This window comes from Elgaria multicarinata, chromosome 10, assembly GCF_023053635.1.
Source record: "Elgaria multicarinata webbii isolate HBS135686 ecotype San Diego chromosome 10, rElgMul1.1.pri, whole genome shotgun sequence".
Taxonomy (NCBI): Eukaryota; Metazoa; Chordata; class Lepidosauria; order Squamata; family Anguidae; genus Elgaria; species Elgaria multicarinata.
The window spans coordinates 54,552,206-54,624,294 of record NC_086180.1 but is presented as its reverse complement, the minus strand read 5'-3'; the positions used below and the strand labels follow the sequence as shown (position 1 = coordinate 54,624,294).

Genomic DNA, 72,089 nt, shown 5'->3' with positions numbered 1-72,089 from the left:
GTGGCTATATTTGCCTTCATGGGCAACAGTTGTGAAGGCATCATATAGAGTATAAACATACACATAAAATAACAGCAGGACACTGGAGTATGGCAAGCAGTTGGATTATTGCCTCTTCCTGAGGCTTGCGAAGTACACTAATGGGCAGTAAACAATTATGTCCTGCCATTGATTTCAGTCAGCCACATTCAATGATGTGACACAAGGCATCCTCGCTGTAGCACAATCCTGTTAAAATCTTCTCACAAACATACCCGGAAATGACATTGCCTTGCATTGTGTGTGAGTGGGGTAGGTGGGATCCAAACTTCACATCTGTGCCTTAACAGACTAATGAATGTTTTTGATAGACTTTCAGCTGATGAGATTTGCACTTTGTGCTGTATACCACAATTTTGGATTCTTTACCAGAAGAGAAATTGCATCTGGCAGGGGAGAGCAAAAGAGGGTTTGCAGTAGCCTCATAAAAAAAGATTTATTTGGTAGCAGTATTCAAAGTATTGTAAATGGGTTTAACGGCATGTTGGCCTTTTGCATATTATCTCTTTTCACCCAGTTCGGAGACTGCACAGTGGAGATTGGAAGGTTAACCAATACATTTCAAAAGTTTAGAAACAAAGTGAAGCTATGATACAGAAAAAATTAAAACCCGTGGCAAGTAAAGATCAACCCAGGTAACCACATTCAAATAGAGATTTAAGCATTTCACTAGAATGCTAGTGATTGCCACAGGACGATTACAGAGTGAGAATATTTCAATTCAGACGTTACACAAAACAGAGATTACAAGAGTGCACATCACATTCCCAAATCTGCGCATTAGTCTGTGTAACCTGAGAATTAAACTAGGGCCTTTTACTGAAAAAAAATCTGCTTAAAGTGCTTGCAGATTTATCAAGACACCTAACAGCTGGGACATATCATTACTTCTGGAATTATAGCATATGGTTTGATTTTATTATATCTTTGTTCCAAATATCAATGCTGAAATAACATGCAGTTCAAAAGATGCCATACAGTATTTTTAGTTATCAGTTTTCACAAAGTGGGAGATTCTTCTGTGTGCCTCATTCCTATGAGGCCAGCATAACTACTACAATTCTGAAAATGTACCATAACTTCCTTGCTGATATTGCTTCACAAGGAACACAGAGAGAATCAATGCCATCCTGCTTACATTACTATAAATCCAAAGTGCATATCTTGACTCTAGGGAGGGACCATCTTTCTGTTCACATTTATATCACAAAAATTGCAAACAACCTCTGCAACCACCCAAAAATGTTCTTCCTTTTTTCTGTAAGCTGCTCTTTTACTCAGTAATTCTTGAATGCAAAGCAGGTTGCAAAACTTTCATTCTGCATAGGCAATGTCAAAAGGATTGGATCACTGGGAACCATCCATTACTACCAGTTTCACCATGGCCAGGGGCATCACTAGGTAGGCCATGGCTCCAAATCTCATTACCTTGACCTCTTGGGGCAAGTTGTGCCATGCATTTCCGAGCTCAGTCCACGTGAGCTTCTGTGGATGGCCTGGAGGCAAGGGAAGTGGGGTGAGCCAACAACAAAAAACACCCCAGACTCATCGCCAAGTAGCTGTAAGGTAGTTGGGGGAGGCAGAGGCAAGCACAGGAAGGAAAGCCAATCAAGTTAGGAGGTGGAAGATGCTTACAGCAAACTGAATTCTGAGCTCAGCGATCAAAGCAAACACTAGCAACTTGCTTGCTGCTGCTTAAGTGAAGTGAGTTCTTGCCAGATATTCCTGTGTGGTCCATGGTGTGCTGCCTGAGGAACTATCTGCACTGGAGATGGAGTGAGTTGGGGGCATTGGTGAAAGAAGAGACGCTGAGGATAGAAGGCTTTGAATTGCCATGCCACCGCCTTTGCTTCAATTGCATCAGGGAAGGAAGGGAGCTTGACTGCGGAGCTGGACAAAGAGTCAGGACTTGAATGGGGCTGTGGGGGGAGGAAGACGAGAGAGAGGGGGGCAGACTGCAGTTAATGCAGGGTACGAGGGAGAAGCCAGGAAGGCTTGGCCAGTTGAGTCAGGAGGGGACAGAGGGAAGGAGTAAGAGGTCTAGGAAACCTTCATGCCTGGTGATGCCACTCTCAAGGAGCAACAACATGAGGAAGGCTTCATGGCCTTCTGTGGGGGTGGGGTGGGGGAAGAGGAGAGGAGTTGGCTGAGGAAGGCCTCATTCACCCCAGCATCAGCAACAGTTTCTCAGAAACTACAGGGCTATTCAAAAAATCAGCAACCGGAAATAAATTAAATGGGAGGACAGTAGAGAGACGTCAACTCCTTAATTGGGAGGTTGGTGCATTTTTAAAATGCTAAATTGTATCAATAACATTGCTGGATCAAAGTAACTCTTCCTCTATCCTCCAAAAGAATGAGTGAAGGGAGAAGATGAACTTGTGAAATCAAGTAAAATTTGCTCTGAAATATGAAATGTGTTCCTTCCCAGAGGTTTAGACTTTCACTATCGTTATATGGCAGTACCAGAAAATGAGATTCTATTCAGGAATACTCAGGGACAGATAACTTTGATTCAGGAAGCGTTTTGTCTACCATGGGAGTCAGTGCCTCTAAAACTTATAATGAGCCTGTGACTTACACCGTGATGAAACTGCAATTCTCAGAAAACTTGAAAATGTTCCAATTTTGATTACTGATGAAGCTTAGAAATGGTATATTATCCAGAATTACCATCTAGTTATAATCAATGGAAGCTTTCTACGTTTTCTCCTGTCTACAATTGCAGAGTTATAATTAATAGAGGCCTTCTATGTTTTCTTTGGTTACAATTATTAAGGCTTTTTCAATTCATATGTGTGTTTTCTATTCTTGTTAATTAATAGAAGTTTTACTTAGGTTCACAACTGTAAAGGTTTTTTCCAACTGCACACGTGTTTAACTCGTGGTACTACACTGTGTAACAAGTCCTAATGTTATATAACCATAGGATATTTAGGCAGATGATTATTGTCTGCGGTTGAATTTATTGTTACTATAACTCACACTGATTTATTAAAGGACTATTTTCCTTTTTGTCTGCCCCACATTGTCTAGCATATTCCACACTATAAAATATCCGATACAGTCCTATTAGCACAGATTGGATAGTATAGACCTAGTGTTTTCCTAAAGGACCCATTCCTTGTCGGTTTCTTCAGTGAGGGCTCCTCCCCTTATTTGTATCATGTTGTTTTATCCCATAATCTTGAATGAGGGATCGTCCCCATAGGCTATCGGTCCTGCAAGCCCCAAAGCAGCCTCCCCTCAACATGTTGCCCTCCAGATGTTTTGGGTTACAACTCCCATCAACAGCAGTGAATGTGACTAATGACTAATGGTCATGGATTATGTGAGTTGTAGTCCAAAACATCTAGAGGGCAACAGGTTAAAGAGTGCTCAAAAGGGTTTATTTGCATATTAAAGGGTAATGTAGTCAATGATCCTCTAGCGCAGAAAGCACTGGAATTTTCCATTAGCAAATCTTTATATTTTGCAAAAACTTTGATAAATTATCAAGTTAAACAATTATGATTCAAACTCCCCCTTGGGGATCTAGTTTTGTTTGGCACAGAGCATTGCAATTAACATTGATTGCATACTTGATCAGGACTACAAAACAGTAGCTGAAAACACTGTCAAGTGCATTATATGTTGTTGAAGTATTTTTAGGATATTGTATAAACTTGAAATGAACTTGAATTAAGTGTGACCTTTTGCTAATTAACTGCCTCCTTTACTACAGGTGGTATCAATAGAAGCAAACAAGAAGGAAGGGTTCTGGTATTGTTAAAAAGCCCAGCTTGTGTTTTTTGGGTGGTTGCTCTAGATGCCTACAAAGAGCACCAAGATGTGATGTTCTGTAAATAAGCTTTATGTTTTAAATACTTTAAGTTGTAGAATAAATACTAAGGGGACCATAAAAGAAACAATATGTGTGACTTATTGAATCTGACTGGGATAATGCTGCTGCTTGTCGTCTTTGCTGTTTAAAGAAGAGAAGAGAGCTCTAACTCCAACATACTTAAGAGCCACATGCACAGAATTTAAAAATATAAGCACAAACAATAATCATTTTGTAAACATGCACAGATTTGAGGTCATTACAGAAGTTGCGTTACTAATTAAATTTACACTTGGATACTAACTCATTGACCTTTGCTTTGGTGGATGGGTTTGTGGTTTATTTGAGCAAACTATATGTTCATACTCCACTGGAATTTAAGGACTTGAAAAATAGGAGAAATTATTGCAAGATTTAAAAAATGCAATAACTGAGTTTATTAATTAATATCAAAACAACTAGGCAACTTAAGAAACTCCTTTCTCTGTTTAGTGAAGAACAGTCCTTAATACTATTAAGTCCTTGGTTCTTCATCATAGTCTCTGTGCATTACACACATGGGCTCTGAGCCTGCGAAAACCCCGCATCGGGAATTTTCCATAGCTAAGAGCCATTTTGGCAGGAATCCTCCCCCTCCATACTGCACATATCCAGGAGGATTCCTGCCCAAATCCCCTAGTTCTTCTTTGACCACCATTGTGATGGCCTCATCGGGAACTTGTCTCTTCTGACAACAAATAAATAGCTAAGATATATATTACCTTTTTCATCTTCTTCATCTCATCTTTTCCTTCAGCTCTCTTCAACTATATATATATATATATATATATATATATATATATATATATATATTGGTCTTCTTCATAATGGCTATATCTTAAGGTCGTATGGGCCCAAAGGCACCATTCAAGAAGAGCACCCATTGCGGGAGCAAATTACTGCCCTCAGATGGACATAGCGTTTGTGTCTTATGCCTAGGGGAAGGGCACAAGGTTGAAACCTGCCAAAGTTACCATGTCTTCTCCAAACAAACCGAAGGCATCGGGCAGATAAGTTGAGGGCTGAGTTGTGGAAAAAAGCACTAGCAGCAGTTGATACAACAATGACTACCCCGGAGACATCAGTGCTTGCAACTCCTGTCATGCCTTCTACATCTCAGGCAGACAGACCCCACCAACACACACACACACCCAATGACACCAGGACGGTCATTAACAGCCTCTGTGACAAAAAAGCTTGCAAAAAAGGCTAGAACCCCCAAAATCAGCAGAAGCACATAAAAAGAAATAGATAGATAAATCATCGCACAAATCGACAGACAAAAATCTGCATGGCCGATATACAATGATCCAGTACCGAGCACATCAATGCTGAGGTCAACCATCAACACCCACTTCCAGATGAAACCTTCAAGGTTGGCTTTCTTATCAGCATATTGACAGGTCAGGCTGCTAAATGGGCTACTCCCTTGCTGCTGGAGAAAAGCCCAGTGCTGGGGAATTTGAAAGACTTTATCAAGCAGCTGAAGGAAACATATGAAGACCCAGCGAAGGCAGCTACTGCTAACTGCTGCATTCGGAGGCTGCAACAAGGCGGACGCCCACTTGCGGAGTATGTAACAGACTTTCGCCTGCTACAGCAGGACCTTGCTTGGAATGAGGCAGTTTTTGGACCAGTTCCAGGAAGGACTCTTGGAGGAGATATTGGATGCCTTGGTGTATGTGGACAGACCTCAAACACTGCAACAAATGATTCAGCTCTGTCTCAGGATTGAGGGGAGGTTGGAGTCCAGACGAGGCCACTCTAAGACCAGAGCAGGCCATGAGGTTCCTACCCCCAAGCCATAGACTCTGCGAGTTCCTAGTGCTGACAGCCCACCCTCACCTGAGGAACCCATGCAGTTGGGTGGAGCCCACTCTTGCCTGTCACCAGGAGAAAAGCAGCGGTGGTGGCAGCTGGGCATGTTTATACTGTGGCCCAAAGGAACATTTTGCTAGTCTCTGCCCAGCCAAGATGCCAGCCCATGTGTTATCAAGAAAAGGCTACAACTCGACCCCTGTGGGCTGCAGGGTCAAGGTGAGATCACGTTCAAAGGGGCCCAATGCTCTCAGTCCCTTACCTGCCAGCATCTGATGGTGTCTATTTCCCTTATAGTTCCAGGACAACAGAGTATCCATATAAAGGCCATGGTAGACTCAGCCTCCACTAGTAACTTTATGGACATCTCCTGCATAGCACCACCAGATCCCTCAGAGACTGCTAGAGCACCCCATTCTAGTGGAGACGATTGATGATTGGATACTATCTTCTGGGCAGGTGGTGCAACAGAGTCCTTGTCAATGACTCTAAATGGGCATCAGGAGAAACTCCCATTTTATTTGGCCACCACTCCCCATTTCCCAGTGGTTCTTGGAATGGCATGGTTTCAGTGTCATGACCCCCATATCCAGTAGTCAACAGGGCAGATCTCCTTCCCCTCACCCCATTGCCAGGACTGTTGTGTGGCCCCAAGAGAACAGGCTTTCTTGACCATCAAAGGGGGAGTCCAACTTGAGGGGCTACCCCTCAAATACTAAAAATACCACGAAATAGGGAAACGGATCAGTTACCACCACATCGCCCTTATGATTGCCCCATTAACTTGGTTCCAAGATCCAAGATTCCAGTTAGGTGTATCTATTCATTGTCTGAGCAGAGTTAGCTGAGCTGAGAGGCTTCATAAAGAAAAATATGGAACGGGGGTTTATTAGGCCCTCTACCTCACCTGCAGCGGCCCTGGTTCTCTTTGTAAAAAAGAAGTGTGGGGAGCTCCGTCTCTGCAATGACTACAGGGCCCTCAACCAGATTACATTCTGGAATAGGTACCCCCTACCCTTGATCCCGGAACTGATGGAATTACACCGGGAAGCCCAGATATGGTCGAGGGGCATATAATCTGGTCTGGATTAGGGAAGGGGGCGAGTGGAAAATGGCATTTCAAACCCGGTACAGGCACTTTGAATCCACGGTAATGCTGTTTGGTTTGTGCAATGCCCCTGACGTTTTTCAGCACCTGATGAACATCTTCCGAGACTTCTTGGACCAGCACCTGATGAACATCTTCCGGGACGTCTTGGACCACTTCCTGATTGTCTACTTGGATGATACTTTAATTTATTCCTGAGACCCCCAGGAACACATTCAGCATGTTCGGGCCTTATTGCAACACTTACGGGACAACCGCTTGTTTGCAAAGCTTGAAAAGTGTGCGTTTGACCTCACCATGGTGGATTTCCTGGGTCATTGCATCTCCCCAGCAGGAATCCAGATGGACCCAGTGAAAGTGGAGACAGTACTGCAGTGGCAGACTCCACTGTCGGTGAAGGATGTACAGCAAATCGTCGGTTCATCTCCAATTTTGCACAACTCACCGTACCCATTTCAGAATTGCTCAAGGGGAAGGTGCCATTCCGTTGGACGGAGGCTCCCCCAAAGGGCTTTTCAGCACCTAAAGAAGGCCTTTATCTCAGAGCCCATTCTGCAGCAGCCTGATCTTACATGACCCTTCCTCGTGGAGGCCAATGCCTCAGACAAGGCAATTGCCACTGTGCTGCTGCAGCCTGTAGGGGTGGATCAGAATCTTCTCCCATGTGCATTTCATTCCCAAAAGCTCAATGACTTTGAGCAAAATTACACTATTTGGGGAGGGGGGAAGATGGCGGCACAGTAAGACGCACATGTTAGTTGCTCTGCTCTGCTTTGCTGATTTTATCTTTTATTTTAGTACCTTGTTTGGATTCTGCCTTCCTTTCAGCTCTCTCTGCTTGTTGCCTTCCCTTTCATATTGGGCTTTTGTGCAAGAGTTGTTTTTGCTTGTTTGCCAAACAACCTAGGAGTGGCTGCGGGAATCCATGTTACGACCTTGAAGGCCGTGTTTAATATACAGAAGACAAGTCATTTGCCTCCCACGCCAGGATAAAGTTCTACTGTATTAATTACTTTGAAACAAGGCTAGAAAGAACACAAGAAGTTTCAAGCCTGCAGCTAACAGCATACAGAGAGAGAGAGCTGACAATGAGAAAGACGCCGCTGAGGTCTGAGTGTAGTCTCCCTGCTAGGAGATTTTGCCGTGTACCATTTTAAGCTCTTAGAACCTGATTTTGTCCATGGACTTGGGAGCTGGGAGGAGAGGAAGTCCAGGAAGGAAAGGGAAAGAAAGGAATCTGACAATCCCTCTGGAGGAGTGGCTCATTTCTGGTTGTGTCTGAGTGTTTGGGTGTGGAGCATTAACTCTGGGGGTGATAACAATAGGACAACAAATCTGCATTTGCAAAGAGCCGGACAGATGTTTTAGATCCTAGCGTGAGGATCCTATGCTAAAAGATTCTCTGCAAAGGTTCTGTGGACTGCTGATAAGCCAGCTTCGAGGAAGGAAAGAAAGCGAAAATGAAATTTTAACAAATTACAGCTGTTTAGGTCTTTGGAATTTACCTGATGTTTTCAGAAAGCATACACCTCAACTTTCTGGGACTATAAGCAGAGTTGAATTTTACAAGTAGAGTTAATTTGTAACTGTTTTTTATTTTATTTTTAGGGTCTGTCTGTATGTATGTTGCTAGATTTGGGGGTGTGGGTGTAATTAAGTTACTCATTCTATTAGTCAGTGTATTTTAGTAATTTAATCTGATTTGTTATTTTATTATTGTCTGATTGATGAGGAATCATTAACTACAATGGGTCTGAGAAAGCGTGCTCGTAGTAACTCCAGTTCGAACTATCCTTGTCTACCTCCACTAAACAGCTTAGAATTGATGAGTTTTATAAATTAGATACTTGCAAGCCTACTATCCCTACCTCTAACAGATTTAGTGTGTTGGAGGTGGAGAGTTTTGAGCCCCAACCTTTACATGCTGGAAACAATGTCACAAATCAGAATAGTATAATAGGAAATACAGATGTAGTTAATGATAATGCTGATGAAGCTAAGGGAAAGCCTGCTTCATTTTGTAATGATAGGCTTCTTTTGGAAGAGCATTATAACTTGGTGGCCCTAACGGTTTATAAGGAACTTAAAGATATCTCAAATAGAGTTAATAGTCTTGCAACAGTCACAAAGGGGCAAAATTTTGTTCCTTTATTTAAGTCACCTATTAAAAAGACAGATGATACCAGGGCTCCTAATAGGATGGTACCTGATTACTTTTCAGTCATGAGCTCTCAGTTTGCTTCAGATCTTCTTCTACAGCCTAACAGGATAGCTTTAACTGTATAACCTAACAGAAACTGTATTATCCAATGGAACACCTTGTCTTCTATACAGAGATACCTTAGTTATCTATTACAACTACCACTGAAGGAAATTGATTTAATGTCTATGGATAAGCTGTATGCTCCTCCACTAGTGCAAAAACATATTTTACTGTTTAGATCTGATAAAATACCAGTAATGATTATGAAGGAGAAGGCTCTTTTAGCTAGGTTTGATGTCATCTCTACCCGAGTTTTTTTAGATACAGCAAGGCTATCTCTTCTACCCTTTTTGAGATTAGAAAATCCCCAGCCCTCAAGAGACTTCCCTGGCCCATCTTCTCTACCAGAAAAGGCTATCTTACATGCTTCTTCATTTAATGTCTCTAGGATTCTGGAAGAAGAGCAGTTAATTACTTCTTACAAATGCCTACCTCTGAATGACAAAAAGGCCATAATCGATAGATTAGATACATTTAAGGTCAAGGTTAGCAGCATCAAGTAGTGTGGTGATGAATCCAGACCAACAACCAATGTCCCAGGAGGATATCCTTTGTGACTCCTTCTAAAAACAGGAATGTTATCTCTCATCACGCACTCCAAACAATGGCAAATTGGCTAGCTATGAGGAATCTAGAGCCACATGAAATGGAAGAACCCAAGAAGGGGAAACAAGTCACCTTTACTGCTGATGTACATCAATTAAATGGTAGCCCTTCTCTGACAGAGAATCTATTAATAGCAGCGGAAGAAACTGTCACTGAAACACAGGTTCCAAACTATAATTGACTATTAATTCAACCTAAGACAGATTTTCTTTGCCTTTCTTGGAACATAGCAGGATGGAAAAATAAGCTAGAGGATGCTGATTTCCTATCCTATATTAACCAATTTCAAATTTTATTGTTCCAAGAAACGGTTAAATCAAGGTATTTGGCTGCCAGGTTATGTGTCATACTCAAGTTCTGCATCCCCTTCTCTAACAAAGAGTAGGTCTAGTGGTGGGCTTGCTATATTGATATCTATCTCCCTTTCAGTTTCTATTATCCATCTTAAAGGGCTGACTCCATTTGCTATGGCCGTCCTTGTTAAAAATTCACAACAATCCTCCACTCTTGTTATCATCTATGTCCCCCCTAGGAGATCACCTTATTATGTTGAAGACTGTTGGTGTAAGCTTGAACATTATCTAGGTGGACTAGAACATGAATTTCCAACGGTCCCACTTGTGATTGTTGGCGATTTCAATGCGTGCATAGGATCCTCAAATCAAGCTATTACTAGGGCCTCAGGCATTCCAACTGAATTGTGTGAAGCTACTGAATATCGGAAGTCCAAAGACAAAAAGATTAATGACTTTGGCCTTGTTCTCTTTGCTCTGGTCCTTAAATTAAGTTTAATGATAATCAATGGCTCACAACTGGACCAGTCAGATGGAGAATTTACTTATATAAACAACGGTGGTGCGAGTATAGTTGATTATGTACTGATCTCCTATGCCTCCCAGTCATTGTGCTCCTTCTTCCTAGTTGATTCCATAGCTGGCAGTGACCATCAACCACTTAGATTCTCTCTTCAGGGACTAAATGACGTTTCTTCCTCCGTCAGTTATCATTTAGATTCTGATCAAGTGAAATTGACATCAGATAAAAGGATTAAGTGGAGTCCTTTATTACAAGCAGATCTTCAGCAGAGGCTTTATTCATCTGAACTTCTGACCCTAAGAAATGATCTCCTCCAAGCATCTTCTATTATTATTATTATTATTATTATTATTATTATTATTATTATTATTTATTTATTTATTTATTTAGCACCATCAATGTACATGGTGCTGTACAGAGTAAAACAGTAAATAGCAAGACCCTGCCGCATAGGCTTACAATCTAATAAAATCATAGTAAAACAATAAGGAGGGGAAGAGAATGCAAACAGGTACAGGGTAGGGTAAGCAGGCACAGGGTAGGGTAAAACTAACAGTAGAAAGTAACAGTAGAAGTCTGCACAACATCAAGTGTTAAAAGCTTTTGAGCTAGTGAACCAGCTATTTGATAAATTAATAAATTTTCTTAGACCTTTTTTATTGAGGTAAAAAAGCATCCTCAGTCAAGAATCCATCAGACTAAAAAGGAAAATTCATGGTATGATAAGGATTGCAAGGCTCTAAAAAGGCAAATGGGGAGAATTATTAAAGAATATCGTACCAAAAACCTCCCTAAAATACCTTTAGAAGTCTACAATTTACGTATGAAATATAAAAATGTAATTAGAGAGAGAGAGAAATAGCTATTATAGGGATCAGTGGAGGGAACTCGGTCTAGCACTTCTCCAAAAAGATATATCTAAATTTTGGAATATAGTTGCGAGGTTAGAAAAAAAGTCACAACCTGTGATAGAGGGTCCCATTGCTAAATCTGAGTGGGAAGACCACTTTAGAAGGCTATTTAATGATTCTGTCTTTTCTGGACTCCTTGTTGATGATTGTTTGGACTGTAATTGTGAATGTGATTGGGGCAACATCTCAGTCAAAAGAGCCAAATCTTTAATTTTAACATTAAAAAATGGGAAAGCTCTGGGTGGAGATGGACTCCCACCTGATCTTTTCACTACTTTCACCAACTGGTGGGCGCCGATTTTCGTGTTGCTCTTTTCCCAAATTAATAATTCAGGTATCACACCGTCCAGTTGGTCATCTGCTATAGTGGCCCCAATTTTTAAGAAAGACTCGAGAAACAACCCATCCAATTACAGGCCAATAAGCCTTTTTGATGTACCAGGGAAGATTTATGCTCAATTTCTCCTTGATAAATTGGCCCCGGAACAGGCAGGATTTTACACCGGCAGATCAACCCTTGAAATTGTTTTATGCTGAAGCATGTTGTGGATAAGTATCTGGCCGGTATTGTAAAGTATGTTTATGTGGCGTACATTGATCTTAAAGCTGCCTTTGACTCTATCCCACGGGAACGCCTCTGGACCAAACTACAGTCTCCTTGATCTTCCCTGGATTTATCCTGACCTTGGACCGGACCCTGACTACGTTTTGATGCCTTCTTGATTCCTGCATTGTTGACCCAGCTTTGAACAGATACTTCAGCTTTTGACCACAGACTGTTTCTTGACTTTTCCCTCCTGCTTATTGAGTGTAACACTGGTGATTTACAACAGAAGAGATAGAGACTATGCGTGCCCTTGAAACCTTGGAGCTGCAACACCACATACATGTTACCCCTCTTCGACAACACAGTCATGCCCACAGGAGGATAACGCATTTGTTCCACCTCCACGGTACCGACCAGTATGGCTGTGATCCGCTTCTCTTCAGTTCAGAGAAGCAGAAGCGGACCAGGGTACTTCACCTCCATTTCAGGTGGAGGAGAAGTGGATCAGGTGGCTAGTGAAGCATGGCGAAGAGAAGTGACCGAAAGCGAATAATTCGCTTTTACGTGGAGCGCTCCGCCCACCATTTTGGATATTTTCCCCATAGGATTGCATTGAGGAAAAGATTAGCAGATAACTTTTTTGTTTTTCAAGCTACCTCCATGAAACTCGCTGTGCTTAGAGGATGGTGGGTGGAGGTCATTTGTGCGTTTGCTTGCTATAATTTTTTTAAAAATAGGGTAAAAAAAGCAGGAGGGTTACTTTTTTTTTTGAAGTGCTGAGAGGGAGATTCAACTTCCAAACATGATCACCTGATGAAGCATCCTCCAATCCCAAAGTTGGAGTGGGGGGGGGATAAGCAAAACACGATACTTAGTAACTTGGGATACTGGGAAACTTTTCTTTCTTAGTCTCTGAACGGACTTTTCCCAGTGTTTTTTTAAACAGTAGCCCCACCAAACGCACAAACACAACCGGAAATCATATACTAAGCAAATAAATAACAGATAGGAAACACAGCAGTGCTACCCACCCTAACCTTGGTGAACAACTGAATCAATGTGGTGCAAGGGGATGAGGTCCCCTAGGGCATGTGGAGGTGCCCAGTGCACACTCCTGCCCTTGGAGGGTCATCAGAATCCTTCAAAGATTAACCAGTGTAAAAGCTACTACAATGCCTGTCATGAGTTGAAGTGTAAGATAGCTTCTGAAAGACTGGTACTTAGACAGGGCCAGTCAAATTGGCATAGTTCCACCTCCCCCTGGGCACGTCCACTTTCCTCGTACTGGTAAAAGACAGACAGCGTTTTTTAAAAAAAATTCTTGTTGTTGTTGTAACGGAAGCCCGAGTCAATCGGAGCTTCCCACTGGGTCTGCTTAGGGGTTCCACACTCCCCAGCCTGCCCCAGCACCCTACGTTTGTGGGACCAGCAGTTCTGGAATAAAAAACACACAGACACACCAAAATGGCCAAAGCAAGATTTAATACATAGGAGTTACAAGTAACAAATAAGGCCTTGGCCTGCAGCAGCAGTAGTAGTAGGGGAAGTAAAGGGGGGTTAATGGTAAAAGAGGGGAAGGGATGAGGTAAAGTTAAAGCAGGTAAAACTAACCACAATTCCATCTAAAAAGCATGCAGCCACACCACTAGGCTCCCCCACTTCTACAGCTAAACAGTGGCTAGCTTTTGTCTCAGAAAACCAGACTCTAAAACATAACAAAACCCTAACTTCCCTTAAGCACCCTGGCTGGGTTGCCTCAGACGTTCTTCGTTGCCCCAGGCCGAAGACCTCGAATCCTAATCCAATTATCCTTTTTATCCTTATTCCTCCCGGCTGCTCCAACCCCTCCTCCCTGATGAGAGGTACTTGATCTTTTCACACACCAGGTCCAATTAGCTCAACTAGGAGATAGCATGCAGGTGTGAGGCCTCTAACTGACCTCAGGGCTTCGGGCAGCTCCGGCCTCCGGAATCTTAACTCCTACTCTTTTCCCACATACCAAAGCCAGGTCCTGGCACCAGCCGGGTCATAAACATATCCCACCAGATACCAACCATAAAACATATCAAACTAATCCTTATCTACCCATCGCACTATAATTCACTACCTAACAGGAAACCAATACAATTTAAGACTTAGTAACACTTCGCAACTCCCTGGTTCTTCACAGTTGTGATTCAGCAACACTGCTGCTTTTAATTCCACCCCTCCTTTATTTATTTATTACATTTATTATACACCCCATAGCCCAAGCTCTCCTGGCTTTCCCTCTTCAGTGAAGTCAGGCAGGCTTTCATTGTGGTTCAACTCCTTATTGTTGTGGTTGTTATTATTATTACTATTAATATTAGTACTGCCATTATTAACATTATTAAAGTCTGTGATCATAGTGCAGTCAATCAACTCTGAAGCAAGGATCACAAAGCTTTACTCTTATCCTCCTAGTCCCCTAGTCATGGGATGCAAAAGAAAAGGCATCTCTCTGTGCTATTCCTGCCTCACAGGGACGGTTTGCATTACTGGCTTTGAAACAATCCTTGGCTCACTTCCTTGTGCCCCCAGAAATGTCTGCTGCATGCCTTCCTTCCCGCCTCTGCCTGCGTGCTGCTGTGGTGGGGTATCTGCTGGGACTTACTTCCCCATAGATCTATGGCATAGTCGTACATCTCTGCCTGCCTCTCTGCTCGCCTGGTGCCTGGGAGATGTACTACATGATGGGCTTTGTTGTTCAACCCCACAAGCTTCTGGCTTGCTTGCTCCCAGTGCTGCCTGTCCTCCTCTGTGCCCGCCTCGCAGGGATGGTTTGTGCATGTCTTGCTTTGACTCAGGGAGGGTATCCTTCCGTGTGATAAAAGGCAGCTGCATTGCACGCTCTTGGGGGGGGTGCGCGCACACACATTTTTGGAAGTGTTTCACCTAAGATGAAGATCCTTTTTTAGAAAAAAAATCTTGATTGCCCCAAATCATCTGTGCTATTGATTGCTATGGGCAAGCACTTTGCAATGGATCCCTATGGGCAGGTATGGTTTCCTTATGGGCATACTGCCCTTGGTGGTGTTTTTTTCATATATTCCCCAAAAATCAGTGGAGGCTCAGATTGACTTCCAACTGGGCATGAAGGTGGATACATGGATAAGCTCTCATGGTGCCAATTTTGAGGTTTCTAACGTGAAAACTGACAGAGTTCTAGGAAGGGGTGTGAATTGGGGTGAGTTAAAAGGGGAAAAAAGGCCAAAAATCAGGGGATGATGGGATTTGCTTGAAGCTTGCCATGAATGTGGATCTAGATGGCATCTGTGAGTGTGCCCACTTCCAAGTTTGTATCTGTAAAAATGTCAGAGTAAATCCCATTTCTGAAAATGGAGTGTCAGATTTTCAAAAATTCCCCCAAAATCAGGGGAGGCTCGGATTTCCTTCTAACTGGGCATGAAGGTGGATACACAGATAAGCTCTCATGGTGCTGATTTTGAGGTTTCTAACATTAACAGAAAAAAGTTATAAGCGTTTGGATTTCAATGCAAGTCTATGGGGGGGGGGAACGGAGCTCCGATTTGGATCCGGAGCTCCACAGCAAAGCGGAGAGGACTACTGGCAGATCGGCGCGGAGCGGGCCTGATCCAGAAGTTGCAGATTGGGATCCAAAGTGGATCGGGGGGTCCGTGCACAGCCCTACTGACCAGTACTACCTCCTTACAATCAGGATTGCAGAAACGGGACAGTATTGAGTCAGCCACTCAAGCATTGATACCAAAAGAATGCCTGTTACCTGCCCCGCCAGTACAACAGTCAAATGAGGAGCAATGCACTCACCCAGACTCCTCTCCACAATCGATGGGCTCCAGAGATAGGGCATCCCCTTCAGAAGACATGGGTACGCTTACCAATCAAGTGAGCAGATCGTTGGGGATAGAGGTACAAAGAACAGGTCGAAGACCCTGTCTTTGATGCGTTCTATATAGTTAGCACACAGCCTAATGGTCTTAATATCAATATAGAATACTCAATGTTTTTTGGTTAGCCACTGGCCGTTTTTATTTAAGCCAGTGGTTCCCAATTAGGGGTCCGTATAACCCACCCAGGGGGTCCATGGCACCATTCACATATTCACCATTCATTTCTGGAGTCCACTGACAACGAATTCCTAGCAGAAGTAAAATATAACATCACTGAGCACCTGCGACTAGCTTCAGAGATTACTTCCCTGCACCTAATCCTGATAACTCATGGATAAGGAATCCTTTTGAATGTGGTGACGCTCAAACTAACAACTCTACCTGCAGAAGAGCAAGTTGCACTTGTTGACATGACTTGTTATGTTTTATTGAAATCATTTTTCAAAGAATATAGACTGGACCAATTCTGGGTGACTGTTTTTTCCTGATTATAAGAAGTTAAGTGAAAAAGCTTTGAAACATTTATTTATTTTATTTTATTACATTTCTATACCGCCCAATAGCCGGAGCTCTCTGGGTGGTTCACAAAAATTAATTTTCACTTCCTGAAAATTAATCTGTTGTACTGTTGGGGAAGGTAACAGGCATATTTTCACTTCCTTTTGTTCCACATATCTTTGTGAACAAACATTTTCAACATTTTGTTATATGAATAACAAGCATAGAAATCGGCTTGATGTTGATCCAGATTTCAGATTAAAAGTAGGAAATATTGAACCGGATGTGGAAGGGATTGTTTGGGACAAAAAGAGGCATGATTTCTCCCATCACATTTGGTAGACATGTCATAATTTGTTCAATTGTAAACTAGACATTAGTAAAATTAAATTTGTCTTTACATTCTTAACTAAATCATTGTCATTTTTGCGTGGTAGTATCACAAATTTTATGGACTTTTTTTAGTATACCTAAAATCCTTTGCTTATTAGGGGCTACCCCTTATTTTCTTCAAAAAATTGCTTTGCACAGGAAAGTACCATAGAGTTAATTTTTTCAAATGTAGGGGGTCCATGGCTTGGCATTTGAAAATCAAGGGGTCCGCAGTACTTAGCTAATTGGGAACCACTGATTTAAGCTATCAGCCTGATATAAAACATCCCTGAAACTACTTACAGCCATCAGCTGTAATGAAGAGTTCACCGTATATGAGGTGTTACCAGTTCAAGGTTTGAACTTTATTATGCTCTATTGATATTATTATTATATTGGATAGTATCCATCAAAATAAATATCCTTTTTCACAGTGATTCTCCATATGGAGTGGAAGAACATTTCCTTCTCATCCAGCAATTGCCAATTAGACCGCGGTGAGTTAAAATACTTATACCAACTTGAATATTGCTTGTATAAATAATGATATGTAGCTTCTCTCTGGGTGTTATCAAACTTTTATTTACTAGTTATGTTTTTTTCAGTTGTTATACGATATTTGCTGATGAAGCCATTCACGAAACAGGGTGTGAAAATATACTGGATGCCTGTTATAACACTGAAGAAATTTGTTTAACTATTAATTGCCGTGAGGCAATTAATAGCAGGCAATTGGAAGATAGCTCAGATGCTGACAGTATCACTGTGGAGAAAGAATCTGGGACATAACAATAAACAAAAAGTTGACACAGAAGTTAAGAACACAGAGGGATAAAGGAAAGAGATACTTTCAGGACGGACTGGCAAAAATATATAGACTACATGAAAAAGGAATCAAACAGAACAACTTTGGCAGAAGCCTATAGAAATCTGTGAGGCTCATAAAAACCAGATAATCAACGATCTTCGTTGGACTTGTCACAATGACATACTTCTATTTTGCATATTTTATGCTGTGAAGTAATAGCCATGAGGTGAAAGGCTATTGCAGAATTGGCACTAGTATCTTTAAAGCCACTACTCAGCCATTAATTAAACAATTGTGCCATCTAGCGGTCAGTGAATATATTTTATATACTAGCAGCAGCTAGAGTTTATCTAAATAACAGAAATCCAGGGGAGGTATAAATTGGGATTATATGTAGAACATAAAAATCAAGGACAACCAGATTGCAGTTGACGGACATTGTGCAAATAAAGTGAGCTGATCATTAAGGGAAGGCTTCCTAAAACGATAACTCTAAACCATAAAAACCATAAAAACCAGAGAGACTGAGAGGTTCTGAGGAGACTTAATAAGAAAGGGACAGAAATAGGAATCCTGAGGAGTACAGAGAGAAGACAAAGGAAAGTATCATTCTGCCCTCCCAGTTACCAGTCAGCACTGTTTCACCATCAGCTGTCAGCAATTACGGGCCAAACCCGACATGTCCAAACCCTACCCTTTATTTTGCTAGCTCTAAACCTATGTACTAAATTACTTTCATGGACCATTGTAGGAAGACCACAAATTAACAGCTAATGTGGGCTGAAAACCATGCTTGAAAACATTTATTCAGCAGAGGAAAATTGGGAAATAGGTGGTTTTAAAAAATCGCATGGATTATGGGATTACATGGTTTCTCCTACTACATACAGTTAGTATTGCAAACAAACAGCTAACATGCTTTATTCTAATTTTATGACAGCATTTGTAAAATTATTCAAGACTTTGGCAGGAAGCAATACTGTAGTCCCTGGGAGAATTCTTCTTCCTGAAGTGGTAGACACTACTACAGCAGCCAGCATGGCACTGGATACAGGGAAGCCCTCAGATACAAGCAGTTTTTTTCTAAAGGGAGCGCAACCATATTTTAAATAATTCTCTTCCTGGCAAAGCATTTTCCTCTAGCCTCATGTTCCAGTGCATTTTGTAGGCCGAAAAGTAAAATAGACACACAAAATCTACCCCCAAGTGCTAAAAGCACCTCTATTGATATATGAATACTGAAGGAATGCGAGATATAAGGAACCCCAATTTTCTATTGCATGGGGATGGGGAGGCAAGACTCTAACACTACATATGAAAGAACCAGGTTAATCATACCTATCTTTCAGTTTGCTAAGATACCCCCCACCATACTCCCCTTGTTCAAAGGTCACATAAGCCACTCAGAGATATATATATATATATATATATATATATATATATATATATATATATATATCTTTAAGCAAATAGTGGTTATTTCCCCTCTTTAAAGTTAATTCCCATTTCCTCCTTTCTTAAATTAAAATCAGTAGAGCCTCTTCTCCTCCTAGCTTTCCTTCCCTAACTGCAAACGCCACAATAGAAACCACGACTGAAGCGCTTGCGAATCGCTACGTTTATATAGTCTATTGTGCGCACGCGCAGTGGATTCTTCCTCTCTGCCCCGCCCAGCCCCGCCGGCTGAGAGAAGCTCCGCCCCTTCCCTATCTGTAGTGCTTGTCGAGCCGGCGAGACCTGAAGCGGGCTTGTGTTTGTCCAGGAAGCCTTGGCCCCGCCCCCTCGTCGAGCGACGGGTGGGGCTCTCCTTCTCCCTGGCTTCTCCGTTCGATATTTACCTGCTTGGGCTGTGCTGTGCGAGAGGTTGGTAGGGCTGGGTGTGAGTGATTCAGTGAATGCAAAGAGGGGAGGGAGTTAACAGCATTGGCTGCTGAGTTCAGTTTGTCTTTTTGTAACGCGGTTCTAAAATAGAGAGGTAATGGGCGGCTTCGGGAAGGGGGGTAGTTTTGCATGTGAATAAAAAAGCCTGCTTTGTGGGGAAACCGTGTGATTTGCAACTGTCAGCCGCCTTGCTCTGTATGATGCTATCTTGTGCTTATTTGGGAGCAAGTTATGGCCTGGATAACTTGGAACTTCTTAGAGCAGCCTTTCCCGGATCTGGGGCCCTCTGGATGTGTTGGACTTGAACTCCCATTATCCCCAGCCAACATATCTGCAAAGCACCAGATCCGTCAGAGGCTTTGGAAGTGTTTTCTCTTTCACTCCATCCCTTAAAAAAAGAAAATCAGAACAAAGCTTATGGATATCCCCTTTGTACAGCCTGGTCCTGTGTGAGTTTACTCACAGATCCGTTCTGCTTTTTAAAAATGAGATATTGCAGCAGGGTTTCATAGGATGGTTGATCTAAAAACATTACAAAATAATCTAGCTCCATTGAAAAGCGGTAGCCGTTTTGGCGTAGATTTTATTTGGGTGTACATTGCATCATAAAGCCAGTAGGGTAATAACTGCTATTTGGAATATAAGTAGTTTTGATAGTCCTAGAGACTGAGGTAGAGAGGAAGCATAGGAGAATACATTTTCAGGAAGTGAAAATTATAGGAACCTATCAGGTGATTTAGAATATTGCTTACTGGGTTGTAGCATGGTGCAAGTTTTGAAGCACCTACAGTTCTTTAGTGTGCTTTTTAGCTACCTCATGTGTTCTGGTAGGATTCTAGTCCACAAAAAGTTATGCCATAGTCAAATGTGTTAGTTTTTAAGCTACTATAAGAATGTGTTGTTTCTGATGAGTGCTGTGTTACTGGAAAACATGTATATTTGCACAGCAACATAAACTAATCCAATAAGTGATATTGCCTTGTTTATTTGTCCGAAGACTGCAGTCCTAAACAATCTAACTTGCTTCTGAGTAAACATGTATAGGGTTGACTGTCTTTTATTATGGCTTTTGACTACAAAAATAGAAATTACTGGCAGTGTTGTTATATTCTGTAACTACTATAACTGCTTGTATCTTAGTTCCAACAATTAGAACTAATTAATTAAAAAATCATCTTATCTCTTGCATGCTACTACTGGTAGGGAAACATTGACACTTTTAGGGAGCACTGTTTTAATTTTGAGGGGGGTTTTAAGCCCCTTCCCCCATTATGAAGTTTCCACTAAGCTACTTCTAGAACAAATTAAAATTGCAGAAATGTAAAATACTTGCAGGATCTTTGATGAGTATTCTAAGTGGAGGGCCTTCCTTGACAGTTTCAAAGGACAATAGCTGTTGTTTGTATTATCAAAGTGAAGGCTGCCTAAACCGGATCTTCACAGCTCTGACCTGCTAAGCCAGAGATCACCATACACGTATGATGGACCACCAGGGACTTGAACAGCCTTCTGATTTGGCTGACTGCCTGAAAGTGCAAAAAAACCAATGGAGTTCTCAAGTCCCTGGCAGGTCACACTACTTAGCTCAGCCTTTCCCAACCTGGTGCCCTTTTGATGTCTTGGACTGTAAAGTAATAGTGAAAAAAAATGTGACTAGAGCCTTCTGTCAATAATTTGATATAAAATTCAATGTATTCCTTTTTATATTTTCCTTTTTCTTTCTCATTCTCTATTTCTCTCTCTCTCTCTCTCTTCTCTTTGTTGATTTTGTTTTGGAAAACTAATCTTTTTAAAAATAATAACAATTGCACCATCCTGCTGTCTCTGTTCCTCTTTGAATAACTGTGTAACTTGTTCTCTCTCTCAGCTCCACCCTTGGTCTGCTTCAGGAGGTCTTTCTCAAGAGGATGAGGCTGGTCATACTTGAGAACTATGATCTGGCTAGTGAATGGGCAGCCAAGTATATCTGCAATCGCATCATCCAGTTCAAGCCGAGTCAAAGCAGGTATTTCACCCTTGGTTTACCAACAGGTAATGCATTTTCTTTTCTTACTTTGTAAGCTCAGGGTAGGGGAAGAAGAAGGGTTGACGGCTTAATGTTACCGTAATGTGGCTTCACTCATTTGGTCACTCTAGGCTGCTCTTCTGCCCTGAGTGGGAAGCTGGGGTAATGTTGGAGAGCAGAGGCAGTAATCTGAACCAAGTGTATCCCTGTGCTGTAATTATCAAGCAAGAAGCCTCTGTTGTTTCTTCAACTTCATGTGTATAAAAGTGGAATAATCCTTTTATCTGGAACCTGCTCCCTCCCTCAGTTTGGTTTCTGTTCTCTTTCTATGATTTGACTCATTTCCCCAACAATAGTTTGAAGCTGGAACTAAATGCTTTGCATACAAACAAGTGCAAAAAAACCCAGATGACCTGTTGAGTCAAGCAAGTTTTCATTTTGCAGGGTTCCAAATCATAGAATAGCAGAGTTGGAAGGGGCCTACAACGCCATCGAGTCCAGCCCCCTGCTCAATGCAGGAACCCACCCTAAAGCATCCTGACAGATGCTTGTCCAGCTGCCTCTTGAAGGCCTCTAGTGTGGGAGAGGCCACAACCTCACCAGGCAACTGATTCCATTGTCGTACTGCTCTAACAGTCAGGAAGTTTTTCCTGATGTCCAGCTGGAATCTGGCTTCCTTTAACTTGAGCCCGTTATTCCGTGTCCTGCACTCTGGGAGGATCGAGAAGAGATCCTGGCCCTCCTCTGTGTGAAATGTCTAAATGCATCTTTGCATAGGGGTAGAATTGCAGGGGTGGAAAGGGTTAAACCAACCTTTGCCAGCCTGACACTCTCAGGATGTTTTGGACTTCAACTTCCATCAGCCCCAGCCAGCATAGACAATGGTCAGGAATGCTGGGAGGTGTTGTCCAAAACATCTGAAGAGCACCATGGTGGGAATTATTATTATTATCTTTAAATTTATTCATAATTTCCAATGGCAAAAAGCAGTGTCAAAGCAACTTACACAATAAAGAAATCCATGATTAATGTAACAGGAAGAGGAAAGGGGAGGGGAATGCAAACACTACCAGTGCTGCAATGCAAATTGCTCACTCCCAAATCAGTGTATGGTTCTCTTAACATGTGCAAGCAACATTGATTAAGCCCTGAATAAAGTTTCAAGAAGGGCCTAGCTAGGTTTACTTGGACACAAGTTCCATTGATTTCAGTGGAGCTTAAGGTCTAGTTCATACATTGGTTTCTCTGATAGATTCCACATGTATAGAACCTGTCTGTCTGGCCTCCAGAGTGAGTCAGTTGCAGGGAGGGGAAGGCAGAAAGAAAGAAAGAAAGAAAGAAGTTTGACTGCTAAAAGCAGGAGTGCATTCAAGCAGATGTTTTCTGTTTAGGCTTCTGGGGAAAGATTCCCTTTTTGAAGGTCGGTACAAGTGTACCCAGGCACGTTCTGTACATGTGAAGCCTCATGAACAAGATAACTTGTAAAGCAACCGTGGCTGTGCTTAGAGCGGGCTACAGCTGCACTCTTGTGTACACACTTAACTCAGGGAGACTAGCTTCTAAGAAAATATACATTAGATAGGAACCTAAGGGGAACCATGCTAGAGCAGACCAAAGGTCTATCTGATCTAGCATTCTGTTCATACTGGCTGCCTATGGAAAGCTTACAAACAAGCCAAGAGCTCAGTAACTCACTCACTCCCATGTTCCCCAGCAACTGGTATACAGGCACATACTGCCTCAGATACTGAAGGTAGTGTATAGCCATCATAACTAGCCTTCTCCTCCATGAATTAATCTAACCCCCCTATTAAAGCCATCCAAATTGGTAACCATTGCTATACTTGTGATAGTGAATTCCATAGTGAAGAAGTACTTCCTGGATCTCCCATCACTCAGCTTCATGGGATGACCCTGGGTTCTAATATTATGAGAGATGGATAAAAAACAGTGTCCCTGTCCACTTTCTCCACACCATTCATAATTTTATTCACCACTATCATGGCCCCTCTTACTTGCCTTTTTTTCTAACCTAAAAAGCCCCCAAATACTGTACCCTTTCCTCACGGGAATTCCTACAGTCTCGTCATCATTTTGATTGCTCTTTTCTGCACCTTTTCTAGGTACACAATATCGCTTTTGAGGTGTGACCAAAACTGTACACAGTATTAAAAGTATGATTGCACCATAGATTTGAATAAAGGAATAACAATTATATCATTTTCTATTCCTTTCTTAATAATCCCCATCATGGATTTTACTTTTTTCACAGGACCTGCGAAAAAGGTCCAATTCTGGTCCAATGTTTTTGTTCAGCTTTTCACAACAGTTCCAAGATCCCTTTTCTCGTCATTCGTTGCCAGCACAGAACCAGCAGTTAGAATTTCTGCCTAAGCATGCATTACTTTACACTTACTTAAACTGAATCGCATTTGCCATTTCAATGCCTGTTCCCCTAGTCTGGAGGGATCCATTTGGAGCTCTTTGTTCTCCCTTAACCATCTTAAACAACTTGGTGTCAAAACTGTCACGCTCTTTCTACAGTGAGGAAAGGGTCGGCTATATAACAACTTCAACACTGTTCAAGGTAAAATCAAATGTCTTTGCAAATTATATATTTTGGGTACATTAAAATGTTCCTTTCTTTTTAAAAAACAACAACACACACACCATTTATTCCTTGGAGAAAATCTGTTTTCCTCTGTAAACTGAGTTTTCCCTCTGCAAACAAAAAATGAAACAAGATCAATGTAATTATAATTGGATTCGTGACTATTTTACATTTTGCAACAAAGTTATGGCCTTTTTCCTAAATTGCTTAATGCAGGAAGTACACCTCTGGGATGCTACCAAAGACTGATAGACTATCACAAAAGAGGAGATCTCTCCTTCAAATATGTGAAGACATTCAATATGGATGAATATGTGGGTAAGTCTTTTAAAATGTTTGCATTTTTGAGACAAGACAGAATTCACAAATGGCTTTATACAATGTTGTTTAATGTATGCCGTGTAAATCTAAATTTTGTTTGCAATCCAGTGTTTGAGTAACTATTTCAAATTAACTGTTGTGTTAAATGTTTTGTTGCAGGGCTTCCCAGAAGCCATCCAGAAAGCTACCATTCGTACATGTGGAACAATTTTTTTAAGCACATTGATATAGATCCAAGCAACGCGCATATTCTCGATGGAAATGCTCCAGATCTAGAGGCAGAGTGTGATGCATTTGAAAGAAAGATAGAGGAAGCTGGCGGGATAGATCTGTTTGTTGGAGGTAAACTTTTATTATTATTAAATGGATGCAAAACTCAGAACTTTCAGGGAGTGAGCAGCGTGGTGCTTAGTACTTAATACAAGTATCTGGAGGGAACAAAGGAAGGTGAAAAGATTGAAACATAGCAAAGGTAGCAGTAAACTTGGATCATTCTCATCTACTCACTCTGTTTAAGCATATATGCCAGCTTTCCCCAACCTGGTGTGCTCCAGATATTTTGAACCACCACTCCCAGCTTTTCTGACAATTGGCCATGATGACTGGGGCTAATGGAAATTGAAGTCCAAAACACGTGGAGAGCTCCTGGTTTGAGAAAGCCGTTATATGTGTGCGTGCAGTGCTTAGATTAGAATTAGTCTCTCTCTAATTGAGATATAGCAGTAAAGCATGGTACTTGTTTCTTCACACGCCTCTATATTCCATCTATATTCTAGCCTAGTTTCTCCAGTCATTTCAAAAAGCAGAATTTCAGACACATTTCTTGAAATGTTTTGTTTGTTTTGTTACAGAGAATTTCTACGTTGTTATTCATTTTGTTAAAAAAGCAACACCACAAAGAAGTTTACATGATAAAATGATAAAATACAAAAGAATCAATTATTAAAATAATACAACAGTAATAATAAAAAAAAAATCTTGTAAAAATAACTGGGCTTTGCAATACTAGCTAGCATCAGGGAAATGCCTGGACAAACAAATGTGTCTTGAATTATCAATGAAAATACTCCAAGTTTGGAACCCACCTGGTCTTGAGGGGGAGATCATTCCACAGTTGAGAGCATCCTCATCCATACTATAGCCAAACAAAACTCAGTAAGCATGGTAATAAAGCCCTCCCCCTCAGAAAGTAGAGTCTGGGGTGGCCTGTACAGAAGAAGGTGACCTCGGAGATAACCCAAACTGTACAGCTTGTAGGAAGTTCATTTGGGCAAAACTTACAAACCAAATTGGAAATATTTCAGCAGTGTTAATCTGATGTGAGCCTCTTCACATGCAACTTGCTTGTATTATTATTGTTCAGTTCTTTATTTATAGCTTAGAATAAATGTCACCTATTGCATAATATTTATAAAGATGCTTAGATAGTTATCTGAGATAACCATATGTTGGCTTTTTCTAGGTATTGGTCCGGATGGCCACATAGCTTTCAACGAACCAGGGTCAAGTTTGGTATCCAGAACAAGACTTAAGACATTAGCGATGGACACTATACTTGCAAATGCAAAATACTTTGATGGAGATCTATCTAAAGTTCCAACTATGGCATTAACAGTTGGTGTGGGGACAGTGATGGATGCCAGAGAAGTAAGAACATTCATCTTTATCTCCTGGATATTTTTGCATTTCTTAAGACAGAAGTTACACCTGAAATTAGTCTACTATGATTTACAATAAAGCGCGTCAGAATTAATTGGTTCATTACAAATGTTCACCACTAACATATAATTTAATCTTTGTAAAGTAAATTTACTTTGCCCATTATAGCCATAAGCCACGGTTGTTTTTTCTTCCCAGTGGGACAGGGAAGAGAATAATTTTATCTCCACAACACTCTTACCTCCATTAATATCACTTGCCTTGCTACTAAGTTATCCTTCCGATTGAAATGAATCAAACCATAGTCCCCATATATTATCCCATCTTAAAGCTGGAACAGATGTAATTCAAAAAAGCTTTTTTATATATAAAATGAGATTAACTTCTTTTTTTTGACAGTATAGGTGTTTTGTTGAAGACCAGGGGGGCAATATGTGGACTTCTAGATGTTTGGCCTATACCTCTCATTATGCCTCACTATTAGCTATGCTGGCTAGGCCTGATGGAACTTGTAGGCTAAAACATCTTGAAAGCCACACATTGGCTACCCTTGTCCTATATGAAGATTAACTGCATTTAGGGAAAATGTTGCTAGTGAAGACAGGAGTCAGTGATGATCCAAGGTAATGAACCTACTGCCTTCTGTCCTCACCACCACACCTTGTGTCTTGCACCTCTCGTTTTGAACGTTGATAGAGGAATTGAGGTGATGTTGGCCCCTTGTGCTTACAGATATACAGCCGCTAGGAACCAAGGTGGTAGGAGAGTAAGTTTGCATACATGTTTTCCACATAAATTTCTCATTTCGTATTCTGTGGGATTCCATAAAGAGGTGGGACACTGGGAACCATCTTACACTTTGTACACACTCTTATTCAGATTGTAACCAGGGTGTCTTCTTTAAAGGATGAAAGAATTGTCCACAATTATGATGTAGCTGGAATATCTCCTGTGTACTGGAGACACTATCTCATCTGAATTTCATCAAAATGTAGAATTTCTTGTACTGCCTATAGTGAGGAGACTTTAAGGGTATCTTTATGGAAAAGCATAAAACAAAGCCAATAAGAAATACATGCTTAATCTTTGCTGTAGCAGTTGACAACAGATCAACGTTCACAGAGGGATGGTGTTTTGATGATCATCATATATTTTACCTTTGTCTCTCTTCCAGGTGATGATTCTAATCACTGGTGCACACAAAGCTTTTGCCTTGTACAAGGCAATTGAAGAAGGGGTCAATCATATGTGGACCGTTTCTGCTTTCCAGCAACATCCTCACACTATCTTTGTATGTGATGAAGACGCTACCTTAGAACTAAGAGTTAAAACGGTCAAGTATTTTAAAAGTAAGTACTGTCCCTTGATAACCTAAACTAGGGTACAGGAAGCCTTTTTTTCAGCCTGAGTGACACATTCCCTTGTGTGTAGCTGCCCAGGTTTTGACTGGAGGAGGCCCTGAGTGCAGGGCTAACACAGAGCAATGCAATGAAACCAGCAAATTTTCTAGCATACAGGTTTCTTTCCAATGGGATTCCAGATTAACACATGTGGTCCAAATAGCAGGTAGTGGTCAAAATAGAGGTAACCATACATTATGAAGTCCAGAGGCAGAGTCAATAGGGAGTCCAAAGGTCTGCAATATGGAGAATCAACCACAGAGCAAGATCCAGGAGGCAAGGTACATGGCAAGGTTGTTCTATCACTGGCTTGGTCTACAGGAAGGCTTTTAACTCTAAAGCCTGTTGAGACCCACCCAGAGCTCAGCTGCAGTAATTAGAGCTCCCTCTTTAGAGCCCTACTCCTGAAAGCCAGCAATCCTTCTCACAGGGTGACGATACTCCTGTTTAGCCTCTGCCTCAGAAGCATAATCAGCTCCTGACAGGGATGGACCTGCAGCATCACCCCCAAGGGCCTAATCGTCTGGAGGCAGTACCTGATCTGGGGTGCCCTGAGTCTTTTCAAGTGGGGCTATAACAGTAGCCTTCCAGGGGTCACATGCCAGTGGTGGGCAGGCCAAACCTACATGCTTCCCCCTCCATTATTAAACACACAGGTCAGCAATTAGACTTTTTAAAAAAATCCTCCCATTGGCTCCTTTCAAGCCCCATTGCCACATTGGGGATGGTGTTCGCATTTGGAAGGGTTAACCCTTTCTCCCACAGCTGCAAACAAACAAAACAATTGCCCTCATGTTGTAATTAGCCTTGAAGCACACACACATCTCCAGTGATGAGGCCTGAAAAAGCCCCCCATTGGCAAGGGCAGGGCCAAAGGGGACGTTTGCTGGTCAGGAAGCCCCCCACCTCCAGCAGTCACATCCAACCCACATCCAGCCCCACCTTTGGACTCTAGTTTGCACATGCATCTTGCTAAGTCAACGCTTGACTCCCAGCTCATAATGTAAACTGATGTCTTTGAAAAGCCATTGAGAAGATATAGTTTGTTTTGCAGTATTATCTGCAACAGTTTGTTGAAAAAAGTGATGCAAGCCATCACTTGAAGTTTCAGGCAGCAAATGAGTAGAAGCATGTATGAATGTGCCACGATAGTTAGCATTCCCATCCTCCCAGAATGCCTCTGGAATTTGGGGGTATTAAAAATAAAACAAAGGCTGCCACAACACCAGTTTCGTACTCGATGAGAGAGGAGAAAAGGTAGAAGCCATCACTCCTGTCATGGCAAACACCTTCACCCCACCCTGAAACATTTTGGGCCCCACCTTTAAAAGTTATCAAAATTGCTACTCCATATTTGCCACCTAAACAATGTGGTGTCAAAAGAGGGTGGCCATTTTTTTTTCTCCCCGGTTGTCTCCCAGTCTACTTGAGTAGCTCAAGAGGTTGCCCCCCCCCCATTGTGCTGCATGTGTAGGTCAAACGTGTTGTTCTTTTCTCCCCTTTTCTCCAGGTTTTTAAAAAATATTTCTTTTAAAAAATTAATTGTTTGACAATACACAATTTATTCCTTGAGGTTATACATCTAGCATATGACAAGTTAACACCATGTAAAAGTTTAAAGGAGTAACACCACCAATCTGTGGGACATTTGGTTTCTCTAGTGGCTTTGTCTTTGAAATTCATTCTTTTGGTCTCTAGGCTATAATATGGCTGAAGGAGTAAAGTGAAATTAATCTGTGTTACATGGCTTCAAGTAAAGGAATCCTTAGCCTCAAATCCAGTATGATAAAAAAATATAATCAGGAGCCAGAGTGGCAGTTCTTCCACATCAGACATTACTAATATTATTTTTCCCCCTCAAGGTTTAATGCATGTGCACAATAAACTCGTGGACCCACTGCACAGTATGAAAGAGCAAAACTGAAGGAGAAATCCAACCTGGACTCCGTTTGGATGACTCTGGCAATGTTTTTAAGTAGCAGATGAATCTACTGCTATGCAATATGCTGAGAACTGTCTACAAAAGAGAGTCTCAAATACTGTAGGGGAGGGCGGGTTGTCTTATTTTTCCAAATGGTCCAAATGTACACACATTCCTCTTAGTGCTGTTACAAGCTTTATTCTCTGCTTTCCTTCCCATATTTGTGTTGCCTGTTACACCCTGTACACTATCAGAAACCAGTGGATCAGTTTTTAATTGAGAGTACAGGGAGAGAAAAGAGTTCTGTAACTCAAATATAAAGCTATTTCTTTTTTTTGTCTCAAGGCATTTTTGTGTGTGTGGAGGCCTGTGTAATGTTAACTTATGAACTGATAAGCTGGCTCTTTAATATCAAATGTTTACACATATACAACTGTCACACTGAAACCTCAGCAGTTGATTGCCTTAAAATCTATACCTCATCATCTATGGGGCACAGAATCGATGCAAGTGAGTTTGAATATAGTACCTGCCCTGCAGATGATCATTTCAGTAACGTCTTGATACTAGAGGGTTAGTAGCTATGTTGGACAATTGCAGCAATGTTACAGTCAATTGCACCTTTGAGACTAATTTTGCCAGCTGTATGCTCATATATAACTTTCTGCTATAGCAGTTGTTTTTGCTTTTGTTAAATGATTTGAGTTTACGTACTGAAGGGTTTGCTATTCTTAATCCTGCAAAAGGGGCAGGGTCTGTGTGGATTCTACACACTTGAATGCCAATGCAACCATTACATCCCCATTGTGCTAAGTGGCAAGTAAGAATGCCACACAAGTAAAGCTTAACATAACTATCTCCATTGTCTGCAGTTCATTTTTCAACAGTTAACTAGTTTGAAAGAGCAAAGGGTGTTTTGTCCTGGGAAGCCTGACGTTCGTTCGTGCACTCTTCCAGTTTCTAGAAGTCAACTTGATCACACAGGACCTCCTTACACAAACGGTTAAATACATCTGTGCCTTTTCTAGTCTCCTGTATACCTAGTACAGGTATTTTAAAATGTTTACCATAGTAGGAAAATAAGGGCTGCCTAAAATGCATTTATACTACTTTACTACTGGAGAAGTAGTACAGTTGTTGAGCACAATTATTGTATGCTGAAGGTTTTTGATCCAATCCCTGACATTTATAATTAAACAATCTTAAGCAGGGCCAGGAGAGAACTCCCTCTGAGACCTGGGAGAGCATTTTTTAAAAAAAATTGCAATATTTATATACAGTTTCACATCTGAAGTTTCCAGAGCAGTGAACAAAAGATAAAAGGATACTAAAAGTTTTAAACAAAAAACCTAGTACCAATAAAAAGAAGTGCCTAGAATAAAACTATCTTCAGTAGGAGCCAGAAACACAGCAATATTGGTACCTGCTTGACTCTAGAAGCAGGCACTTCCACACAGAGAGAATGACCACACTGAAAGCTCTGCTCCAGGTAGATTCCTACCAGGCCATAGGAAGGTCTGATCTAAGCCACTGGTTTTATTGTTTGCTTTGGGAATTCTACAGTAGGAATGAATGGTGCCATACAAATTACTAAGAACAGAACACACGTTACCCAAAAATCAGCTGCTGCCCCAATCCCTCCGCTAGAATAGAGATAATTAGTTTGTAGAAGAAACGTTAATTTAATACACAAACAAGTTTGCCATCATGCCTGTGATACTCTACAATTCCTAGTGGTATTTCCTATTCCCAAGCAGGAGGGCATGGTGTCAAAGAAAGAAGGAAGGCAAAATCATGACAACATCTAGTTTTCCTACATGGAAAAGCCCCCACCCATGAACATGTTAGGCCTCTGAGCTCTAGGTTGTATTGTGGGACAGAAAACAGCATCTAAAGGCCATTTGTCATTCATATACAATAAATATATACATATATGCCATGGTGCTGTGTCTGGCTGTAACAGGCAGAAATTTAAGAAGCTTACACAAAGGGAATTAAAAGAAGCCCTTCAATTTTTCGAAACAATCAAGGATCTTGAAATTGTGATGCTTTACTCATTTAGACCAAGTCCAGGGAAATGATACTGAGGCATTGATTGGTTTTACCAACAACACCAACAAATTGGCAAAGAAAATGGAGATTTCACAGAAGTAGGACACTGGTTGCATATAATGGTAGAATTTGTTTGAAGAAGGAAGGCAACCTGCAGGCTAGAATACATTTCAAAGTTTGGATTTAAAGTTGCCCTTCTGCACATGGAAGATGTTTTCAACTGTATTGCACCATCCAAATATGTTGTTCTGCTTGTGCAAGCTTTTATGTACACACAAATTACAAATTAATAGGTAGGGAGACAATATGCCATAAGGCAGATACTTGGATTGATAGTCCATCTTAAGATAGCTAAGAGCATTTAAAAACAAACAAGCATATTCACAAACAAAAATGCTTCTATGCCAGGCTTATTTACAAGAAATTAGTATTTGTTTTAAAGTGGTATATATAATAAGCTGCTCTAAGGAATTGTATCGGAACACATCAGGAGAAATGTAATAGAAGGAGGTATGTAATGCTATGCTGGTCCATCAGTCTCTGGATCATTAAGACATAGAATATTTGACCATTAGCCAGAATGCTTTATTGAAGAGGCTTTCTAGCCATTTACAATAATTTATAAAAGTTTTTTTAAATTAAAGCATTTGTCAAAAGTGTACATTTACATTCATGATGATTCATAGCCTGAGCTGTATATACACATGAGGGTATATCATATTCAAGACAGGATACACACCTTGTAAAAACAAGGTTAGTAAAATGGTTCTTTAGCTTTACTTTTAAAAATAGCTGGAAGTAATATTTGTGGACTTCCAACTACTTGTCAGGCTGTCGCTTTAGAACACTGATGAATGCATCCTTTGGAACTTCCACATTCCCAATTTTCCTCAACTTCTTCTTTCCTTCTGCTTGCCTTTTCAAAAGTTTCATTTTCCGTGAAATATCTCCACCATACTATTTTTTTTTAAAAAAAAGTAACTGTGTTAATTCATTCAGATTTTACAGAATTAGCCCACAACATCAACAAGGAAGCTATACTGAGGCTCCGGCCATATTTTTCTAATGTTTTGTAAGTATCATGGACAATAAAAACATCTATACAGAATTGTAGTAACTGTGCTATCAACCATTCCTCATACATGTACGCAATACAGCTTTGAGTAAAGGAAGTAGTATTACTTCTAAAAATCAAAAGTCTTTACTTGACGTATTGTGAATCTACAACATTGAACAAGCTTGTCAGTTTTCCTGAGTTCACATGCATCATCAAGAGAAATCGAAAACACATTGGAAAACTAGGAACATGTAGATAGCTTATAAATGAAACAAAAGAATACACAGGAAAAAGAACTGCAATCTCAAATACTATAGAAGGAAAAATCCAGATACTTACACATTTTGCCAGGACATTTTTTCTGTAAGCTTTGACTCTGGAAGAGAGAAGTTGGATGATGGTTCAATGCTTAAACCAAACTGCATTCTTTGGAGGGTGTAATGCAAAGATGTTCCATAGTGTGACCTCACGTTGGATCACAAACGCTCTGAATCAATAACATGTGACCTCAAATCACAAGTGACCTTTGGCAATAAGGACCTACAACTATTTGATCTGAATGAAATCCAGAACTTCCTACAATCTGTTTTCTCATTTACTTTAACCACATATTTTAAAGACAGTGGAAGCCAATATAACTACTAGTCTACTTTTCACATATCAAAGAGGACAATTTATCTGAAATATTTCAAATTCCTACTATGCACTTCCTAATCACAGTGGTACTACAGAGAAATGTGATTATCCTTCCTTTCAAGAGATGATTCCTTTTATTCAGAATAAGAGATTATTTTGTTACTGCCCCAACTATATGCCATGTTCTGCATTCAATGTGCAGCTGCCCTTCAAGACAGTTTAAAAGCTTCACATGATTCAGAAGGCAGCATTACAATTGCTTGTACACAACAGCCACATGTGGCCATGTTCAGAAAGCTTCAATGGCTATTGGTCAGTCTCCAGGCTAAATTCAAGGTGCTGAACACCTCCCATACTATCATCCCTGTACATTAAGATCTAGCTCCTGGAATAGATGCCTTCTCTGAAAAAATGTTGACATCTACTCGGATTAGGATTTTTAATCAATAAAGGGACCTGGTCTGTGAAATACAAGTAAAAAGAATAAACTATCATGTTGAATGAAATTGCTCATTTACATGCATATTTGAATGTGTCTTTAGTTGTATCATTTAAAGAGCCTTGGATTTCAATTTGAATATCAAGTGAATACCAGGGAACACTTTAACAGTTACTAGAGATGAAAGGGGGGGAAAGCAATGTATTTATTTGGTTTGTAGTAGTATGAAGAATCCAGTTGTATAACAAATTACACTTCAGTTGCCTTTTATAACAGAATCAAGACTAACAACTCACGTTTCTCTTGCAATTACTTTGCTTCCAACAGCTGCCTGAATAGCTATTTCAAACAGTTGTCTTGGAATAACATCTTTTAAACGTTCACACATGGCTTTAGCAACAGGGTATGCTTTGTCCCTGAAAAAAGAAAAAGTGAGAATATCATCTGATATTCTAAACCCAAAATCTAAACCCATCAATGTAAACTTTAAACTGTGTTAAAATTTCAAATTACCTAGATAAAGGCAAATACAACAAAATCACTCTGAGGGACAGAACTACAATTGTACTTATTTGTACTATGAAACTGAGAATGCAATCAAAAGCAGGAAACTTAAATGGAAACATAGTTTAAGTGTTTGGCCATTACCCCACAAATGCTGAGAATATTTGGAAGAAGTTCCTTGTGATTTGGCAAGGATATCTAAAATTTAGTTTTGTCTGAAAATAGGAGGGCATTTTTAGTTGACTTACTTATGTACAATAGTTACCAGTTCTTCTACAGCATTTCCATTTAAAAGAATGTCCATTTTGACAAGTTCTGCAGTCTGGTATCCTGCATCTTCATAGTCAAAACTGAAGAACAAAAAACTCATATTCAATTCATCACTCAAACTGATTTCTTATTTTAGCTTTTTAAAAGATAACATTTTTAACAACATTTAAATAATTCGTTAAATAAGGACACAGAATTTTTGTCCCCCAGTAAAATCTTCAACTTTTATGTGGTGATGGGAATTATTAACCCACTACAGACCTCTTCCCAGTTCAACCCCAGACTAAGCTATTGAGTATACTCTTTAGTTCAACCAGATCCATAACGACACAAATCGAAGCAGTCATTACTCCTCCGTTTCCTATACTTGGGGTGAGATCTGGAGATTCCCTCCCTCTTTTCTTTTAAAGTATTCCTCTAGCTTCCACTAGAGATTGCTAGAGGACTTCAAACAAAGAAAGCAGAGAGTAAAAGAAGGAAATAACCTGCCTAGGACAGCAAGGTCTTAAAAGATAGAGGGTAGGCTATCTGCTGTCAGGCAATGAGGTAAAACTGATACAATTTATTCCCCGCTTTTCATTATAAAATAATTCCAAAGCGGGGTACGAACCAATAAAATCATACAGCATCAACAAGTAAAACAGGTCAGGACAGAAAGACTGAAATGAGATAGATTCAGAGGTCTTTAGTGGGCTCCAAAGGCTTGTAAGTCAATGCCGACCATATATGAAGCGGGAGGGACTCCCGCAGGCAAACGTGGCAGCATCCCCACTGGATCTTAATATTCAAGCAGGGCTCCATCAGGTATCCAGGTCCTAATCTGTGTAGGGCTTTATATGTTGGCAAAAGCACCTTTCTGCTCTTTCAGAAGGAGCACAACCCCATCTAGAACAGGCAATTCCCTATTTCCCAGACAAGAGAACTTTGCCACAGTGCCTCCATCTTGTCAGGATTCAGCCTCAGCTTATTGGCCCTCTTCCATCCCACCACTGCATCCAGTCACTGGTCAAAGGCCTGCACATTCTCTCCTAGCTAAGATGATACAGAGAAACAGAGGTGGGTATCATTACTGTATTGATGACACTTTACTCCAAATCCCCTAATGACCACCTCCAACCATTTCTGTTCCTAAATAGCATTAGGGACAGATCAGAACCTTATGGGGCCCCACAACCCAACTGCCAAGGGCCCAAGGTATGGTCACCCAATGCTATCCTCTGTACGTGACCCTGAAGTAAAGAGCAGAACCACTGTGGCACTGTGCCCTCAACTCCCAACCTTGCCCTCAACTCCAATTTCATTAGCAGGGCAAGGGCTGATCCCTTTCATGATCGTGGCTATACTGGAGGACTCTCTTTTCAGTTGTTTGCTCTCCCTCTATTGCGCCTGCCCCATCCCGCCCCTGTCCTTCCCCCTCCAGTTCATTGGTTCTTGTCAGGTGATGGACGTGGGCGCTTCCACTCAGGACCTGATTTATTTATGTATACAGAGCGTCCCCAATATCGAAGTGATCACAATGGTTAAAGTTTGAGGGGTCACAGACAGGGCTTCCTTATCTCACAGAAGTCCCCAAAGTGTTTGGGAAGCGCTGGGGGAGGGGACAGAGGAGGACTTTAAGCCAGGTGGGGAGTCCTCCGGACAGCACAGGGGTGACTTTCTATGTCACCTCTTTGCTTAATGTCAAGCCACCTTCCAAACTTTCACACACTCTTTTCCCCATGCCTTGTTGGAAAAGCACTGCTAAGGCTGCCCCTTGCCCCTTTTTCAGCATTTAAATATCTCAGAGCATCCCCCATTTTCACACTCCAAATCCCAGTTATTTTACCCCCCTCTCCCAATCCCAATTAATAACACTTTACATAGAATCATTGCACCTGTTCTTCCCAGCCAAAGTCCCAACAAAACAATCAACAACTTTGTAGGTAACTGCGGAAAATCCCAGATCCATCAGCCAATGTGACGGATGTAACCAAAATGCTTACAGCTCCCTCATTTTTACAGATAGAGATGAAACTTGGCACCACGATAGCTCTTAAGTCGGACTTTAGGCATGCCAAATTTGAACGATATCCCTTCATCCATTGATTTTTTAAAATGATTTTTTTTATTTCCCCCCTCAAACCATTCACCCACATAAACACATAAACACACACACACACACACACACACACAGAATCTCCTGCATCAATACAGAAATGATATTACCTGGCATATCCAGAGGACAGGGATTTCAGACTGTCATAAAAATCTACTACAATTTCATTCAGTGGAAAGAAATACTTCATCATGACTCTGTGGTCATCAATGTACAGCAGGTCCTTCTGAACAGCCCTTCGATTCTGACAAGAAACACAGTAGTTTGAGAGTCAACTGCCATTGTTTTTTATCTGCATAGGCATTTTAAAACAAACTATCAATTGTGCTATATTTTAGATTTAAGTTTGTATATTTTTAACTGGTTGAAATGGTCTTATGGCTCCCATTTTGTTGTTGTTTTGATTTTAGATTGTTTTTATTTTATTGTATTGTATCATTTTATGTATACTACCCTCAAATCCTTCTAGGATGAAGGTGTGGTTTATAAAAAGCGGAAGAAGAAGAAAAATCTTCACAGAAAGTTAAATTCTGTGAATTTTAAGCTGAGGGACTAATAAGAAGAAGCTGGTAATTTACTTACCCTAAGCCATTCAAGAACCAGTGTTTATGGAAGATGTATTTTCTGACATATCTTGTTTGCATATTTTCCGGTGGTTTTTTCCATCACCAACATTCTTAACACTTCTTATTGCTGAGGTACCAAAAGGTTCATGGAAATCATAGAAAAATATTTTTGTTTGATAACCTACAGCAGGGATGGACAAGTCTTTTTCCTGAGCAACTTGCAATCTAAATTAGTTTCTCTCTTTCAATGCTACTTGGACTCCTGGTATCATTTTTCACCCTGTAAGCAAAGCTATAGGACCTCAATGATAGGGAACCTGTGGCCCTCCAAATGTTGTTAGACTCCAAGTCCCATACTCCCTGACCAGTGGCCATGCTGGCTGGGGCTGATGGGAACTGAAGTCTGACAACATCCAGGGGGGCATAGGTTCTCCATCCTTGAGGTCCTATAGCTTTACTCCCAGGGTGAAAAAAGGTGCCAGGAGCCCAAGTAGCACTGAAAGAGAGAAACTAATTTAGATTGCAAGTTGCTCAGGAAAAAGACTTGTCCACATGCATTTATTTGGAATAATTTATTCAGCTTTGAAAACTGTTGTCAAGCTGGAAAGTTTTCAAAGGACAGATCTATGAGGATGATAGAAAAGGGTGTGTTTCGCTTAGACAAACTAGAAAACTGGCTCAGTCAAAATGTATTTTGAAGGACCTACTTTAAAGAGTTGTTATAAGAATTTCCAAGATAAAACATACAAACTGTTCTGAACACTAGAGAAGACCTAGTAGTAGTAGAACAACAACAACAACAAGAATTCATATTGTATTATCATCATCTAGGCCACATTAATTGTCTGAATTTAGTAATCCTGGGGAACCTGGGGTTTCCCAACACTGACTTTCTTTACACTGCATAGCTGCAGGGGAGGGTTTGGTGTGGTCTGGGGCATACACTCAGTTCATACTGGTAATAATGAGGCTCAAAACACCTGGCCAGTGTGAGCCAAGTATGTAGTCTAGAATATGTCACCAGAATCCTCCGCATTATGAAAGGTTAGATTACGGACAAGTTGCTACCTGAAAGCTTGAAAACCAATGGACTGATTAATTAAAATTGCCTCATTTAACTTGTTAATGTTCTCCACCCGATGGTACAAACCAACCTGGCAGAGAGCCATTATTTTCCCAATATATTCTTCAGGGGTTATGATTGTGCCCAAAACAACAGGCTCCAAATATTCAATTACTGTTGATTTATCAGGAAACTCAGCAGGATTTATGATGGTGATCTCCTCTTTCCCATATTCCTACAAAAACAGAAGAGAAACCAGTTTGCAACATGGCTGGCCATAAATTCCTGTCAAAAGCAAATTCCTCAGTGCTTTACCACAATTCTGAAATGGCATTCATTCATGAATTAAAATGGGAGGATCATCTGACTCTTCCACCCCCAAAGGGCAAGGAAGTCAACTCCCAGTGAGTTCTTTTGCATCTCTTAAATGCTCTCTGAGCCCTTGTAACGATTCAGGAAATGGGATAAAAATGGGAACCCAATGAAATGGGTTCACACACAGGTGGAATTATAAGCAAATGTACTAGTGCCTGTTAATCAACACAACTTAGATTCTGTTTCACAGAAAGTAAAAAAGATAGCATACAGGCCTGGTTCAGATGTCACACTGAGCTGTCAAACCATGATTTATCAAAGTGGAGTGCACTGCAGGCTCAAGCCCATGCCACCCCCAATCAGCCCACACACTCCTTTCCCCGATTAATGTTAACTATGGTTTAGAATTATGTCTGGAAGAGCATAATCATAGTTATTACCACTATAACTAGCTTAATCAGACACTGCAAGCAACATTAAAAGTTGGGTTTCGATCTCTGGTTTAAAGCCTTGCTAAAGTTGCCAGAAGCTATAGCTACACTGGTTCAGACTATAGGCTAAACCACAGTTAACACTAACCAAGGAAAGGAGAGATTGGGCCATGCGAGAGGGCAGGGAAAGAGTGTGAGCCTGCAATGTGTTTCTGATTGGCCAAATTACGGTTTGGTCATTGATCCAGCATGACATTGTCAGGGCCCAGCTTCACCACTGCAGTAGGCCTTATAGTGTATAGCTAAGATTTAATTAGAAGTAATCTGGAAGGGTCTGGGCCTATTTCAGTTTATAGAATATCAGAACCTGTGCGAGCATATCTCTGTCAGTATTCTCAGAGCAGAACCAGAAGGAGCTACCTTATTCCCATCTACCTGCAGAGTCAGCCTTGGCAAAGAAGCTCTCTGTGAGAAGCTGACACAGGTGAGGTAAGGTTAGCAGAAGGATCACCCAGGTTGAAGCGTCCCTTCTGGAAGTTGAGCAGTGACGCCCTGTTTGGACGGGGGGCTTGCTAAAAGGCCCAAAGGCCTTGTCTGTTAAGGGGTCTGGAGCAGGTATCTTACAGTCACGGGGAAACCATGTTGCTGAAGATCTCAGTCACGGTTGTAGTGATTAGTTTTTGGTTGTTCTAGAATTTCTTAGAGCCTATAACTATTGGTCATCAGTTATATGATTTCTGAAGCAAGTAACCATTAAGCTCTTGCCATGGGATTTCCTGCAATAAGGAAGTCTCACTGATTTGGGTGTCCCATGGCAGATTGCCTGACTGTGTGTGCTGGAAGGATCAGGAAAGCTTACAGACATCTGAAACTGTGTGTAGCATTGTGTCACCCCTTGACACTTGAAATTTATTTCTTCTTAACCATTTCAGCTACAATTTACCCCATGATGCTGAGTGACATGTATCACTGTTTGTTAGTTTATTTAGATTTAACAATCCCGCATCACCTTTATCAATTTTGCTGAAGAAAGAATTGCCTTGTATGGGACTGTGGGGGCTGTCAAAATGACAGATGCATTGTATTCTTGCTCCAAACGCTGATTAAAAACTTCCATATGTAAAAGGCCGAGGAAACCCAACCTGCAAATACAAGATTTACACTGTATTCTCTGGCCACTTGCATTGTCAATTGCAACATGATAAAGAATAATTTGAGCTGAAATGCCAAGTAAGCAAGTTCAACTTCCAAGTCAAATGAAATCAAGAGAAGTTTCCACATTGCACTGAAGAGGATCACATCCAGAAAAAAACTCTCTGAACTTGATGCCCAAACTAGTAGATTGAACACAATAAAAAAAACCCACCTCCATCCTGCTCCCAAGGCAAGGCTACTATCGCGGTGAAGGGTAACACTGGAGTCGTTAAGCGTCAGTTTTTCTACAGCACTTTTCAGGTTATTATATTCTGACTGGTCTACTGGGTACATTCCTGTCAATACACACAGAACTTTGAATGATAGTAGCGGCAGATCAATACCCTCCTACATTTGATGCAGCACTTTCTTTAGGGCCACTTTAAAACCTCCGTTTGCGGCAACAAATACCTTTTTAATTGCAGCCCAGAAATAAACCACAATTTAAACTAAATCTCTTTAGTCTCATTTTACAGAGAAGTCTTAAATATTACATATGCATACACACACAAACACAAATACATATTCATATTCCTGTATGATTTCCAATGGAACAAATTAGCTGGAGTGTTTTATGGAATTTTCGGCAAAAGAAAATGGTTTCTTGGTATTAAAGCTAATAAAGTAAAACTGGTTATCTTAACAAATGTGAAAAGACCCAAAAAAAAAAAAATCTTAAGCCTATCCAAAATTATAATTCTTTCAACAACATAAATAAATAAGCTACCTTTCCCAAGTTACTGTTATAAGAAGGTTCTGAAGCATCACTTTGCATGATTTACAGAATTCCACTATAAGCACAAAATGAAAGCACTGTTAACAAGAAGATTGTGTTTATCCTCTAGGTGGTTCCTTGCATATACTTTCATTACATCAGCAACCCAAAAAAACCACACACACAAAAACCACAGTGCTTTCTCAAAAGCTATGTCTGTGATTGCATGTTTAAACTCCACCAGGACATGATAAAGAAGGTGCTTTCCATTGAGGCCCTTCCTCTTGGAAAACATGCCTTCTTCTAATGTTTCCTACTTACGAATGCTGGCAAAGTTGTCAGCTCTTCAATAGAAAGCACACACCTTTAGATCCTGTATTCCCACACTTCCAAGCCAGTAAACAAAGGTCGTCTCATGATGTCTTCTTGGATTCCCTAATTAAATAACTGATTTTGACAACAGATTAAGTTGGGCAGATTCAGATTGCTTCCCATCTTTAGAATACGCGCACCTCACCTGCAAAGACCATTGGTTTCGCTGATTTAAACCCAGGAAAGGGCTCCACTGGTTGATTATGTAAATAAAGAGTATCTCCTATTTGGGCTTCCGTAATATCTTTCATTCCAGCAATCAGATAGCCAACCTGGCCAGCATACCTAAACGAAATGGGTATCATTTGGAAACACGTAATACCTTAAATATTTCATTTTTTTTTTATTATTATTAAATTTTTATTCATTTTCAACACTATATAAACATAGATAAACATTACCAAAATATAACTGAAACAAAACACAATAAGAAAAAGAAAAACATCAAATATCTGCTGCATACATATTGAATGATTGTTGAGTACAAATATCAAAAACTATTACATATACCTTATCATACTACAACATCTTCGTTCTTAACATAAAAGTGCACCCCCCACCTCGGGATCATTCTTGAGTCCAAAATCTAATCGTTTCTTCTGCTGGTGGTTTCCCACTTCCCTTAGTAAACACAAACACTAGGAACTGTTTCCAAATTCCTTCGAACTCATTTATTTTAGTTACGCCTTTTCTCCACTTAATATTACATGTCAGTTTATCATTAATGGCTATGTCCCAGACTTCTTTGTACCATTCCTCAATAGTATATTCCCCTTGGACCTTCCAGTTCCTAGCTACCATCAGTCGTGCTGCAACCAACAAATTCGATATCAGCTCTATAGTTCCTTTTCCACACTTTATATCTTCAAATAGTGACAGCAATGCTATTTTTGGTGTTTGTTCTATTTTCATTCCCACTATTTCTTCAATTTCTGAGAACACCATCTTCCATAATCTTTGTACATATTTGCATTGCCACCACATATGTAAATACGTTCCTTTTTCCCCACAACCTCTCCAACAATTTGCTGAATGTTGATCACTTATCTTATTCAATCTAACCGGGGTTAGGTACCACCTCCATAGGATTTTAAAATAATTCTCCTTTATTCTTACTGATAAACTTCTCAACACTCTTTGTTTCCATAGTCCCTCCCAGCTCTGTCGCCCTATTTGTATCTTCAAATCTGATTCCCAAACCATTTTCTCTGTATTCTCTCTAAACTCCTTCTCTAACAATATTTTATATATTTCACTCATTAATCCTTTTGAAACTATACTCCCTCCTTTCCCTTCCTCCTTACTTACTACTAATTCTTCAAACCTCATCATCTTTCTGCACATTCTATTATCTTTAATCCACTTTTTATTCCATTGCTCTAATTGACCATATTCTAGCCAAGATAGCTTCTTCTCCTTTAACAAATTTTCCATATCCTCTCTTGTTTTAATATCTCTTACCCAATCCTTTAATCTTATTTTATTTTTCTCTTTTAATATTTTACATAATCTACCCTTTAGATCCTCTGGGAAATTCTTTAACATTATTATCGGTGCTAGGGGAGAGTTGCTCGGAAGCAGCTTCCCTTTAAATTTACTCCAAATTTCCCATTGAGTCCTCAGGAGTGGATTATCTATACTTCCAACCCACTTTCTTCCTCCGTCTTTAAAAAAAACATTCTCCAAATTCATCTCTACCTTATTTATGGTTTTTTCTTCCATCCAATATAAATCTCCTACTCCCATAATTGCTTCTACAACATGTCTTAATCTATTTGCTACGTAGTATAATTTTATGTTTGGGAGACCCATTCCCCCCTTTTTTTGGCTTAGGTACCAATTATTTTTATTCACTCTTGCTCTCTTTTCTCCATTACAATATTTATTAATAATATTTTGCCAACTTTTTATCTCGGTTTCTGATATTTTTATAGGTAACATTCTAAATACAAAATTAATTTTAGCTAATATCTTCATTTTTATTAAGGCTATTCTTCCGAACCAAGATAAATTTAATCTTTTATATTTCTCCAATTTCTCTAATACCTCTTTCTTTAACCTCATTAAATTTTCCTTTTCAAGATTCTCTAAATTTTTTGTAATTTTAATTCCCAAATATTTAATCTCATTCTTAACTTTCAATTCCATTCCCTTAAATTCCCAATCCTTTTCTTCCTTCTTGGTATAGTTAAACAACATCATCTCTGATTTAGACCAATTTATTTTTAACCCTGTAATTTCCTCAAATTCCCTCAACTGATATTTAATTCTTTCTAACTTTCTTAATGGATTCTTAATGGTCAATAAAGTGTCATCCGCAAACATGTTTAACTTTATTTCCCTTACCTCTCCAATTCCTTCTAACTCTTCATCCTCCCTTAGTGCCTTCGCCAAAACTTCCATAACCATTACAAACAGGACCGGCGAGAGCGGACATCCTTGTCTTGTTCCTCTGGCTAGTCGTATCTTTTCAGTAAGTCCGTCATTTACCACCACTACCGCCGTATTTTGGGAATATAGCTGTTCTATTACATTTTTAAATTTATTTCCAAATCCCAATTTATCTATAATACTCTTTAGTGCCTGCCAGCTCACACAATCAAAAGCTTTAAAAATATCTAATGCCATAATACCTGCCTTAATATTTGCTTTTTTTATTACATTTATTACATTTAAAACTCTACCCACTAAATTATGCATATGCCTTCCTACCACAAACCCACATTGATCTGCTCCTATATATTCTGCCAAAAATTTATTTAGCCGTTTGGCCATAATAGATGTAAAAATTTTAGCATCCTGATTTATTAAAGAAATAGGTCTATAAGAATCGGGATTAGTCAAATCTTTATCTGGTTTTGGGATCAGAATTATCACTGAATGTTCCCATGATTCAGGTATCTTCTCTCCTGATAATATCCTATTATAAAGTTCCATTAATTTTGGAACTAAACAGTCTTTGAAGACCTTATAATATTCTGGACCCAAACCATCTGCTCCCGGTGATTTACCAACTTTTAACTTATCAATAACCTCTTCAACTTCTCTTTGAGTTATTACTGACTCCATTAACTCCTTATATTCTAATTTTATTCCCTTCTTTATAAACCTTCCAATATACTCCTCCACCTTTTCTTGTTGACTTTCTTTACCCTTATACAATTCCTGATAGAATTCCTGAAAAATTTTTATTTTAGCTTTCATTGCATGACAATAATTCCCTCGGCTATCTTTCAACGTTTCTATCCCATTCCTCCCTTTTTCTTTTTGTGTGAGCTTGGCAAGCAACCTCGAGTTCTTATCACTGTTTTCAAAATATTCCCTTTTCATATACATTAAATTCTTTTGAATCTCTTCTATATTTAAATTTTCTAATTGTTTCTTCTTAGCTTGTATTTCCACTAATTTATATTTATCTTTAACTCGCCAATATCTTTCCTCCAAGTTTTTAATTTCTATCTCTAACTTTTCCTGTTCTGCACGTTGTTGTCTTTTTAAACTACATGTTTCTCTAATACAGATTCCTCTTGCTACAGCCTTCATGGTGTCCCAAATGACTGACCCAGCTGTTCCTCCTTTTTCATTCATTTCCCATGACTCCGACAATTCCTTCCGAATTTTATCTACTATTTTATTATATTTCAATATCTTTGTATTCAGCTTCCATCTATATGCCTCTTTATAATCTTTCTTAACTGTAAATTCTAGACTTAACAAGGCATGATCAGTTACTTTTATTACCCCCATTTCCATTTTACAAATCCTCGTTGCAAAATCTTTTGAAACAAATATATAATCTATCCTGGAGTATGTATGATGAACTGGGGAAAAGTATGAAAATCCAGGCCTATTCCCGTTAAGTAAACGCCACGAATCTAAATAATCATTTTCTTTTACTAATTTATTCAATATAGTCATATTGTTCCTCTTTTCAGCATTAGTGGGATTTGACCTGTCCCGTTTATTATCCATAACCATATTAAAATCCCCAGCTAATATAGCATACCCCTCCTTAAATTCTTCTATTTCTTTAAACAACTTTATAAAAAACTCTCTATGCCTCTCATTTGGGGCATAAACATTAATCAAAGTATAGACCTTTCCCTCAATTTTACCTTTTAACATAAGATATCTGCCCTTATCATCCTTTTTTACTTCTTCTAATATAAACCCACTTTTTTTTGAAATCAAAGTGGCCACTCCATTTTTTTTCGATGTCCCTAATGACTTTTCATAATAGGCTAACCACTTTAATTTTATCATATTCGAATTCTCGGAGCCTTGGTGTGTCTCTTGGACCATTATAATATCTGATCCCTCTTTATTAAGCATTTGTTCTATTCTCTTCCTTTTCACGACTGCCCCCAAACCTTTAACATTGAGTGTTGATACCTTTATCTTTTTATCCATAATCACCCTTTTGAAATCTCTTCCGATCCCTTGTGCTCAGCAGTTCAAACTTGCTTACATAAAAAAACAAACTCCATACATAAAACCCCCACCCTCCTACCCCAATCCCTCCTCTCCTACCTTCCCCCCCTCCCCACCCCCCCACTCTAATCCCCCCCCATATCCCCGTGAGTCTAGTACTCCAGCCATCTACTTTAAAGGGGGGGGGGAGGCAGTGCTGCGCCTGGCCGGCAGGTTTCTATATTAGCATTTCTATTTGCAATTATCTCCAAACATAATTAACAATTCTCTTACTCTCCAGATGTCCCAGCCTCATTCCCTCCCCCACCCACTCCAGCCCCATTTGCTTCCCCATCCAGACCCAGCCTCTTCAGCAATTCTTTACCTTGATCCAATGAGGTTACTCTGTGTTCCCTCCTCCCATATGTAAATCTTAAGAAAACCGGGTAACCCCATGCGTATGGAATTTTGTTCTGCATTAACATTCCAGTTATTGGTTTAATACTCCGTCTCCAATTTAATGTATGTTGAGAAAGATCATTATAAATTTGCACTGCTTTGCCTTTATATTGTAACTGGGTCAAAGATCTCAATTCTTTCATGATTTGCTCTTTTTTATAATAGTTACCAAATTTCACCAAAATATCTCTAATCCCTTTGTAGTTTTGCCCCCCCACGCGGTGGACTCGGTCCAGATCCGATCCATCTATTGGTATGTCAGGCGTCAGCTCTTTGAACCAGTTCAGAATGATTTCTCTAAGATCTTCTCCTTGTATCTGCTTCAGCTGCTTTATTCGAATTGAAGATCTACGAGATTGGTCTTCCAAGGCGATCAGACGTAATTCCCATTCCTTAAATTGAATATTTGTTGATTCTTCAAAAGCCTCTTGCTTCTTCTGGTCCAATTCCGCTTTTGCCTCTATCTCTTTGATCTTATCCGAGTTTTCTGCGGTCTTATCCGAAAGAACACGCATTTGTTGTCTAAATTCATTCATTTGCAGATCCATTTTTTTAAAAATGATGATATTATTCTCTACAATAACTGCCTTAATTTCTGCTAGGGAGGGAAAGTTGCTGTCCATTGCTTTTCCCCCTTCAGCCATATTCTTTTCTTTATTTGGTACTGTATCCAAAGAAACTGGGTCTATAACTTCGTCTTCCTGGTCTGTTCCAGGGGCTGTATCTTCCAGGTGGGAGAGGTGGGTTAAATTATGATTTGAAGGTTTCTTTTTTTGTCTATTCAACTTTTCCCACTTCTTAATCTTTTTTTTAATGTTGGACATAGGACCCTTCTGAGTAGGGCATAAATCTTAGAGCCCCCACTTCCTTAGCAACTTTTACTGGCTTCTCTTCTATGTGCCAAACACACCACCTTCTTCCCGAGGGGGAGGAAATATATTCAGTTCACAACAGCATTCACTAGAGGGGATCAGATCCAATCATTCACAGTTTCTCAAAATCCCACATCTCCCTCACAGAATGCTGTTTCTTCCCCTTCACCCCCCCCTTCTCGGCACACCGCAAACAGCTTCCACTTTCCACTTTACAAAGATTACAGCAAACAACTTCAAAGCCAGTATTTCAATCTTTCCAACTTAAGATAAAGGATGAGAAGTGAGGATCGCTGTAAATCAGATCAACGTCTAACAAGCATAAGTTCTTTCTTTTCAAACTGCGACATCAATCATGTTACTTTACTTTCGGTTTTGCCTCTGCAGTTTATAAAGACATTCCGTCAAGCTCACCTCATCCCATCGGCTCTTCTCAACACTTTCCAGCTCCGATAGCTTTTATAATCATTTCCTGTCGTTTGCTCAAAGATTTATGCCCATTAAAAAATAGATAATTGCTTTTTCCGGCAACGCCGCTCAGAGCCTCAGAAGAAACCTGCCACCGCCATGGCTGCCAAGCTCCGCCCCCTACCTTAAATATTTCAAATCTCTCCTTGTAAGTGAGCTATTTAAGAAGTTGGTCGCAATTCATCAGTGGGCTACAATTCCGACAAACGCTTTCCCCCTTGCTCACTGCTACAGTCTTTAATTTTTTTTAAAAAAAAAAAATGCTACATAGCTTTTGCAAATTGACAAAAGGCAATCATTTTGTTGTTGCCTGAAACGATCTAATTTAAGGCAGGAACTGAGAGGCACCAAGAAGCAGCTCCTAAATGTCATCAGCCAGTTGCACCTACCGAGCTTAGCAAGGTAACGACCCTGCTCTATATCTGCCCTGCATATCAAAGGGGAAAGAAATGGTTGATCTTTCCAAGGGCCACAAATAACTTTCTTACTGTTTTCAAACACTTTAGAAACTTACAATTTATGTGTTGGCTGCTCGTTGGGTGTCAGAATCCCTATTTCATTAACTTCATAAATCTTTTTTGTGTGAGCTGAAGTGATCTTATGGCCTTTGCGAACCTCCCCACCAAACAGGGCAACGTTGGCAATCACACCCCTGTAGGGGTCAAAGGTGGAGTCGAACACCAATGCCTTCAATGGATCATGTGTGCTAACACTGGGCCTATGAGGAGAGACAGAGAGAGATCAAGGCTGCATTGTAAAACCTATTATTATTATTTACTAAATTTATGTGTCACTTTCCACTGCAAAAAGAGAGAAAACAAACCAAAATTAAAATAAACCATAATCAGCACAAATACAAGTACAAATAAACACCATAAAACCTAATCTAAAAACAATACAATACAAAATTCCCATCCACTCCTCCACAGCCTAGAAAGAATACCACAAAAGCAGTCCACAGCTACTGGCCCACAACTAATATGTATAATATGTATAACTCATACATATGGCACATTGAATATTGAAATGTTTGTGCCACTCCACATGTTTATTTTTCATCACATCTGAATTACCAAATACATCTATTAAAATTAACACTCGCCAAATTAACGGTATTATTAAAAGGCTTCAAAAGTACCATAGATAAGGGTGCAATCCTATTTATGTTTAGATAGAAAAAAAAAGTCTTCCAATGCCCAGGATTCCCCAGCCAACCGTGCTGAATGGAGCATGCTGGGAGTTGTAGGACTTTTTTCTGTCTAAACATGTATATGATTACACCATGAACTGGCTTAAAGAGAAAGTTAGACATACCTGTAAGACAGACTACTTCTCAATAGTAATTAAGATGCCAGAAAAGAAAACTTACGGAGGGATCCTTTTAACAACTTCCTGAAGTATTCTTTCAACATTTGTTCCAAGTTTTGCAGAAATCTAAGACAATTTAAAAATGCAAGTTAGCCTCATTTCAAGCGAACGTTGTCAGTTCACACTAACCAGCAAACCACGAGGGCAGCATTGTATACTGGGTTGGATCCAGGATTCTGTCTTCCATGAACAGGAGGGCTCCACTCATGGAAGGCGCCTTCACACGATTTGGGGGGATCCTCCCAGAACCACAGATCACCCCATTCAGCGGTGTTCCCCCAAACCCTCTGTGTAGCATTTTCAAGTGGCTGGAGGGGCTACCATGGGGAGGGGGAGGAGAGGACAGTGAAGTCGTCTCCCACCAGCCCAATTGTATGTGCCTCAATCTGACCCAACCCAATTCATTCATGTTGCCCAGCTACAGTTGAAAAATTCCTTACTAGGAAAAATAATCAAGTACATCTTTTAACAGCTCACTCCACAGCAGTATTCAGCTACACAAGAATAGGACTGGCAAGAGGGCCTGGATACCAATACAGCTAAGAGAGCCTCCTGCTACTAACTGTCAATGCTGAGGACATCAGAGGGCAAAGAAGAAACAGTCCTTCACCTGTGAATTTTGCAATTAAGAATCTAATGCCTCAATTTGCTTTATTTTACTTCCTCCCTCCCAATCCCTTTTCCTTCTGTGCCGTGTCTTTTAGATTGTAATCCTGTAGGCAGGGACTGTCTTATTTCTTATCTTGGTAAACCATCTTGGGGGCCTTTGACTAAAGGGCGATATAAAAATGCTGTAAGTATGTAGAAAAACAGCTTATTTCAAACATGCTTCTAACAGAAAATTTGAGACTAAGAAACAATACTTGACAGCATATGCATTATGAATGAGGCAAACAGCTAAGGCATGCACTTCAGGCCACACAATATTTAAGCACATATAATATTTAATAGACTGCAATCCGCAGATCCAAACCACAGATCCAAGCATGCTAACATATACAAGCATTTCCGTACAAACACTAGCCAAATAGAGTGTCAGTGCACGATCAGCTAGATAGAGTGACAATGAAGTGGTCAGTACTTTCGAAGCTGGCTCTACCAACCACCTAATAGAGTTCCATTCCAGCAGAGATCAGCCTTGGGTGCCAGATGTTGGGTGATTTTACCCCTGACAACTGGGATGGCACTGTGTGTGCAAACATCTATTCCTTGCCATGTAGCACCATTCTAGATTAGGGTATATGACAAAAGGCTGAAATTCTATACACACTTTCTAGAGATTAAGTTTCACTAAACTCAGTGCAACTGACTTACGAGTAAACAAGAACAGGCATGCACTGTAAGGATATATTTTTATTTTATTTTTATTTTTTTTAAAAACCCACCAGTCAGGTTTCCATGAAAAAGGATTTTATCAGCAACCACCAAAAACATAAGTTTAGAAACCTAAAAAAGACTTCTTACCCTGATGCAGTCTTCTTTGGGGATATCAAATACCTTCTCAATTTGATTTTCAACCCTCTCAGGATTTGCATTCTTTAGATCAATCTGCAAAACAATGTTTTTGTTACACTAGCTTGACTGTTAGGACAATTCACACAATGCAACAGGAACTTGAAGTAAATTGCACTGCAGACTAAACGAAAGAAGACAAGCATATTCATTGACGTTCTGAAAAAATGTGTTGTCTTTGCACATTTGTTGTTGTTTCCCTTTGCCCCCGCTCACCCCACCCCATCCTTTACTAGCAACCCGGAAGGTTTTTGTGTCTTTATTAATAACCAACTTAGTGACCTGTAGCCAAGGAGAGAAAGCAGCCTAGTGACCTTTGTCTAGTTTGGACTTGAACTCCCATCACCCCCAGCCAACATGGGCAATGGTGAGGAATGCTGGGAGTTGCTGTCCAAAAGTCACAAGATTAGGGAAGGTTAATTTTGAACAACTACGTGAAAACAGAAGTCTTTGATTCACATCATAGTACCTAAAACTGCTATACTGTACAATACATCTATCCTTTTTTAAAAAAAAAAAAAAAAAAAGACAAATTCTCTGCCCGCAGCCTTACAGAACAATATGAACTACAAAAGAAAAGTATGGGAGTAGATGCAAAAAGAGGAAGTGAAATAAAACACACCTTTATAGAAGAAAATGCAGTGCAGAATAAGCAGATTTTAAATTATGTTGCTGTTTCGAAGAAGAAAGAGTAAATGAGAGTCACAGGGAAAGAAAAGACCCCTCCAAAAAAGGGAGAAGCCAGATGTGAAGCGCAATCCTATGCATGTTTACCACTGTTTTCAATAGGATTCACTCCCAGGTAAGTTTAGAGGATTGCAATCTCAGTGACCAAAGATAATTCAGCACTAAGGGAACAGGAGCCTTACCCAGAACGTTCAACTGAACATGATGAAACTTCAAGAAAAATCAAGCCAGAGAAATAGTGAGACCATAGAGGGTTTTAAAAGTAAGAAAATGTTTATAATGAATACATGCAGGAAAATAAAAGCATCACTGAAGAGAAATATTCAGAAATATACACAATCAAACCAACTGAGCTTCGCGTCTGTTACAAATGCACTAGGAGGGACCATGGGCAAGTCATTATTCTATATTTGTAAGCTATCTAAAAGTTATTAATATTGCATGACATGGGGAAAATTTACCTTGTTTATCACCGGGATTATTGAGAGCTGTGCTTCAAATGCAAGGTAAAAATTTGCTACTGTTTGAGCTTGAATACCCTAGAAGGAAACATCAGCAATAATAATAATAATAATAATAATAATAATAATAATAATTTATTTCTTGCCTGCCTCTCTATTTTGATCGAGGCGGGAAACAATAAACGATAAAATACATAATACTCAATTAAAACATTATATACATTGTTAAAAACATCCAAAAACATTTTAAAAACATCTTAAAATTCCACTGGATAGGCCTGACGGAAGAGATCAGTCTTTATAGCTTTCTTGAATGCTAGTAGACTGTTAAGTTGACGAGTCTCCCCCGGCAGGTCATTCCTCTGTCTGGGAGCAGCAGAAGAGAAGGTCCTCTGGGTAACAGTTGTTAATCTAGTTTTTGCTAGCTGAAGTAGATTTTTCCCAGAGGACCTGAGTGTGCGGGGCGGATTGTACAGGAGAAGATGATCCCACAGGTAGCCTGGACCCAAACCAAGTAGGGCTTTAAAGGTGACAACCAACACTTTATACTTTGCTCAGAAACTAATTGGCAGCCAGTGAAGAGATTTTAAAAATGGTGTAATGTGGTCACCCCTAGGTGTACTGGTGACCAGCCTGGCTGCCATATTTTGAACTAGTTGAAGTTTCCGGACTAGGCACAAAGGTAGCCCTATGTAGAGCGCATTGCAGAAGTCGAGCCTTGAAGTTACCAGTGTGTGCACTACCGTGTGCACTAACATATGAGAGCTTGTGCATGTTTTACTTTTTAAAACTACAGTTCCACAGAAAAGGAAATGTGCAAAGAGCATTGCTTGTATAACAAAAATAAGATGTAACTTGCCGCCCCCAATCATACCACAAGGGCCATTTCAGCAGAAACCAGGACTGAATGCAAACTGTCCTTCTGTTTCAGGTCCTGTGAATGTTGTAATGGGGGGGGGGCAGTCCAGCTCAGAGGTGTGGTCACACAGTGCTCTTCACATTGCTAAAGGGTGACCATATGGAAAGGAGGACAGGGCTCCTGTATCTTTGACAGTTGTATAGAAAAAGGAATTTCAGCAGGGGTCATTTGTATATATGGAGAACCTGGTGAAATTCTTTCTTCATCACAACAGCTAAAGAAGCAGGAGCCCTGCCCTCTTTTGTATCTAGTCACACTAGCCATGCTCCTGCAGCTTTAACTGTTGTGATGAAGAGGGAATTTCACCAGGTGCTGCATGCATAAAAATGACACCTACTAAAACTCCCTTCTCTACAGAACTGTCAAAGATACAGGAGCCCTGTCCTCCTTTCCATATGGTCACCCTAAAAGAGATAGATTAGCACTCCCAAACATGATAGACCATGAGCAAGCTCTTTCTCTAAGGCAGGGCTGCAGAACTTCAGGAGGGCTGGCTTACTCCCAATCTGTCCCTGGGCTCCCTAGATGTCCATGCATCTTTTTCCTGACTACCCTTTCCCCCGGCTGCCAATCATTTGGCATTTCCCTGGCTTTTATGCAGGCCCCCCGACCCCAACAGTACCAATTCTGTAAGATTGAAATGCGTCCCCTAAGACTTGGTTACTGGTAGTAAGAGCTTTAAGTTAAAGCACGATGGCGTTTTTGGAATTTTGCCCCCACCCCTTTTGCTTTTGGCCCTGCCCACCAGTGAAATGTGGCCCCCGAGAGCTTCTCCACAGTTGAATTTGGCCCTCAGGCTGAAAGATGTTCCCCACCTCTGCTCTAAAGGTTTAAAACACTGAAGCCCGCAGAAGGCACAAGTATTGGTGAAGGAAAGAACTGTGCCACTAATGGTGTCACAAGCACTAGCCCACGGTGCAGACGCAACCATCCACAAACATGCCAGTGACACAATGCACGCTCCACCAGAAGAAAGGAAATAAATCGCAACAAAGCATTGGGATTTGAATTCTAGGCAAGTGCAAATTCCTGCACCAGTATTTTCTTAAGGGAAATAAAGCTGTTCCTGTGCAACAACTTAAAAAAATATTGCTCTAAAAACAAAACTGATCAGCCATATGCTTCCGACACTGTGATCATCTAATGTTTATGAGCCCTCTAATCTTAAGGCAATATACTCCTCAACAAAACTATTTCTTAGTTTTGACTCAGTGGCTCTAGAGCTTTATTACCAATGCTGGCAACCATTTTGAATCTTGGTGCTTTACCATGTTTACTTCCAATCACCTCTGAGCAAACACTAAATTCCTCCATATCCTCAATGGAATTATGCAAGTTTCCTTGGAAATAAGTCTCACTCTACCCAATGGGGCATATTCCCTAGCCCTTGCAGCAACCAGGGACTCATGATGTTTGACACAAGGATGAGACTCTCAGACAGACAATAATCTCACATCATGTTTGCTTCACAAGAAAGGAATGTCTATGATGGACACCTAGTTGGCCCCTTTCTGCATTTTTTTTTAAATTATACATGGCAATCAATGGATCTTTTCTTGAAGCAATTATCCCTTATCTACATTTGGGAAAGGAAAGCTGCTCCTTCCTCCAGGAACAAAACACATGGATGTTACCCATATCATTTATACATCAGACAACCAAGGAAAATGCCGTTAAGACTCTACCTCATTTGCATCCACTACAAGCAAGACACCTTGACATGCCGACAACGATCGCGAAACTTCATAGTTAAAATCCACGTGGCCCTGAGCAAAAGGGAGGGAAAGTGTGATGCAGGAATTTCAAGAACAATGTTTACTTGACAGTTTGAGGCCTGGTGAAGACCATGAACAGGAAGTCATGGTGTAACCCATTTTGAGCCTGCTAACCAGAAGGCCTGAATCCAGTTTTAGCTATTTCATGAATTCATTTTCTGAGAGATGGAATAGAAGCTGCACCTAGCTATCTGGGAGGAGTGAGATAAGGGTGTTCTCCATGACAAAACGGAAATAGCTCTAATATCAATGGCCTCGTAATCTTGGTAGAACCGGTCATCCTAACATCCTAACCAGAACCCACCTCCACTATGAAGCCAATTAGGAAACCTTTCTTGACCTGTGATTGGTAAATTTCTATGACTGGGGAAATGTTTCAAGAAATTGTAATTTCATCCCAAATAAAGGTTTTAAGTCTTAGACCAGGAGAATATTGTCTCTGCACTCTTTTGAAGATGCCAGAAGAGCGAACAAATGTCTCCAGAGAGTTTCTATACCTAGTGATGAAGATTTCCGGAGGACTCACCAGCTCCATTGGCTGCAATCTTTGTAATCGCTCTCAGTAACATAGCTTCTTTGATTTTAATAAATTAACTGTATTTGTTTAACTGCACTTTGTTCAGTGATTAATTATAGGCCTACTTCACTCCTGCCTTGTAATAATGGGGTTTGATCTAACCCTCACAAAGGCATAATATGTCAGGACATGGCACCTCTGTGTCAACCAAATGACACAAGCAAACCAGAACTGATGGAACACAGCTACTAACTTTGCTCCAGCCCCACAATAAAGACCCTCACACCATGGCTCAGTTTCACAATACTCCAGCTATACTGATGATTAACTTACAGGTGTATCAATGAGATTTAAGAGGTAATTTGTTCCTTCGTGGTTATAAACAAGAGAAGCAGTCTGGGCTTTCACGGTGATTCCTCTTTCCCGCTCCACTTGCAATTTATCCAGCACCTGTTTATTATGCTCAGTTTTGGCAATTGTTCCTAAAGGGTCAAACATATGCAGTAATGAATGCACAACATAAGGAAGAAGATTACATGTTGCATCCAATTGTGCCTTTCTGCACAAAGAAGCCTCATTGCTCCAGTGGAGGCTTCCACCAACAGAAGGGGGAAGAAGGCAATTTTCACAAGTACCACCTTTCTTCTGCAGAAACACACACACCACTTCCCATGCTGTTTCAAAGTATCCCCCAATCCTCTGGAGCAGATCTTGGAGTGGGTGGGTGTGAGCAGGGGACTGCAGAGGGTATGGAGAATCAGAAAAAAAAAAAACCTCCTCCTACCACTTGCGTTTACAAAAGCCTTCACTTTATTAAAGAGACTTCTATAAGCAGAGAGGCATAATTTGATAACCATATTTATGCATAACCATATTTCGTGCTTCTATACCTATGGCTACTTTTTTAAAAAAAGACTCATTTGTATGTATTGTTTTTCGAAATGTATTAATATTAAGAAAGCTGTGATACGCATCATTGTTCTAAAGTTCAGCATAGCAACCAGTGTGGACCTAATCATGGTGAACATGTTAGAATTGATGCGACATAAAGTTAATTTTGACACCTGTGCTGCAGAGGTCTCCATGGTAGGGCAGGACAAAACAAATGCTATCATGCCCAAAGGTTTTAACGTGCAATCTCAAAACTTATGTACAGCCACTACTCAGATAGCCTTCCACAATCCTGTCTTAAATGCCAAACTACAGATAGGCCATTTAAGACCAGCAGGATGTATCTGACTTTGCAGGCCTTTCCCACAAACATGTAGCCAAGTAACTGCCCTATACACAAAACAGTGGGGGGGGGGGATGGGGGACAGGCACTTTGGAGAACTGGGTGTAACCCGCAGGGCTAATGTTGCCTACTTCTGCTCCTCAAATTGGAATTTGTAGATATTACAGGACTGCAGAACCTCAGGTAAGGGGCCAAATCAAGTCTTCCCCTGGCCCACTCCAAGATCCTTCGGTGATTTCCTGGGTTTTATACAATTCCCTCACCTCCCCAATTCCAAAAGGTTTTAATGCCTCTCCTAGGGCTTGGTTTACTGGCAAAGGAGCATAAAGCTACAACATGTACCAACAATATGTCATAATTTTGCCCCCTCCCCTTTGCCTTTAGCTCCACCCACTAGAACGCAGCCCCCAAGAGATTCTCCAAAATGGGATTTGGCCTTTATGCTGAACGATGCTCTGTAGCCCTGGTCTAGAAGTTCTGCCTACAAAGCTAGTGAGAAGAGATGGCAATTTACCAATGAAAAATGAGCTAACAGCTCTGCACATTCTGTGGACACGTCCACATACTGCAAACAAGACAAACTCTACTAGTCATAAGTCTGCTAAGATTTGCATCGCACATTTGCCTCCACGAGTTGAATTTTTTAAAACTTGAAAAGAAAATGTTTGGCATGGAAGGAGATGATGGGAGAACAGGTAAATGGAGCATGGAGAATTTCCATGCTTCTCATGGCAATAAGGTTTAAGCAGTTTTAGGAAATGAAAGCCCACTGTAGTTTTACAGCAGACATTTAAAAGATATCATAAAACTTCAACTCATTTAAATAGGACAGACACTCTGGAGTTGCCTGCTTCAATGACTCTAAAAATATACACTTTGGCACTGCAATAAACTAAATATTATGAACTGCTACCATAGAGAAAATATTTTATTTTAAGTATGGTAAATGCAAAACGTTAGATTTTAAGTATGGAAACCTTAAATATTTGGAAGCTTCCTAGTAAATCCATATTGCTACACAATGTCAGTATATAAAAGAAACCTGGCATTAGAATTGTATTGCTGTGTGTGCATAACTAAGTAAGACAGAGGCAAATGAAGCATAACCCAGTAATAGGAGACATAATGCCTACTGTAAAATTACTTCACCTGTTATTTCCAGCAGTCTATCCGCAAGAGTACTTTTGCCATGGTCTACATGAGCTATTATGCTGAAATTTCTAACATTTTCAACTGGAAACTTTGACATATCCACCGCATCCTAAAACACATAAAAGAAAAACATCACAAATTGTTAAGCACCCAGGGCATTGAACAAATCACATACCAGAATTTGAACCTTTGCCAATGCATTTATTCTCTCATTAAACCATAAGATACTATTTTACGTTTTCCACTCTAGGATACAAAATGAAAAAAGGAACGGCAGCCTCATGTGAGTTCATGATTCTAACGCTACATTGCCTGCAGTGAGTGAGCAGCTATTTCTGCAACTGAGGCAACTAGAATATTGTAAAAACTGGTGCTTAAACTGCAATCCTGTGTACACTTGCTTGAGAGTAAGTGTCACTGAACATGGTAGGACTTATTGGCGAGTACACATGCAGAAGTAAGGGGGAAGGGGAGAAAAGGAAAGTTCAGTTGCACAAGTGGAAGTCAGTTCGCGTAATGTTGCTTGTATGCCCTGGCAGTCAAATAATTTAACAGATAGATCATGGCTCAGTCGTGAAATACACGCTTTAGGGCGCAATCCTACTGACTGTAGCCGTGATGATTAGAAGCCCCCGAACACAGAAGATTCCAAGTATCCTATGCAGGCAAGAGGAGGGGCACAGGTGACCTTCACCTCCTCATCCTCCTGTGCTGCATATTTTGCCTTTTAGCCCATCTAGCAACAGTGTTTCAAAGAGGGAGGGAAGGAGGCTGGTGGAGGCTCAGGACAGTTCTTTGTAAAAACACAATACACACTGATGGCACTATATCAATCTTGTCCTTTATTACTTCATCTATTAAAATACGTACAGACTGCTTTTCATCCATAAGGCCCTCAAGGCTACCACCTCCACTTAAAACGTTGATCTTAGTTGGCAGGATGGGAAAGGATCTCCACGAGATCGTAGAAACCCAGCCTGAGTAGAATACTACACTAGAGAGACTGGTGGGTTTTTTTTAATGAACTTTTGAACTCCAGTTGCTAGGGTAAGAAGCAGGAGGGACTGTTGCCTTCCCAGAGGCAGGTGGCTAGGCATGGTTGTAACAGGTAGACCTTGCTTTCAATCCAGCAGGGTAGTTCTTATTTGAAAGGAAAGTCCCCTTCTTACCTCTGTTCATTTTCCATGTTAACTGGATGAGTGAAGGTCACAAGAAAGAACATCAGAGGAGAGAGATAAGGAGTCGCAAGGCCATGGAGGGCTTTGAAGGAAGGAACAAGAAGTTGGCGCAGGATCCAGGAGTGGACCAGAAGCCAGTGAAAGGATTGAAGGAGTAGTCACATGGTCAGAGCAAGAGGAAAAATTTTGGCAGCAGAGTGCTGGATGAATGCAAGTGAATGAAGGCAGGACAACGGAAGACCAGGGGAGAAGACTGCAGATGACCAGGGAACAAACAAGAGTTTTCACTTAAAGGACACACAGGAGGGCTGTGGAAGCAGTGACTTTGCGGGCCTTATGGACAAAAGGCAGTCTATACATATTTTTAAAATGACATGCAGTCTTTAACAGTAACTCTTAACTGATTTCACACAACAATCCAAAATGTAATTACTTGGAGATACATTCCATTGCGATAAATGGGACTTACTTCCAGGTAAACGTGCTTAAGATTAGAATATTCTAGAAAAATCTTTCACTTCTCTGATACTCAGTAAAATAAAAATGTGACGAAAGGGTATACAACCCAGCAGAATACAACCCAACAAATCAATATCTGTAACGTGCTATGGAAATGTCATTAAGGGCGCAATCCTATAGACTGATGGCTGGGAATTCTGGGAGTTGTAGTAACTTTTCTGTCTAAATGCACGTCGGATTGTGCCTTAAATATATTTAATCTGCAGCTAGATTACTGATAAAAATGAAAAGAATACTGAAATCAATTTTAGCCTACAGGTATATATATAAGTACACAAGCCTCTGTCACCTTGCCAGTTGCAGAGTGATTTTGCCTGGGAAACACAGTACGATGTGCAGGAGGTTTTCCCATCCACAGATACGGAAAGATGCCAGCATAATTTGTCTTCTTTAGACGAACACAAAGATACATTGCCCTTTTCACAAGTGCAAGCATGCTTTTGAGATAGCTGCAGGAGTCACCGTTCAGACTGAGGTATGTCAAACCACGCTTTTAGGACAATGTATAGATTCGGCCACTGGTTCAGCATAGTGTTTCCCCAGATATGCTTGTTTCTATAACAGCCAAGGAATCCTTAACCCAAACACATTTCCAAACAGTTTTTTTTAATGAAGAAAAGTATTTTCAGTACAGGGTAGAAAGATCCAAGGCTCACAGCGGTTAGGTTACCCTTCCTTTACATGGATTACACGCTGGGCTAAACCTGTAAAATGAGAAAGCATAAAGTTAGGTGCTTAAAAATACACTAAACCTGTTCTAAAATCAGAATGTGAGACTAGAAAGACATTTCTCTGTTCCATCAAGCTCTTCTTCTGTTCCTCTTAGAGATGTGAAAGTTTGGGAGAGAGAGAAAAAAATCCCCCCACCCCCAAATTTCCAAAAATTCCTGGTGGGAAAAATTCTCTTATATTCTATTACTTCAATCCATGTGTTCTTTGCTCTTATTTTAGAAGTGTCAGCTTATTAATTTGGGCAAAATCAAGAGATGGAGACTGCCTGTTTGCAATACCACAAATGACCATTCTTTCAGGAAGCTCTCATGTAGCTTAAATAAAGAGTTGAGATGGCTGAGTTAAATCTTGAGAGTCAGTGTGGTGTAGTGGCTAGAGTGTTGGACTGGGAATCACAAGATCCGGGTTCTAGTCCGCACTTGGCCATGGAAACTCACTGGGTGACTTTGGGCCACTCACAGACTCTCAGCCCAACCTACCTCACAGGGTTGTTGTGAGGATAAAATGGAGAGGATTATCTACATCACCCTGGGTTCCATGGGAGGAAAAAAGGTGGGATATAAATGTAATAATAAATAAATCTTGCATTGCTCAAAGAACCCAAGTCTGTTCTACAAGCCTAACTGCATGCATGGCCTATTAACTATTTAATCATCATTTAAATTTGTTGTTAAAGCTTTAATGGAATAACCGTATCAATTACTGTCATTGCCTGCCATTAACTTGCATAACCTGAGCAGCCCATTCAGCTCTACTGCTGCTCAAGTTCACTGCTATTAAGTTCAATGATTATTCACTCAGCTGGTGTTTGTTTCAGAATTGCTTCATTGCTTACATTACCACATGAAAGGCATTCCATGTAGGACTAAACATGCAATCTGCAACTGCACATTCCGATTTTCCACTGCAGGTACATATGCTGGGAAGTTACAACTGGCCATGGCTTCCATGTTCCCACAGTGAAAAACAAATGTAGGTGACAATTTACATCAGCAGTGGGCAACTTGTGATTCTGGACTGCAGCTCCCATCATCACTCACTATAAGATATATTGGCTAGGGCTGATGGTGTGTTAGGTGAAAACATCTGGACAAAAAGATTGCACACTGATTCCTACAGAGAAACTTACGCAGAATAGTGGTAGAGTGAAGTGGCAGAATTCTAGGATATTTAAATGTGGAGGGGGGCATATATTTGAAAGCTTCTCTACATAAAACAATATGTTTCAGAACTGGTACAGACACAAACTTTTTAAAAAGAGCAACAGAATCTTGTGGCACCTTAACAGCCAACACATTAATTCTGGCATGAGTTTTTAAACTGTTTTTTTTTTCTGTTTGCATCAGCACATGCTCACATGTACAGAACACCCACAAGAGCAGATATTCACGGGGGATTAGGCAGGTGAAGCAATATCTGAACCAGCACTTAGTTGTGCGTTCCATGTATGAATGGAACAATTTGACAAGCAATGTTAAGGGAGCTAACTTTTAATGCCTCGAGTTATCTTGGACATCTCGGCACTAGTCTGGAAAAACAATGTGGTTTAGTGACTGTGGAGTGTTGAGCTAGGACTGGGGAGGATGCTGGTTAGAATCTCCAACCATCCCTAAAGCTCTCTGGGTGACCTTGGGTCACTCATTGTCTCTACCTCACAGGGTTGCTGTAAGAATAAGGGAACAGTGGGACAGAACTGTAACAAAGAAACGAATGTCACCCATAACCTTCCCCCGCTCCCATTCAGGGGTTGTATCCAATGTCCGTCCTACTTAGAGTAGACCCACTGAAGTGAATAGGACTTAAGCAAGGCTAACATTAGGCACAGCCCCTTGTCCCCACCACACTATACCCTACCCCAGAAGCAAGGGAGAAGGAAGAGGCGGTTCTTGGGCGCAATGAAACCAGCGGATACACCGCACCCGCTTGCCATACCCCACCGAGGCTTCCAATAACACTCCTAACAGATCCCCACCGCCTAACGTGACACAACAGACTGAAGGACGTTAAGGCTGGCTGCCATCCTATGGGTCAGCCACGAGGCTCAGCGCACCAGTGCTCACCCATCACCACCGCTAATCAGACTCAGACACCACAGACTTCCGGGACTGAGACGCCGCGCCTCGCCATGGAACCAATCAGCTTGGGAACCTTTTCCTATCTCTATGGGCGAAATGGACTCAGATGCATAGAGACAGAAAGGGTAGAGGAACTCACACATACTAGTTTCCGTTTTTGGTTACGTGCTCGGTTTTGCACCTTAGAGGGGATGAAAGCACTACGTGTCTGAATGCATGTGAATGGAGTACAACGCAGCCTGCATTTAGCTCTCGGGTGGGAAAAGAAAATGGAGATAGACATGACAATAAAGCTAAGTTTAACTATTGGGGGCCGGTGGCTCCAATTTCAATGGCTGCCGAACCCATTTTGGGGGAAGGGTTTAGCACCTTGGGCTGGCTGTGACTGAAATCCAGGATGGATTCACGTTCCCACCAAAATTTGGGCCCCCAGCCTTCATTGGGTTTATATTTTCTGCAGGCTGAGGATTATGTTTGTGTGTACAGACAGATATTTTTGGTGGGGTGCGCTAATACATTGCATGTTCCCAGGTATAGTGCTAACAGTGGATTAAAAGGGAGCGGGGACTACACTGCAGCGTTGTCATAAAGGACGCTCTCACCTTTAGTGTTTCCTCCCTCCCTGTCCTCCAATATGAGGATAACAACACTGGACTACACTGCAGGGCTGCCATAAGGGGATCTCGGCAACAGTCTGTATTATTGGAATAATAATGCTTCAGGGTTTGCTGTAAGTCAATTACAAAACATCAACTTTCCCATCTGCAATATGGACAAAACTACTATAGACTATATTTGCATCGACAGGACAACATTTCTTTAAACAATCACATTTTTTTCTACGCAAGAAGACCTATTAAAGCGGAGAATCTCCTGACTTTGTATCTATCTTTGAGGTACAGAATGAGGAACGACAAGTTGATCCCCAGTTGCAGCTACAATAAAATCCTGGATTTTTGTCTTTATTTCCCATGAGCAGGCATCCCTCATTTTTTGCAGGCGAGAAGGGGGGAAATGGTGTCAAATCTAACCAGGAAGTATCATCTCTAGAAAGTGAAAATATCAGTCTAGGCAAAGAAAGTAAGGGACCGCTCTGCGCAGCTAACTTGTTCGTACAGGCTGAAGAATCGTACGCATGCGTCATAAGTAAGGGACCAGGAAAACTGATTGGCCAACCGCGTGGGCGGAGTGAGGAAGAGCAGTGTTTGAGGACGCAGGCGCCTTCGCCACGCCCACCACCGTCCAGAAGATGGCCGTGCGAGGATGGGGGTAGCAGTACAGCGCAGTGCTTCAATTCTAGCAGTACGGAGCATTAGAGCGCCTGGATATAGCTACTGCAGCCTGCCCTAACCCAGTGCCTTACAGATGTGTTGGACTGCAACTCCCATCATTCCCAATCAGTATGACCAGTGTTAACATCAAGAGGGCACCTGGCTGGGTTATTGTTTCTTAGGAAGGAAGGAAGGAAGGAAGGAAGGCAGGAAGGCCTTTTAAGATGGGGCTTGCCATCTGGAGATTATATATATTATATAAATTTTCATTAAGCATAATTGTTCTCTCTCCATTCTCCAATAAATTGGGGCACTTTTTAAATGTCTTTTGAGAACATAAGAGCTGTGCTGGATCAGAACATGGGACCATCTGGTCCAGCATTTTTTTTTTGTACAGTGACCAACCAGCTGCCCACAGGAAACCCACAAGCAGGACATGAGTGAAGCAGCACCCTCCCATCCATGCACTCCGCTAACTGGTGTACATAGGCATACTTTGATGCTGGAGGTTGCACATAGCCATCAGGACTAGTGATCATTCATAGCCTTCTCCAGAAATGTGTCCAATCCCCTTTTAATGCCATCCAAAATGATGGTCATCACTACATCTTGTGGCAGTAAATTCCTTTCCTAATTATGGCTAACATGAAATTTGCCTTTTTCACAGCCGTCGCACAATGGGGTGACGTTTTCACCGAGCTGTCCATGACAACCCCAACATTACTTTGTTTGCTTACATTGAACCACATCTGTCACTTCAGTGCCTATTTCCCCAGTTTGGAGAGATCATTTTGGAGCTTCTCACAATCCTTTTTTGTTTTACCCAGCCTAAATAATTTGGTGTCATCAACAAACTTGGCTGCTTCACTGTTCGCTGCTAATTCCAGATCATTTATGGATAAGTTGAAAAGCATTGGTCCCAGTACAAATGGACTGTTTACATACTTCCATTGGGAGAAATAAGGGTTAATGCAAAATATAGAAGAGATAATGAATTTGCACTCCAGTCTTACAAGGTACAGTAACAGTATAGACCAGGAATCGAAGGCCTTGGACCGAGCTGTTCTGGCCCATTGATGCTTCACACATCCTGTCCAAGTCCCCATTGTAAACATGAATTGAGCCATTTGTAAAACTGCATGAGCACACAATTTTAGCTCACACAGTACTACATTCAAACTGGGCTTAGAGTCAGTGTAAAGATTATTGTAAATAACTTGCTATGAGTGTTTTAATGACAAAATGATTTATTTATTGCAGTGTTTAAATCCTGACTTTTCTCTTAAGTTGTTCAGGGTGATACATATAGTTTGTCTCAGTTTATCTCCGCAACAATCCAGTGAGGTAGGCTACTGAGAACAATTCACTCAAGCCCTAAGGGCTTGAATCAAGGTTTCCCCTGCCTGGTCGCCTCACACACTCTGGCATTATCTGGGCTGGGGAATCAGACATAATTTCACAATGAAATCAAAGGTAGTTCAAGTACTGATTTATTCATTACTTTATATATGCCAGCCGTTGCACATACCTGAGCACGAGGTCAATAGGTGCTGGAGTGCAGAACTGCAGCATGAGAAATATTACGCTGCACAGCAAAATTATATATAAAGCTTCTGAAGATTGTGAAAAGACGTTATAGCGAACACTCTACAAATCACTGACTCTGTGCTATGCACCTGCTTGGACTAACACCTACAAATAACCCTATCAAAATAATTGCCCAGGAGAATTGCCAGGGATGCTAAAGAAATAATACAGTCCACCAGAGGTTTTTTTTTAGTGTGCCAGAAATGTATTTGTGCTTATTTATTGATTACAATTCTATATTGCCCACCCAGAAGCTGAAACTCTCTGGGCAGTTTGCATGACAAAGCTTAAAACTATAAACCACAATATAAAACTACACCATTGAAACAGAATAAAACCAAAGAGGTAACCAAAATAAAAGCCAGCAGCAAATCTTCCATTTTATGTCCATGAGAAATTCTGAATACAGAACAATCTCATGGGACAACGCTCTCCAGTCAGACTAAAGGCAGCTTGTCTTCTTTCACAGATGTCCACGATTATATGATCCTTTGCAAGGGAATGAGAAGATAACGCCCCCTGATAGTTTTTTTTTCCTATTGAGTCATTCCAGAATGCTCCTGTATCTAGACACAATCATCTCATAATTGGCTCCCATCTCATAATTGGCTCCACATTACAGGTTTTTTAATTCATAGAAGGTACAGGTTTTTTTAATCTTAATTCATAGTTTTCATCCAGCTCAGAGCTTGTGTGTAGGGGAGATTTTACCCTTTCTTTCCCATTGGAGCCCCGACAAAAATTGTCCATCCTCAGCACCAATGTAGCATCATATGTCGTTTGGTCCAGAGTTACAGTTCCCCTAGCCAGAAGACTACAAATATATGATATTAACATTACTAGAGAAAACAGTGGTGAAAGTGGTACTTAGAACTGTGTAAAGAATATGAATTTCAGGTGGTCCCTGAAAAGAACTGTGTCTATAGTACAGCAAATAACATCCTAGCCTATGGTTACTGGGGACCATCAACATATGTGTGTGTGTGTTTTCTGTTCTATATTCTGTAAATTATTCACCAGAGTATAAAATGCCTAACAAGAAATAATGCAGGCACTGCGTATTTGCCAATATTCTGAAATTTAAATGTGAAAACCATGCATTTAAGCAATAATATCTATCCAGGCCACAATAATGCAATTGCGCATTGATTTTTTAAGATTCTTTGCCAGGCAGATGTTTCATGTTATATAGTGATGGAATGTTGAAAAAATATGTCAATTATTGTAGGAATCAAAGACCTAAAGTAATTCTATACATTATTCACTATCATTCTGCCACTATAACCATAGATCTGACAGTCAACTGATAAAGGCAGGAAGGCCAAATAAGATGCTGCTATGATTTTCATTTCCATGGGAAAGGCTGTAATACTTTGTTTTTCTGCCAGTTGACTGAATAGTCATCAGGCAAAGAAGCATTTGACACAAATCAGTGATGTTAATTGCCAACAAAATGTCCACTGAAACAGAGCAGCCAGATACAGGCTGAGAATATTAAATGGTATTATGATGTGTATAATATGAAGATAGGTTTTTGCCTTTTTCATATTGCAGATATGAAAATTTGCAAGGGCAGGGGTGGGGTCAAAAATGGTCTAACAGGCGAATTAAGTAGCATCCTGAATTGGTTTCAAGCAGATAATTGGTGTGTGATCAAAGCAATATGATTAACTTTTATTATAGGCTGAAGACAGCATAGGGTCTGAACTTGGGTATCCCTAGGAATAGGCTCCCAAGGTCAGAATAAAAAGGATTCTGTGAATTGGTTTAGGACTTAATTTGCTGAAACTTGGATATCAGTTTAGAGCCATTGTATCAGTGAAGGAGCCGGTCAGGGTGGGGGGAAGCAATAAGCAAGGTTCTTTTTTCACTGGCTGGATCAAACCCAACAAGGAATTCCAGTTGCTTCAAAATAAAGCCTGAGAAGCTCTGCTGAGATTTTAGGAACCAGAATGGTCTTGTAAAACAGAGTAATTTCCCAAATCCTCTGCTTCATTTGCTGGGTTAAATAAAAGAGTTGAGTGGATAGTGTCCATACATGGTTTAGTTCAGAGGTGCAGAACCTTATACCAACGGGCCAACTCTGGCCAGCCTGGTGTCCCCAGATGACCACATTCCCTTCCCCTGGCCACACCCTTTCCCCCCCAACCATCAATTATTTTGTGGTTTCCCAGCTTTTGTGCACCTTCCCCCTATTCTAAAAGGTTGAAATATACACTCCACCCTGTAAATTTGGTACTGTTTAACTTCAGAACCTTCACTAAATGGATCCAAAATACCCAGTGCTAATCCAAACAGTCAGTCACCACCCCAGGCAAAAATTATGAAATTAAAAGCAGTGGGAAAGAGAATGCAACAAAAACAGATGATAATTAAAATAATTGCAATTGCCAAAGCTGGTATGAATTTAGCAAATAAGATAACAATATGAGCTTCTGACATTGTTATGACTCCTTCTTATCCTCTCCTGCTTACTACTTGCAGTTTAAAGCTAAACTAAAAATAATTGTTAACTCTCCTTTACTTCCTCCTGCACATTACTTGAACATGGAAAGCAAGCTAAAGCATTGCTGAGGCTGACAGCTTTTCTGTGGGTATCCAGCAGGCCAGAGACTTGGCTGAGAAAGGGGGTGGGGTTCGAACCTGTCTGAATGGGAACAGAAGCATCTAAAGAGATTGTCAGAAAAACGGCCACTGAAGCATAGTTCACATTTACAAAGAGAGTTTGGCTGCAGGACTAGGTGGACCCACAAAGAGCTCTAGGTGCCCCGGCTCTGTTTAAAAGCAGCTGCAGTCAGAGCCCAGGGAGCTTCATGGCAATATCTCTCTTGTTGGGACTATAACTGAACCTTGATCTTTCTCCGTCTCAGACTACATCGTTGGCCTTCAGAATCCTGCTCCCAGCTTCCGTTTGGATTGTGTTTTGAAACCTAATGCTGGATTTACAACCCTGCCTGTGTTCCTAATTGAACTAACTGATTTATTGGGACTATAAACTCTGTGAAGTTTCCATACCACGAACTTTGAAGGATTGCTTCTGTTACCATCTCACTTACCATAAGAGAAATCAGTGTTCATTTTAACCTGTGTTAAGTCGTGGGTGTTGCAAGAGAACTGGGCTTGACAAATAGCATGATTAGCATTTTTTTTAAAAAAATAAATATAAGCTGCATGGATCACCAAAGGGTTTTTTTTAAAAAAAATGCTAATTGTGGAGCAAGGGCAATTTTCATTAGGATTACAGCTGTGGAGCGAAGGGCTAAATCTTTCATCCCAATAAATATCAGCTCCTCCATGCATGGTGTTTCATTTAGCAACCAGGTCTGTTTATTAAAGTAACATCTAGTTTGCCTCTGAGTTTCCACATAAATGATAGGGGTTCTTTTCTGTCAATTTCACCCCCCACATTTGAGATTTTAACCTTTTTTCCTGGAGACCTGCTGAGTATTGTGAAAGGAATGTCAGTCCTTCCTTGGCTGAGTGTCCCTCTGGTTTTGTGTGTCAAAACAATAGCTGATATTTATGTTTTCTGTTCTGTGACTGTCCTACAGGGGCATTCAAACCCTCGTCTACAAGGGAGCGTTGGAGTGCCCCAATTCCTGGGCACCTTCTGACTGCGCTGCTGCTGTATGCACTCTGGAGGGTGTTGTTGTGTATTTGTGTCTACCAGATAGTGTTTTGTGTATGTGCTTAGGAGGGTGAGACCATTCTGGGCTTATCTGTATGCTCTATATACCCTGCCGTGGTTGCGCAGTTGTGCCTCATTGTTTATATGACGCAGCCGCCAACGCACAGCTACATCGTGCTATTCCTCCAAAGCTGCGCTTTTTCGATGTGTCATTTTACTGTGACTTTTTACATTGCTCCAATGTCACCACACTTGTTTGTTCATCTGTCAGTGGGGGCCCCAGAGAGTGGACAGGGTTAGAGGTGGATCCCAGGGCAGGGTAAGCTTGGGGATGCAGGGCTGGAGGTGTGCTTGACAAGCCTAGTAATGGCCCCCATAGCAATATTAAAGTCTGGGGAATGAAACCAAGGATACTGATGATGTATAACACATAAATTCAATGAACTACAGCAGTGCAGCTGCACAGCTTTAAGCTTCCAAAGCTACAATGTTGCGCAGTTACCAGAAAACAACCCAAATATAGATTTTTTGCAGGTTTTGGTCCCTCGTTATTTGCTCCCCATTACCACTGCCTGACAAAGGTGCTGCGATTTTTCTGGGCTGGATAGCCCCCACTCACTCCTGCCATGTAACCCGATTGATGACACTTCGCAGCAGCGATGCTGTGGGGTTTCGGGGAATCAGTAAGTAAAGCAGCATCATAGAGAAGCCCCCTCTGTCATTGCCATGCATTGATTAGCTCCTTCTGTGCATGGCCAGTGCGGGAGCATCATTGGCATAACATTGTAAGCCTATGCGGCAGGGTCTTGCTATTTACTGTTTTACTCTGTACAGCACCATGTACATTGATGGTGCTATATAAATAAATAATAATAATAATAATAATAATAATAATAATAATAATAATAATAATTCCGTAACTGGTACGTGGTGGAAGTGTTGTCAGTCACAGACACTGTGGAGTGTCTGTCAGTGTTGCTACATCATTCCTTGTTTAAAATGGTGATCACCTTTGCTATTGGAAGTGTACAGGATCTTGACCCCATCATTCTGAACTTGCACTGCCATTAATGGCCATAGGATTGCCCTGCTCAACTCACTTGACAATGGCTATAAAGGTACGATAAGGATGAAGGTGGGTAAAATTCAGCACAAGGCTCCTGAAGCACCTTTTACATGCAATGCAAGGGCTCTGTTCTAGAAAATCACAGCATTTATATTTGATGAAGTTATTTTCTAGCCTCCCAGAATGAAAATGCTAAAAGAGTTGAAACGAGGTGGGATAAAATGTAGAGATTCATTATAGTTTTCAATTTTCACGATTTCTAAGACTGCAACCCTGCACAGCCTTCTCTGCAAGCTAGCTCTCTTCCTTCTCCCTCCCTGACCTTTTTTTTTTGCAATCACTCACAGTTCAATTTCTCAAGGGAAAAACCTATAGAAGGGGACTGGACAAATTCATGGATGAGAAGGCTATCAGTGGTTATTAGTCCTGGTGGCTATATGTTATATGTATCAGAGGAAGTGTGTCTATGTACATTAGTTGCTGGGGTGGGGGCATGGGCGGGAGGGTGCTGTTGTTCTTGGGTCCTATTTGTGGGTTTCCCACAAGAACCTTGTTGGACACTGTGTGAACAGAATGCTGGACTAGATCGACCTTTGGCCTGATTCCACATGTCTCTTCTTATGTTCTTATAGGAGGCTGTATTTGTATGAACAAAAACAAAGTGATTATTTGGGAGTACATACCTTACTTGTGTATCTTTTTTTAAAAAAATATGCATGCAATATATTCCCCACTTCTTCTACCCAAGGACTATGAATAGACCTGCTTCATTTCAAGTAATGGGCCACAAGTGATGGCTTTTTGGAAACCCAACATAACATGCACACTAGGGCAAATGAAACCTTTCACCCTCACCAATCCCAGAAGTGAAGCACTAGACCAGCTTTCCCTAGACTATTGCCTTCCAGGTGTGTTGTACTACAATTCCCATTATCCCCAGCCAGTTATTGTTCATACTGACTGGGGTAATGGGAATTGTAGTCTGATACATCCGGAGGGTGGTAGGTTGTGAGAGGCTGCACTAGGTAGTGATTCCATCTGGTATTTGGTGTGACCAGGCATGAGCCTCTGCGCACATCTTCCAAGGCCCCCTCCCAGGTGCCTCCTCTGAGGGAGGCAACAAGGGAGAGGGATTTCTTGGTGATGGCTCCCTGAATGTGGAATTCTCTCCCCAGTGAGAACTGCCAGATGCCAACATTGTTATTTTGTCAGTGTCCTTTCTCTACTCCCAGGCATTTGGAAACATATGATAGGTTTTTAAATCAGGTCATGGGTTATTGTTTTCATAGAATCATAGAAGAATAGCGTTGGAAGGGTCCTATAAGGCCATCAAGTCCAACCCCCTGCTCAATGCAGGAATCCACCTTAAATCATACCTGAAAGATGGCTATCCAGCTGCCTCTTGAGTGCCTCTAGTGTGGGAGAGCCCACCACCTCCCTAGGAATGTCTGTATGTGTGTCTGCTCTGATTCTTGGTCTATCAATTCTTCATTTGATTTGATTTTGTAAAAGTGTTTACAGATGGCGGCATTATTTAAACCAGTTTAGTATTGAAAGGATTTTTTTAAATACTGAATATTATTGATGGGGGAGGTCTACAGCTAATGAATCCCCCAGCGCCCCCACCCAGAATGGTAATGTGACATTTGAAAGTATGTTTTCCTCCTCACACGTTCACATTAATTTTTCAAGAAGCTTCTGAATCTTCAAGATAGTTTTCATACAGCATGTTACAAAATGGCATGGAGATAAATCAGGAGTTCAGAAAAATGAAATTGCATTCAAATTACTTTCGCTCCTACCCAAACCCAGAACGTGAACACCCAGCCACTTTGAGAAAAGGACTTCTCTCTCAGTTATGCTGCTGAGCTGCACTGACAGACTCCCTCACCCTCAACAACCCCACCCCCCACCCAAGCACACAGCTCAAAGGATCTGCAGAGCCTAGGCAGTCCTGGGATACAATGAAGCCCTGAAACATTTGTGAACAATGCTGCAGCAATGGAGCAATTGCAGGAGCTCCTGCCTGGCCCTGCTTAAGACCCTGGAAGGAAATGGACGGCATGGAGTTGCAGCATCTGACTGGGAGTAGTTACTAGGGCTGTGCACTCCACCCCGGAATTATCTGGCAACTGTGAACATCTGTGGAACATTCAATCTTCCAAAGTGGAGTTTGGCTGCTTTCAAACCCATCAATTAATATCAGAGCGGAGACGTGCCCAACTGGAGCTTCTAATGTCTCCGAAATTTTCTGACTTTTTTTCAGGTGTCAATGGTGGGTGTGGGTGTGTGGGTGTCTCATTTGAATATCTCCATATTTGGAAGATGCTGGATGAGGTGAGGGGTAGCATTTGTATTGACATCTGTGGCTAATCAATTAGGAATTGCCACAGCACTGTCCCTGACTGTGTTCTCTAATTGCAGTGTTCGGGGGAGTGGGAAGCACTAACTGGCTGCTGATTCTGGCTGGGGGAATGGGGGAGAGGGAGCGTGTTTCTACCCAGACTCATTTCCACAGTGTGACAGTGCTGCTGGGCTGGCTAGCATTGTGAGTGAGAAAGCTTCTACACCTGAGTCAGGCACAGGCAGGCTCTTTATTTCAGTTAAGCTATTACTCCTGTTGGCTGGCTGGGCTTCCAGTGTAGGGTGGAAGGCCTCCATCCAATAGATCTGGAGGGCACCAGGTTGGAGAAGGCTGGAGTCGAAACTTTCACCTGTAGCAGTGGACCTCTGCACCAGCAAAGTAAAGGATAAAAGCTCTCTCCATAAATGCGCAGGGGTGGATTTGTGTGTGTGTGTGTGTTTAAGGGAGATAATGGTTTGAGGGGGGAATTAAAAATTCCTTTAAAAAAATCAAAGCATGAACAGATCTGATTCAAACTTGATGTGGATAAAGCCCTTCTTAAGAGCTATCACCGTGCCAAGTTTCATCTATTTATCTTTAAAAATGAGGGAGCTGTAAGCATTTGATTAATTTCCATTCACTAGAGCAGTTATCCCAAAACGGGCAGTTATCTGATGGGTAATCTGATGGGGTGGAGTAAGGGGAGCCGCTTCTGAAGTTTTTTTTTAAAAAGCCACCACATATACATTTTGCATCCTGGTAGGGTGACCACGAGTCCTCTGTTACATGCATCTATTGCAGAGGACA

The 72,089-nt window shown here is 40.8% G+C and overlaps 2 protein-coding genes across 4 annotated transcripts; one reads left to right on the top strand and one right to left on the bottom strand.

Annotated features, from left to right (window-relative positions):
- The first annotated feature begins 19,309 nt into the window (after positions 1 to 19,309).
- GNPDA2 (glucosamine-6-phosphate deaminase 2) lies at positions 19,310 to 30,197 on the top strand. Its single transcript, XM_063135702.1, has 7 exons — positions 19,310 to 19,404; positions 21,290 to 21,453; positions 24,255 to 24,356; positions 24,519 to 24,701; positions 25,822 to 26,006; positions 27,193 to 27,367; positions 29,281 to 30,197. The coding sequence occupies exons 2-7, from the start codon at positions 21,330 to 21,332 to the stop codon at positions 29,340 to 29,342; spliced, it is 831 nt and encodes a 276-aa protein (XP_062991772.1). The 5' UTR covers positions 19,310 to 19,404; positions 21,290 to 21,329; the 3' UTR covers positions 29,343 to 30,197.
- A 1,757-nt stretch (positions 30,198 to 31,954) lies between these two features.
- Positions 31,955 to 61,435, bottom strand: GUF1 (GTP binding elongation factor GUF1). Of its 3 annotated transcripts, none has more exons than XM_063135352.1 (18): positions 61,372 to 61,435; positions 58,869 to 59,283; positions 56,880 to 56,991; positions 54,830 to 54,978; positions 53,890 to 53,970; positions 51,286 to 51,363; positions 50,090 to 50,173; positions 48,627 to 48,691; positions 47,772 to 47,975; positions 41,194 to 41,333; positions 40,134 to 40,257; positions 39,777 to 39,909; positions 38,113 to 38,256; positions 36,503 to 36,636; positions 34,276 to 34,377; positions 33,820 to 33,939; positions 32,788 to 32,824; positions 31,955 to 32,348 (listed from the first exon to the last, which is right to left on the bottom strand). In XM_063135352.1, the coding sequence occupies exons 2-18, from the start codon at positions 59,013 to 59,015 to the stop codon at positions 32,211 to 32,213; spliced, it is 1,992 nt and encodes a 663-aa protein (XP_062991422.1). In that variant the 5' UTR covers positions 59,016 to 59,283; positions 61,372 to 61,435; the 3' UTR covers positions 31,955 to 32,210. The 3 variants fall into 3 exon arrangements, with proteins under 3 accessions (XP_062991422.1, XP_062991423.1, XP_062991424.1); XM_063135353.1 differs by having other exon boundaries at positions 61,362 to 61,384; XM_063135354.1 differs by lacking the exon at positions 61,372 to 61,435 and adding an exon at positions 59,791 to 59,810.
- Between the last annotated feature and the right edge of the window lie 10,654 nt (positions 61,436 to 72,089).

Coding starts and splice junctions, on each gene's coding strand:
- GUF1 (XM_063135352.1), bottom strand. CDS start 59,015: ATGCTTGCACTTGTGAAAAGGGCAATGTATCTTTGTGTTCGTCTAAAG. Junction 53,971..54,829: donor TAAATCTCATTGATACACCT/GTAAGTTAATCA, acceptor CCTTTTGCTCAG/GGCCACGTGGATTTTAACTA. Junction 50,174..51,285: donor TAATCCCGGTGATAAACAAG/GTAAATTTTCCC, acceptor ATTGTTTTGCAG/ATTGATCTAAAGAATGCAAA.
- GNPDA2 (XM_063135702.1), top strand. CDS start 21,330: ATGAGGCTGGTCATACTTGAGAACTATGATCTGGCTAGTGAATGGGCA. Junction 24,702..25,821: donor GATAGATCTGTTTGTTGGAG/GTAAACTTTTAT, acceptor GGCTTTTTCTAG/GTATTGGTCCGGATGGCCAC. Junction 27,368..29,280: donor AACGGTCAAGTATTTTAAAA/GTAAGTACTGTC, acceptor TTCCCCCTCAAG/GTTTAATGCATGTGCACAAT.